Source organism: Myotis daubentonii, chromosome 6 (genome assembly GCF_963259705.1).
Source record: "Myotis daubentonii chromosome 6, mMyoDau2.1, whole genome shotgun sequence".
In the NCBI taxonomy this organism is placed as follows: domain Eukaryota; kingdom Metazoa; phylum Chordata; class Mammalia; order Chiroptera; family Vespertilionidae; genus Myotis; species Myotis daubentonii.
The window spans coordinates 26623064-26692446 of record NC_081845.1 but is presented as its reverse complement, the minus strand read 5'-3'; the positions used below and the strand labels follow the sequence as shown (position 1 = coordinate 26692446).

At 42.3% G+C, this 69383-nt stretch overlaps 1 protein-coding gene and 1 pseudogene across 12 annotated transcripts; both read right to left on the bottom strand.

Moving 5' to 3' along the window:
* Positions 1 to 18412: 18412 nt before the first annotated feature.
* On the bottom strand, positions 18413 to 18619 carry LOC132237856 (U2 spliceosomal RNA; annotated as a pseudogene).
* A 1156-nt stretch (positions 18620 to 19775) lies between these two features.
* On the bottom strand, positions 19776 to 68598 carry HECA (hdc homolog, cell cycle regulator). Of its 12 annotated transcripts, XM_059700501.1 has the most exons (6): positions 68047 to 68182; positions 65533 to 65718; positions 62388 to 62479; positions 32291 to 33331; positions 26147 to 26382; positions 19776 to 23342 (listed from the first exon to the last, which is right to left on the bottom strand). In XM_059700501.1, the coding sequence occupies exons 3-6, from the start codon at positions 62443 to 62445 to the stop codon at positions 23178 to 23180; spliced, it is 1500 nt and encodes a 499-aa protein (XP_059556484.1). In that variant the 5' UTR covers positions 62446 to 62479; positions 65533 to 65718; positions 68047 to 68182; the 3' UTR covers positions 19776 to 23177. The 12 variants fall into 12 exon arrangements, with proteins under 12 accessions (XP_059556484.1, XP_059556481.1, XP_059556480.1 ...); XM_059700498.1 differs by lacking the exons at positions 62388 to 62479; positions 65533 to 65718 and adding an exon at positions 66802 to 66856 and having other exon boundaries at positions 68047 to 68597; XM_059700497.1 differs by lacking the exons at positions 62388 to 62479; positions 65533 to 65718 and having other exon boundaries at positions 19776 to 21760; positions 23162 to 23342; positions 68047 to 68596.
* Positions 68599 to 69383: the final 785 nt, after the last annotated feature.

Below are 69383 nucleotides of genomic sequence, written 5' to 3'. Positions count from 1 at the left end.
GTTCGACCAGGGGGCAGGGCTGGCCAGGGGAAGGGAGGGAGGCCCCAGACGGCAGCTGGCAGCCACTAGGGACACTACCAGTGTATGAATTTCATGCACTGAGCCTCTAGTATGAAATAAAAATGATAACCTTCGTCTCTAAAATTTGTTCCTTCATAAACTGGCAAGTCAGATTTAGGAGGCACATTGCATATATGGATTACATGTGCACAAGATTTAAATCATTTCCTTTTCTGTACTTTAGAATCTGAAAATTAAAGGTGGTATATCAGCCATGAGGGCACTCCATTAGAATAGCATTTGTAAATGATGGCAATAAAGATTTTTCTCGACCCTGGTAAGCTATGTCCTCAATACCTGAAGTTAAGTCTCATTGGGGGTGTCTCCTGATAGTGCTAGTTGTGGTTGTGTGTGTGTGTGAATGCACATACATGTGCACACATGCACATGAACACACATGTATAAAATTTGACCTGGATTTAATTCTGCTGCTGTAGGTGAGTCTTTGTTTCACCTTCATGATTCTATGTCTAAGAGTTCAAATTTACAGACATAGTACAACAGAGATGCCTTTCATCACATTCAAAGTCATGAGGGTAACTTGTCAGATTGGAATGCTCCAGTGTTGTAGACGAGATTAGAATATAGCAACTGCTCTACCGAGACTAGTATAATCCCTCACAGATTGTTGTAATGCTCTGGGTACAGAAATTCATGTTTAATTCACTTGTTTTCTTAACATTCTTATCCAGGAATTAACTCCCTGGAAAAACCAGTTAAGTCTAATCAAGGTAAAAAGTGTAAGAAAGCACTAAAACAGGAATTAGGTTACTGGAGCCCTAGTTTCTGTTCTGCTACCAAGTAGCTGGGTAAATTTGGAGAAATTAATATCTCTGGGCCTCAGTTCACTCATCTATAAAAGGAGAGCCGTGGAGCAGATGTTTGAGGGTTTGGGAGTCTCTGATTAAAATCCTTAAGAGTGAGGTTATGTAGGGCTTTCTACTCTCCAGGGAGGGTTTTATTCTAAGAGATCTACACATCACCTTGGTCACCTTCATTAAGAATCAGGTAAGGGGAAGAAATTACCTAAAATTTAAAAAATATTTTTTTTAATTTTAAAAATTAGGTAAAGGAAGCATTAAGGGGGCAATCACAAATTCTTGGATTTATTCAACAAACACTGAAGGCTTTCTATGTGTGAGGTTCTTGGATGACAAGGCTAACTGAAGGATTTCAGGACCACCCATACCTCGAGCTCCATCTGCTCAGAAACAGAGCACCTGGTCATGTGACTAGGGCCTGAGAGTTCCTCCATTACATGCGCCAGGGACTCATTAGCAAGGAAAGGGGCTGCAAGAGGCGCCAAGAGGTCCCACTAAATCACAATGTTCAGCAACCAAAAAGCAGAAAGGAAACTTCTATGAGCACTTTATTACAAATGATACCCAGATCTCCAAGTGGAAAGTTTGCGTTCCCGGCAGAGGAAGGTTTTATAAAATGTGTCTGTGTGGTTATCTGTCTGTGACCATAAATGTGTGTGAGGGCATGCTTGTGTGTGAGTATGTATGAGTACTTGTGTGTAATACGTGCATATATACTTATATAGTTTTATGAGTGTGTTCTATGCATGTAGTTCCATGTGAATGTTTATAATTGTATGTGACTGTATTTATGCATAATAATTTGGCACAAGCCTATGTGTGTATAGTTGTGCGTGAGTTTACGGCGTGTGTGTGATGGGGCTGGGAACTGAAAAGCTGAAACACTGCAGATGTGGTTTAGTCCTGTGACTAGCTTGTTTTTTATAGGATCATGTCTTGTTACAGGCTTTTGTTTGCACAACTAATCCTCTTTCGCTTACAGTGTCACAGGGCTCATTCCTTTTTGGCTGACAATCTGGATTCTGAACAAACAGGCAGGTGGATGAGGCTACAAGTATAATAGAGGCTACTCGTGAAATAATTGCATCTACCACCGGTCCCAGGTGACAGCCACCACTGACTCACAACTCCCACCCTCAGGCAAGGCTATGGGTATGTCTGGATAAACTCTCAATGCTTTTCTTCACACAGACCAGCCATGGCTTGAGCAGGGAATACAAGGAGTGGTAGCAACCAGATTAACTTGATTCTGGTTATTCTAAATGAGAAGAGCTCCTCAGGTGGCCACTATTTCTAACAAAGTTGGCATCCTTGGAGGCAGAGTTATAGTCTGCTTTATCTCCGCTGCTATCATCCAGCTGAAATCAAACCCCTGAATATCCAAAACATTTCCCTGAATTAGAGACGGTGGGAATGGGTGGGAAGAGATTATATATAAAATGCATAACCCATGACTACAGTGTGGTGAAGGCCTGGGTCAGAGGGGCAGGTGTAAGCTAGAAGGAGAAAAAAAGGGACATCTGTAATACTTTCAACAATAAAGATATATTTTTTAAAGCCAAAGAGAAAGTGTCCAATCCATTTATGACTTAATTGGTAAGTCAGAGATAGCAAATGAGAGTTGATTGCAGATGCTACCAGCCAACCAGCAGGCCCATGACTCATTCTTTGCGCAGAGAGATTTTTTTTTCCTGTGATACAATTCATGTCCCAAAAATATCTACTATTGACTAGCTGTGCTGTCATAGCTGGGCCATCTGGCTGCTGCCTTGCTTGGTATTAGGAAACTGGTCCAGAAGTCCTCTGATTCATTCTGGGAGTAATTTAAAGCAATACCCAAAGGAAGGAGAGTGAGAGCTTTTTATAACAAATTAATTGCCCACCATACAAGTAAACTGATGATCTTAGAAAGTTAAAGGGAACAAAACAGCTAAACATAAATAAAATTAAAAGACAAGACCAGAAGGGAGAAGATAGTCACAATAAATACAACAAAGCACAAATGTTCATAATACAAACAGAAATCATACAAAGCAATAAGACAAATAATTCAAAAGAAAGTGGGAAGGGGCAGGGGAAGCCACCCACCCAGGTGCAGGTGATGAGGGGCATCAACTTCATCATTTTAAGATTCCAGAGATTCTTCATGTTTCCCTTGAGCTCTAAAATTAAATGATCCCTTGTGACTCCATCTCCTTAAAGTTTCTGTTTCTTTTAAGAATTAACTATGAAGGACCTGTTTTGTTGTTTCAGCTAATTTTTTGGCCTTTATTATTATCTAGTATAATAAAAATATTAAAGATCAACCATGGTTCAAACCAGACAAATAACTTTTATCCATGTGCCAAGTCTGATGGCCCAGCAGGAGAAGGTGCTGTGATAAATTAATAATCCTACCTTCGCAAAAGGGTGGTGCAGCATCCTTGTCAGGTGCTTATCAGACACATATGTGGTGACCTACAGGTGAATTCATCTCTCTGAGGAGTTCCTTTCTATTGTCTTAAATTTTAGAAAGACACAGCTATTGCCTCTCTCTTGAATGTGTACAAAATTTGCTAACATGTCAGATAGTCATCCCATAAACTAAAAGACTAGCAAAACTAAATCCCAATGGCTGAAGGTTTCCCATCTCTTTGTATAAGAGTTTATGAGTTTGAATTAGATGGAGAGAGGAGGCACACTGTTGGTTGTCTTAGTGCATGTGGGCTGCTACAACAAATACCATAGACTAGATGGTTTATAAACAACAGAAATTTATTTCTCATAGTTCTGGAGGTTGGGAAATCCAAGAGCAAGGTGCCTACAGATTCAATGTTTGGTGAGAACCTGCTCCCTGCTTCATACATGGCCATCTTCTCACTTGTATCCTCACATGTCAAAAGGGGCAAGAGAGCTCTTGGGGGAACTCATTTATAGGGCCCTAATCCCATTCGTGGGAGCTCTACCCTTATGACCTTATCATCTCCCAAAGGCACCATCTCCTAATACCATCACACTGGAGGTTAGGATTTCACATATGAATTCTGGGAAGACACAAACATTCAGGCTATACCATTGGTTGAGACTCAGCTGTCAGGAACTGGAGGGTAAGTGTGGTGACCATATATTCTAAATCCCACGTAGAGGCACCATCTGACAAGGGCTAATGTTCTTATATGAGTAACAAGACAGAACGCAGGAAATAAACACTGACCAGGGGAAGCCAGTATTTAGGTATAAAAAAATACAATTCTGTCACTAGTTCAAGATATTCTAGATTTTTACTAACTTGATTCCAGGATGGGGCTTCAGAGAGTTAGGCTTTTTGATAAAATTGTTCCAAACCAGAGTTACAGAAGGGAAGGACCAACCTGCGCTCTGGCCCCAGCCTCCACGCTGCTCCCAGGCGTGTCTACAGGGAACCAGATAACTGACTCCTAACCAGCTCATTTTGGACCAGTGGCTTCACTTCCTGACGTCTCCACTCTCACAGTCAGAATCCAAAAGCCTCTACTCTGAAACTGCCTGCAAGTAGGGACAGACAGCAGCAGCTGTCACCGCACGGATGATGGGCTAGTGCTGCTGCTTGCCCCCCAAAACTGCCATGAGTGGACGATTTGCTTTCCTGCCTGCCCAAACCCACAGCCACATCATCACAGAACAGCTTCAGCACGGAACAGGAGTGCCACCTACTGAAGCACTAGAGATGCAGCCAGCGTCTCGACCAGCCCAGGCCTGCTTGTCACCCAGCAACAGGACTGAAAACCACCTTTGTACTGCAATTAAGTAGGCCTCATCATCTGCCAACTTTGGTGATTGTTTACCACGGTTAGGCTGGAAAAGCCTCAAGGAAGTTAATTCAGCTCTGAACAAACGAAACCCAATTGCAATTGGGATCCCTGCTGTATTGCACTCAAGCAAGAAGTAGGCAAGCAGCAAATGCAGCTTAACACAGAGCACAGTTATTAAGTACTTATCCTGTATCAGGCACCGGGGAGACTCTAGAGCTAAAAGTGGGATTCACCGACACTAGAGAAACAATAGGAAAATGATACGTCTATATCTGTATTCCACAATTGACAAAATACACTCAAGGAACCCAGCCACAATTTATTGCATAGGAAACATGTCTCAAAGTATAGAACTGGAGATCTGGATTTTCCATTTTTCCCTGGGTTCTATCCCCACTGTCACTAAGCTTACATTAAGAAGTCATGGTGAATTCTTTAATTTTTTTGAGTCACCCATTAACAAATAACATATGGAATTTTGTGCTCAAAATAGCTGCTTTGCAGGTACCCAAAGCATCCTTTCAGCCTGCCTCTCAGAAACTGTTGCCAGGACAACTCTCAAAGTGCTAAACCCTTTCCCTGGATTCACGAAGTCCTTTACAGTGCAAATAGCAAATTTCTGATCATGATCAATAAATTACCTTTTTAAATGTTTTTAGTGTCTAATGACATCAGAAAATCTTACAATGTGTACACACATACTTATATGAGTAAGTAAACACCCTATCAAGTCAAGAATCCAGCACACGGTGATGTGCTCACACATCTGCAGCTGGGTGACAGAACCTGAACACCCCGAGGGGGCCCCTTCCCTACTGAGAAACACTGGTGCTTTAACCACTGTGCACGGCCACTGCCCAAGCGTATTCTGATGAGCTGTACAGGTGTGCCTCCTCCTCTCAGAGGAGACCAGGTAAGTACAAATGATAGGAAATGGGCAAAGAAGTGTCATATTAGATGCAAGACTTATAGACTTATAGGAGGAAGCACATTCACAAACTAAAATATTTTAGCTACTACTGTGAGAATTATATTTGAGACCCTGCTAAAGTTTCTGGTGTTATACTATGATTTTACTCTTGAATACAGTCCTAGTGGACAGAAACTTAAGGATTGTGCATTAAGTATTTATGCTATATTTTCACACATAAACATACAACCATCATGTTTCCCAGTAGTTTTGAAAGGTGTCTCCATTTAATCATTCAGATACTTACTGATAGAGTTTTCTTACATGCCTTATTCTGTAAATAAAATAATTTAGCTCAAAGGGGCCACTTCAAGCTGCTGTCAGGGGCTACAAATCCACATTCAGCAATTCGGTGAGCTGCTGAGAGAACAGGCATGCACTATGTTGAACATCTCTCAGAACCTTCCACAAAACACCAAGGCCACTCCAGCTCTCATTCTTGCCAAAACATCAGCAGTATTCTGAGGATAGGCCTTATGGCTTATCTAGTCTCTTTTTGAGTTATACAGACTGGTAAGTACTGGGCAGGACACAGAGGCTGAGTCTCAACTTTCAATCATCTCTCCTTCCCTCCATTCCTCTCCCTCCTGCTCCATCCTTCAAGGTCAGCAAGGACCTGCCACCTGACCAAGGCAAAAATGCTCAAGGCTTGTGGATAGCCTTGGTAAAAACAAACATGAAATGAAACAAGGTAACTTAACATAACCATAGATGCTTATATAGGAAGGAAACTTAAAACCAAGTGCCCTTCAGATGAGTGGATAAAAAAGCTGCAGTAATTTACACAATGGAAGAAACACTAAGCAGCTAGAGAGAAAAAAAAATAGAGGATCTCTTATACTTTACGACAGCATAAATGGACCTGGAGATTATTTTGCTAAGCTAAATAAACCAGTCAGAGAAAGACAAATATCACATGATCTCACTCATATGTGGAATATAATGAACAAAATAAACTGACAAACAAAATAGGTCCAGAGACATGGATGCACGGAAAAGGCTGATAGATCTTAGAGGGATGGGATGGAAAGAGATTAACCAAAGAACATATATGCATGTATGCATAGTCCATGGACACACACAATAATGCAGTGAAGGCCTGGAGTGGAGTGGAGTCTGAGTGGAGGTGGGCAAAGGGGGGTGAGGAATGGGGGACATCTGTAATACTGTCAACACTAAAAAATAAATTTAAAATAAAGTGTGTTAGATTATATAACAATAAAATGCAGAAAAACACAAAAAAGGTAAAGTTCTATGTGATCCCAACAGAGTACCCTTTCCTTGATGATAAGAGAACCAAATAATTTTAGAAGTTAAAACTGTTACACTTACAGAAGTGCAGACACCAAAACACTAAACAACAAAAAAACACAAAAATAAACCCCTCCAATTCAACCTCTTACTCAGAGCTTCAGTGCCCTCTACACTTCCCGCCAAAGAGTCATCAGCACATTAAACACCTCTAGCGATGGGAATTACTAACTCCCCAACAGCTCATTCCAGACTTAGATGATTCTTTTGTATATCAGCCAGAATATGACATAATAATAATAATAATAGCTAACATTTGTTAGATATTTTATTTTATATATGTAATGTTATTCTCCTCAAAATGCTGTGGGAAGATACTAAAATTATCCTGTTCTACAGATGAGGGAGCTGAGGCTTAGAGAGGGACCTGCCAGGGTCATCCAACAAATAGGAGACAGTATAGAATGTGAGCACAGGCTGTCTGACTCCAGAACCTCCCTAAATTATTGGGTTTGCACAGCATAATGATTCCTGCTTCCTCTAATATCCACGGATTAGTCTTTGGTCAACCCTTTGGGCCATGAGGTCCTCTAATTCCTCTCCCGTATGATAGCCTTGGTACTTAACAGATAGGAGGTGCTGTCTTTTCTTCTAGCTAACCACCCTGGCCCTTCAACATGTGTTATATGACACGGTTTTTATTTCTCTCACTTTCCAGGCCGTCTACTCTGACATGTTCCATTTGGCCTATGACCCTCTAAAATGTGTAATTCAAATTCTAACATAACCATATGCCTCACCAGTGCAGTGTAGAAAGCTATGAGCCACCTGCATTCTAGACTGGCACTGCCCGATACAACTTCCTGCAATAATGGAAATGGTCTAAACTTATGCTATCCTACTCAGTAGCCACAAGCCACTCTTGGCTATTGAGTGCTTGAAATGTGACTAAATTTTTATTTTATTTACCTAACTTCATTTTACAGAGCCACATATGTTTAGTGGCTACATAGTGGAGAGTGTCCTTCTAGATTCTATATTTCTATATCACATCCTCATCCTTGTTGAATGAAAGGTTCTCAATAAGTATGTCATCCTCATCCTATAACATGGAGCTAGCTTTGGGGGGGGACCTCTGAGCATATTTTACATTTATCTTTGACAAATGCCACCTAATGATCATTCCAGTCTATTAAGATCATTCCCAATGTGATTCTGTCATTCAATATATTTAGGATCTCTCATGCTTTATAGGCCACCTGCAAGTTGCCTACGTACACTTGCTACATCTTTACAGAATACAGTTAATGATGTAATAGTAATAAATGTATGTAACATTTATTAGAGTTCGGATCTGTGCTATGTACTCTATATACATCTCCTCATCTAAACCCAGGATGGTCTGGCTCCACCACTCACATTCATACCTACCAACTAGGCTAACTTCCACAATGAGGAAACATCCATGCATACGCATGCTTACACACACACGCACACACACAGAACAACACAGAAACTTTCTTCCATTTAGATATCAGTTATTAATCTACATTTTGCACATCATCATTCAATCACAATTTCCTTGCATCAATACAATATCACGTTCATAAGAATTTATTGAGAATCCTTATCAAATCTCTTATTGAAGCACATATTCAGAATGTCTCTAAGCACTCCCCTGAACTACATAACAACCTTTTGAAGATAGCATAGGAATTTAGGCCTGGAAATGGAGAATACCAAGAAGCCAAGTTAAGACTAGGTAGCCAGAAGGAATGTTAGATAAATTGACCTCAAGAATGGAGTGACCCTTCCACTCCCTACTCAAAAATACAGAGGTAGCTGATATTGTCTCCCTTCAAATTGCCTATATTGAAACTACTGACCTGCAGTTGCAGTTGACCAATGTTTTACTGCTATAAGGTCTTCCTAGGGTGGTGGTAATGAGCAGCCTGTCATCTTGCCTCCACAGCCCAGGCACATGAACATAGTTACCAAGCAACACGGTTGGAAAAGGAAGTCACCCAAGCCCTAAATGGAAAATTCCACAAGCCTGATTTTTCAAAAAGCTCACCCACTTTGCTCCCAGCTTATAAAAGCAGCCAAGAGGACCTTCTTTCCTCTGTGCTTCCTCCCTTGCGCTAGAGCATAAGCTTAATAAAATCTGCCAGGAAATTTCTCTGGGGCTTCCTCTCAATTTCTATCTTGGGGAACCCAAGAGTCCCAACGCCAGTACAATTTCAGAAATATAATTTGATCAATTTACCCTGGTTTGTTCTTGAATTCCTTCTGACTGTTGGAAATATGTATTCCTTGCTTAGTAATTCAGTTGGTCAAGGGCACATTCACATGTCCATCAAGAAAAATGTAAAAAAACTAAGACATTAACAAAAATGTTATTTCAACAAGCTGTCTAGCTTGTCAAACAGGGTAGAGAGATGCATTTAACATTTAGAACAAAGAACAGTTTGTAATAAAAAGCAAGACTTAAAATGAGAACATTTTTTAAAGATACACATGCTAACAGGTTTTGTTTTGGGTTTTTTTGTCTGTTGCCCCAACTTAAACTAAAGCCCCAAGATGGAATATAAGTGACAAAGCACCCTCACATTCTAAAGGGTGAAGCTGGACTGTCTTTGCAGAACTTGCTCAGGAGGTGGCCTCAAACCACCATCAGTAGTCTGTCAACTATCTATAGCCTATATTTGAGAAAATTAGAATGATGAAGGACATACTGGTGGGTGAGGATGTCTTTGCAGAGAGCTGTCAGACTGCTGTACAATTCCTATCTCCTCTCTACCAGAGGGTGAGTAGTAAGAGAAGACTTAAGACATGGATAGAGAATGACTGCAAAACATCCAGAGAGATAGAAAGAAAATCAGGTGAGTGCATTGTCATGGAAACCAAGGGAAGGGTTTCAAGAAAAAGGGAGTGGGCAGCTTTCTCAAGTGCTGCTGAGAGGTTAAGCTAAGGAATGAAAGCATTTACTGTATTTAGCAATAATGGGACATTGGCTTCTTTGATTAGAGCAATTTCTTCAGAGTAGTAAGGGTTAAAATGAGATTGCAATAGGTAAAATACCATCCAGAAAATCCAGACAATTCTTCAAATTAGGCTGTGAAAGGGGAGAGAAAGAAAGACAATTAACTGAAGTTAAATGTAAATTCCAGAGAAGAACGTTGAATATTTTAAGTCAACAGTTAAAATGCTTAAGGAATATAAACCTGCAGCTCTATATGTACTACATGGAGACCATATCCTGGAGTGCAGTGAAACAATGGATCTTGAAGGATTATATGTATATACACATAATTTTTTTAATAATCTTGGAAACAAAGGTCAAAGTTCATATGTTCAAGTCCTGCTTAACAAAAAGTAAAATAAAATAGAAAAGAAACCAACTGATGAGTTAGAATTTGAAATTCCTAAAATATCTGATTTATGCAACTGTGGAAGATTTCATCAAGGTTTCTGAGAAGTCTAGGACTGTATCAGCTAAACCAGAGGCCAAACAATTTGCATCATTTAAACGGCCCTGGGTTAATTCAATAAAATATAATGTATAACCACAGACATATGGATATGATCTTTGTTGGTTAGATTACTGATAAAGTCGGTCGCAAACAGGTTTCTAAACTGTGCTAATGTAACCACATACAATGAAGAAACTTTGAAATGAAAATTTTATATAGTGTTATTTCAATCAACAGAAAATAATTAAGTTAAGAATACATATCACTATTGGGAGAGAAAACAGTGGTTATGGATTGTGTACTAAGGGAGGTGGCGGGCCATCACACACCAAAAAGGTTAGCTTGTGCTGAATAGGAAGCATTTGATTTTCTCTGGTATCTTAAGCCTATTGATGTGCAGCTATTGAAAACTAGAAATGTGGCTTTTAATTTAAATGTTTAACAATTCATTTGAATGGCCACATTTGGCCAGTGGCTACTGTATTGGATGGACCAGTTCTAGAGGCCTCAGTTCTAAGCAATCCTTGGTCTGTTTCCCTATCTCTAAGGGGACTGAGAAAGAGGATTTTTAAGGTGCCTTCTATTTCTGACATTCTCTCATTCTAATTTTTTAATCTTAACTACTTAAGCAATCTTAAACTTGATCACCTTTATGCTAAACATGTGAGAGATAAAGTGGTTTTTACCAAAGGCCCAGAACAGAGGTTAGGTCTTATAATCCAGGTATCTTCTTTACTTTTAATATTTTGGTTGTTGACATTCTGAAAGGAATCCCCAGAAGAGCAGGCATCAAAGAGTAAAACCAGGAAGCACAGTACAGTATGAAGTACACCACAGCACAAGAGGTGACAGAAAAGATTCTCTGAATTCTCCCACAACTAGCTTATCTGTGTGTCTGGTGTGCAGAGCTGCCAGTCCATTCACTGAACAGGTTGCTAATGGGTAAGGCCCTGTATTCAGCATTATGAACACAGGATGTCAAACACATAGTCCCTGCCCTCGAGGAGAGAATAATCTCCTCGTGTATGCATGGAATCCCATCACATGGCTTCCAGCGCACAACAGCCTAGCAACTTCTGAGCACCTCACATCTGAGCAACTTCATGCCCAACAAGATCATCCTTGCTAAATGCTGACATTGCAATCCTGTAAACCTCTGTTTTCATCTGGCTCTGCCATTGCCCAACCCATACCTCCCACAGCTACAAAGTCAGTATTACCTTTGAAGAGTTGAGAGCTTACTTCCTTGGACAACTTTAGAAATCTGACTCAGAAGTATATACTTTCAAACTTAGTACATCTCCACAGCAGAGAACACGTACTTCAAGACCCGATTTCCTTTCTTTGGGGTTAGTAATAAATTTTGAAATTTTTAGACTCACAATTAATACCTTGTTTATTAAAATTATGTATAAAGCAAGAAAACTAAGTGCCAAAGTACTTGCTCCAACCTTAACAGAGGCAATTCTAGTAACAAACGCCTTCAACTTGACTATTTTAAACAGCATCCTTCTTAGATAAAATCATCTCTTTTGAACTTAGCAATTCTGAATAAGCTTTCTCGCATAGCTTAGATGATTTGCTAGAGATATTTCCTTAAAATTTGCACATCAGCTTGAAGAGAAATCATAGTTTTTAGCAACAGAAACAGAATATGCCTGTTATCTCCTTTGCAGTGTTTTTACCCCAAAAGTTATAATAAAACATTAGTACATTTTACAAATAAGCATCATTGTAAATGCTTAATGTCAAAATCCCAATTTCAAAAGAGTAAGAACCACAGCCCAGATCCCACCTACATAGCCACCAGATTAAAGACATCTAGAAAATGATGGCGATTCCAACTCAGTTCTTCAAAAAGCTCTTGCTCCCCTGAACAAGTACCACACGTGCCTTAGTAAGCCTGACGAAAATGTAAATGAGAGCCATGCCAGGAGTGAAATTTCTCTTCTGAATTTTTTCAATCTAACACAATTCTTCTTAATCTAAAAACGCAAACCTCACAGTCAAATGATTTGTTAGAATTCCAATTAGTCCTTTTAAAAAAAGAATCTACATTTAAAATTTCATTTCAGTGTTAGGGTAGAAGATCACAGATGAAGACAGTAATTCTCAGCGAGAACTATTTTAGGTGCATATACCTCAAGCAGACTTGTCACCTCTCATGGAATGCTGACACTTCAAAAGTAGAATGAGGCAACATTTTAAAAGATGTTCTCAGCCATTGAAGAGGATCAGCCTTTTGAGCAAATACGCATGGCTCCCTTTAGCTCCTATCCCTGCACACAGTATGTGCTCAATAAATGCTGAACTGAACAGCATTTAGCTGCACATCAAGCATGACATGTGAAAGGCCGATTTTAGTGAGAGAGTCACAGCTGCCTCACACCAAAGAGCAAAGGCATCTGGGATAGCTGCTGTTTTTTTAAATTTAGAAAGAAATGGAGTCATCACTGACTTGCTCACTTCAATAAACTCGCGTGTCTATTTCCCACTGAACAGTTTATACATTCATTTGGCCTATTAATTCATTAGCTCTCACTCAAGACTATTAGACAGTTGCATTTGTGTTTTCATGCGGTAACAAAAGCATGACCTACAGGTTAAGTGATTTGCGTGGGTGTGTCGGAAGCCCAGTGGAAACCCAGGCCTCCTACCTGAGACCAGCACCCTTCCAGGTTCTTGGCCCTGGTTGGCTGTTGAGTTCCGATGCCTTCCAGGGCACCCTGACCCTGAAGCATGTCAGCAGGTACAACTGGCAACCTAGATCCCCCAGGCTGGTTCTGGCCAGAAGCAGCAAACCCTAACCACTAAAGGGCCTCCTCCGGGCCAGCGCCGGGTGAGGTGAGGTTTCCATCGCATTCCGCGTGTTGGCCTGTGTGGCCTTCACTGCACTATGTCAAGAATGTGGATGCCATCCTTCATGAGCATTCTTCAGATTAAAAAACAACAACACATACACACAAAACAACACAAAAATCCAGCCCCTACCGCGCAACTTGTGGGCAGCCGCTTGTTTTCGCCACCAGGGGAACAGATGGATCATCCTTCACAAACTTTCCAAGCCGCCCTATGGAGTGAGAGCTCACCTGCTGATTCTTCTCACCAGCCTAGCCTTCTCCCAGCCTCCTCACCCCTTCTCACCTCAGCACGCACTGCGTCCTGCTTTCACCTGGCTTCTCCTGGTCCCACCTGGCTCGCAGGCCCACTGACGGGAATGCGGAGGAGCACCTACGATTCAAAAGCAGAATTCGGCCAATGGCTTTAGAAGATGCTCACAGTGCGTTCCGAAGAACCGACGAGATGGTGAAAGTGGAGAAGCAGCGGACCTTCCGCATGCTCACCTGCCGAGCGTGGGGCTCCCCCAGCTGCTGGGCTGGCCCATGGGGCGGTGGTGGAACCGAACCGGGCCTGGGCCTGCGAAGGAAGCCGCACTGGCCGCCCAGCGCCTGCGCCGAGGCCAAGGAGCGGGGAGGGACGGGGGAGGCACAGCCCACGGAGCAGGGCAGGTGGGGAGGATGCACCTGCGGGACAGGAACGGGTGGTGGGCCCACGGTGGCGTCTACAATTGACCGGGTGGCAATCAAGTCTGAGAGGGTTGGCCACTACCTTGGCGACTTCTCCATCACCTACAACCAGCCGGTGAAGCTCGGCCAGCTGGGCAAACAGGGCCAGCCCTCTCCTGCTGCTTCATCCCCCTCAAGTAGCCAAGAAAAGCACAGATTTCTCTTTTAAAAAACAAACAACAAAAAAATGGCCCAGGCCAGTGTGGCTCAGTTGATTGGATGTGGTCCTACGCACCACAGGTTGCCTGTTCGATTCCTGGTCAGGGCATTTCTCTCCCTCTCCCTTTCTTTCTAAAAATCAATAAAAATATTTTTTTAAAGTGTTCACAGCTATTAGATCAGCTTTGTTAAGAGTGACATAAGACCCGCAATTCCTCCCCTAGTGTTGGAGAAGCTCCAGGTTTGCAGGAGCCTTTAGTAAGAAGCCCCCAGGAGAGCTGCCTTAGGGTTACCCACTGGGTGAGGCACCAGACCTTGAGCCCTAGCCACGGATGTGTGTGCAGAGACATCTTCCCCTCCCCATCTGTAAAACAAATGTGTTCAGACAACAGTTAAGGTCCTTTCTGCCTAACTTCATGAGTGCTTTCTGAAGTAAAATACATGATCATAACCGGGCACATTTTCAGCACCCACTCCATGCCAGGAACTGTACTAAGCACTTTCCTTACATTACTTCACTTGTACCTTAATAGTAATACCCATACCCACAGGTAGAGAGTCTTCATATTTACAGATGAGGGACGTGATCATTAGAGAGCTCGAGCAGTGGAGATCTCCCTCAGTTGACCTTTGTGTACCCAGTTCAGCACATGCCTGACTCCAATTCATTTTGTAAAACTGCAGTGTGATGAAAGACCTCAGTTTGCGAATTCGGGTGGCTGGTGGCCCCACTATTGGGCAGGGTCTGTCTGCATTCGGTTTTCCCCGGCAAAGTTTGTGTGCTTACCCAAATTAGTTGTGTTTGTTCCCAAACTTGTTTATGCCAGTTACACTTGTCACTGCAATGATGAAATTTAATAAGAATTGCACATAAGCCAATACAATATAATTATAAAAAGAAAACACTATTTCAATAACTCAGGAGGATGTTTTCAAAAGATAAGGCAAACTATACACACATAAAAATATTGTTGACTGAAACATAAGGGATGTAAGAGTAAACGATTAGGGGACAAAAATCCCAAAATTCTAGAAAGTTTTTATATGCATAGTTTCTCCCACAATTCTAGAGAGTTTATATATATATACTAGAGGCCTGGTGCACGACATTCATGCACTGAGGGGCGGGGGTCCCTCAACCCAACCTGTGCTCTCTCAGTCTGGGACCCCTCGGCAGACATCCCCCAAGGGATCTTTAGTGCTGCCACTGTGCTAGCCAGCCATGAGCCCGGCTTCTGGCTGAGCAGCACTCCCCCTGTGGGAGCGCACTGACCACCACCAGGGGGCAGCTCCTGCATTAAGCGTCTGCCCCCTGGTGGTCAGTGAGCATCATAGCGACTGGTCATCCTGCTGTTCGGTCGATTTGCATATTAGCTTTTTATTATATAGGATATATATAATTTCTCATGTGTCTGTAAGTTCTTTGTTTGTTTTAAAGAGAATCAATGGAAAGTATTGTTAAAGAATGCATTACAAAAGGAGGTTTGCAATAAAGGTTCATGGTCCTACAACTGCAGGTATCACACATTAAAACAAAAGAACCAAACTGTCTAATATATGTGAATTCCTGAGTTAAATTTAAATAAAATGTTTATGGTATATAAATCATACCAGGGGAGGGGTGTCACAATAGATTCATAAGCATTTTATCTAAATGGAATCATACAGTATATATTCTTTTTTCCCTCGGGCTCCTTTCACTTCAGTGCCATTGTTTTGAGATTCATCCATGTTGTTGCCAGTATCAATAATTTGTTCTTTTTTTATTGCTCAGTAGTGTTCTACGGTACAGATATTCCTTTTTTGTTCATCCATTGTCATTGATGGACATGAGGATTGTTTCCAATTTGGGCTATAACAAAATAAAGCTGCTACAAACATTCATGAACAAGTCTTCCTGAAACATATTTTCGTTTTTCCCCAGGTAAATATAGAGAAGTGGAATGGCTGGGTCATCTGTCAGATATATGTTTTTGTGAAACTGCCACCTGATTTCCAGTGGCCGTGTATGAGAGTTTGTTACTTCACATCTCTGCCAGCAATTGGTATTGTCTTTTTAAAATTTCAGTCCTTCTAACAAGTATGTACTGGTATTGCATTGTGGTTTTAATTTACATTTCCCTAATGACTAATGATGTTGAGTATCTTATCATGTGTTGTGTTCATTTGTCTTTTTTTTGGGGGGGGTGAAGTCTCTGTTCAAATATTTTGCCCATTTTTTAAGCAGGTTGTTTGTTCTCTTATGAATTCTCTTTACACGTTTGTCAAATATCAATTGACCACATAGGAAAGTGTGATCTACTTCTGGTCTCTATCTTGCTGTTGATCCACTTATCCATCTCTGTGCCAACTGTCGGCATCTATTTTTTTAACCAACTTTTTTTATTTACTGACCAACTCATGTCTGGGTTTGTCAGGAGACTTTTACTGCGTCCTAGTGGTTAAGAAACTTGATGCAACAGGAAAGGCAGGAGGACAAGGTAGGAAAGAGATGGCCAGGTACAGAAAATAGAAAGCAAAAGTATCACACAGGAAAAGGATTAGAAAAAGTGAGCACTTTTTTAAAAATGGCATTTTCCAACTCTGTCCTCACCAAAGACCACCCCCCCCTTAATATGACCCTAACCAGCTTTGAAAGGTTATGGCTATAAAATAAATAGCATTTATTAGGTCACAATTCATTTGTGTTCTCATATATTATTCATCAAAGGCATATGCTACTGCCAGTGTTTCTGAGCAGTATGAGATAACCAAGGTTGCTTTAACTCCTGCCAAAAATAAACTGACCTTTTAGATATCCTGTGCAGCCTTGTGGTGGGCAATGTTATGTGATCTCTATTAAGCTTTTTGAAATATTCACAACAGCCCCCAGGACTCCCACCATCCGCTCCTGCCCGAACCACTCTCTCTTTAGAGCCATGGGAGATAAACCCGAGCCTAGGGGCTTCGCCCGACTTTTCTTCCTTCATCAACCACTTGCTGTGTCATCAGAACTTCAGAAAAATATATGAATTGTTAATATGATGAAAGTAATAACATGTAAAGCACTGATTGCCAATCCATGGTTTTGAAATAACTCGGAATATCACTAATCATTAGCCCAAAAGATAGCCCCTAAAAACCATGAAAAAAAATTAATTCTCTAAAAGAAACCTGTAACCAGAACTTTTTTTCCCCTAAGGTTGTATGGAATTTCAAATAAACACTAACCAGGTTTAACAACTCAAAGAAGTCTGGGATACCAAGACAAGAAAGTAAGAAACTGAAAATGAAACACTCCAAGCTATTTGAAAAGTTAGTCAAAAAGGAAAACCCTGTACAAATTAGATAGATCAATGCTATCAAATATGACAGCTTGTCATGTCTGAATCCAAAAACATCTCAAAGTCAGATCCCAAGGTGAATAAAATGATGGATTCATAAACTGTTGAAATGTCACCTTGCACCCAGTTCTCAAACAATGATCTTAACAAAAGGGAAGAGATGTCAACAAATTAATGCGTGAAAAAGGAGGATAGAGGACACAATTACTGATTTCAAATATAATTTTTCTTTTAGTTGTTTTTCTTAAGAATAAAAGTTGCTATCAAATGTGCATGTCACCCTTATGCAGGGGCCCCAGCAAGGACTCTCAGAATTACTTCCATTTTAGCACCTGGGCTGCTACACCTTTTAAGTTTACTGCCTTGTCAAAACAAGCCCAAAGTCATCTCTCAACTGAAAACAATGTACCCATTTGTTGATCTCATTTTGAGGAAGAACTAGGAGAAGAAATTCCCAAGTAGCCATTAACTACATGAACTTCTTTAGATTTAAGTTCTTTGGGCCTCAGTTTCTCTCTAAAATGAGTTTGCTCAATGAAATTTAACAAACATATATTATTCTGAATACAACAAAAACCATACCCCTTGCTCTAAATTCTGGCATCTCTAAATGCTGTGACTATTATGGCTATGACTTTTCCACTATTGGGTTTATGAAGAATGTAATTAGGTTGTTCTAAATTTGATTTTAAGATATGATCTACATGTTCAATCAAGTGTATCAGACCCACTTGGCATGGGGTCCATCACCAGGAAATGGTGCCGTGGTGGCCAATCCCATTTGAACCCTGACAAATGTAGTCAGTGCTGTTATACTGAACTCCATGAGACAAAGTGCTTTGTTAATTTTCATTTTTGCTCTCCCTAAGGCATACCAATAGCAGATCAAGCTTATATAAAGTAATTACCACAATGCTACAGGCTGTCATTAGAAGAAAAATATGCCTTAAAAATACAGTATTTCCACTGTATGGTAACACTGTATAGCACTTTACTATCTTCAAAGATATTTCACACTTATTAGATAAGGTGTATCTCAGGTATGGAGAGCTGAGAGAACATGAAACAAGCCAAAGCTCAAGGTAAACTTTGTTTCTTCCGAAATTTAACTCCTTATTACTAGAGAAACAGTGTGGTCTACATAATTAGCGATCTAATTGCTGCCAAATTTAAACTGATAAGAACAGATACTACACTTGATCTTAGCCAAAAGGCCGAGAAGCGATGCTGCCAAATTTAAGTCAAAACAATATTAGCAATATTTTAAGAAATGGAAACTACTAACAACAAATCATACTTTTCTTCCATTAAACTTAATTCTTAACAATTACTGTTTAACTTTATTTTTTCTCTCTACTACAGTAAGAATTACACTTTCCTTGCAACTGCAAAGGAATTTTGTTGACATAAATTATACTAGTAGAAATCACAATATCCCAAGTCCATGAGCCTTTAAACAAAACAAAATGCATGCCTCAGATGTCAGAAGCAAATAAGTGGTAAGACAGGTTTTGAATCTACTGGCAGATTGGGCTCTTTCCTCACCCACATTTCCACATCTTATCCTATGTTCTAATGATTGTGTGCATTTCAACCCATTGGCTAAGAATATCTGAAATGAAGGGCAACAACATGGTTGAACCTAGATGTTATTGTGGAAGTGAAATAAGTCAGCCAGAGAAAGACAAATAACATATGATTTCACTTATGTGTGGAATCTAAAACACACACACACACAAACACACACAAAACAAATGAATAAAGAAAATGAAACAGATCCCACAGATACAGATATAAGGCTGATGGTTGCAAAGGGGATGGGGGTAGGGGGCTGGTTGAAAAGGAAAACAAAAACTTTCTGAGCATATATCTAGACTTTAAAATATACTTGCTGAATGTTATTGAATGTTTCAGTAACTGATAAGGGCTCAAAAAAGTGAGGAGTCAAGGAGATTTGAAAGATAAACTACACTTGATCAAAGTGCATAAAGTCAGCAAGAAGTTTAATTATAACTCAGTTCCCATTTTCTTATCATGAAAAAGCATATGACCAAATCTTTTCATTACGAAAAATGTTACAGGCCTAGGAACCAAGGAAATCATCTGTAGAATAGGATTATCTATCTATTCAATAGAATTCCCTATAACCAGAACAATAATTTTAGATTATTCATAGGGAATCAACTGTTATACAGAATGCTTATTTTGTTGCAAAGGGAGTTTACCACGTTGTGACAAACCACTTTCAAACAGCATAAAAAGGTCAGTTTTTATTAGCCGCAATAGTGGCTGTGAAATAGTTACCTGAATGGTGAACAAAACCTCAGAAAGTCTTCTCCACTACTTTTTCTGTCCAAGCTCAAAAAATAAAGTGACACAATGTAAGTTTCTGAAGCTTTATTATTTTTATTACATACATTTCACAAACAGAAACCTTCTACCATTACACACAATTCCATAACCAAATGTTTCAATTTTGTCAACATTCTTGAACTATTTACACTGTCTTCCCTTCACAAAAGTGCAATCCAAGACATCTTGACAAGTAATCTTTAATGACAAGAATACATTTTTAGCTGGTTTTAAAGATGCCCATCCATTGTGTTTTCTTTCTATTACCTGGAAGGGTAATAAAGTCAACAGGACATGGAGATGAGCTGATTTAGGCAGCATCAGGTTATAGGAACCAAAACACCGAACAAGAGCACTTTCGCTTCCCTGCCTCCCAAATCTCCAACTAAAATTACTCAACAGCTGCTACCATGAGACTAATGAAAAAAGCAAGCTATAGTTACTGACCTGGCACAGGAGAACAGAGGGCAAGTTAAGAAATGGTCTTATAGGACAAAATGAAAGATTTCAGCACGTTAGTTTTAGTGGTCTAATCAATTATGTATCAGTTTATCTATTAGTTTTAGGGTTTAAACAACTAATAATATTCTTTTCTGATTAATTAACTTCCCCAAAACAGATATGAAAATACTTCTTACTCTGAAAATGAACTTTTTTTTTTTTTTTTCAAAAACTAAAATAAAGACTGGAGAAAGCTCTTTCTTAATTAGAATGGAGTAACTGACCTAACTCCCCAGTTTCATGCCAATATCTCTTTTCAGGTATAAACCCAGTATATTAAGTGCTGCAGATGCAACTAGAAGGAAGTGGAGAACTGAGCTGGTCTGAAGAGAATGATGAGACCATCAGAAATAGTTTTCTCACTAAACTAAACTAGGTAATTGTATTTGTTCAAGGTGTATAACTCTTAAAAATAAGTGATAAAAAAGTTAGAGCAGATAACAAATTGCTTTGAAATTATAAGTCACTGTGAGTGATTCAGACTAGTGAGCACTATTCATCAGAAAAACAGAAGATGGATCTCTTGGGTGACTAGTACCTTTTAATATCCAAACCACAACAAAAATAATCACCTTTTTTGACATATTCCAATTTCCATCAAGGTATTCAGAGCAAAATAGTTTGAGAAAGCATGGGGAAAATATTAAGGACAGCAGGTTTCCAAAATAAGTTTTATTCTCTATATTATTGAATAATCCATTATATTTTATTCTCAAATCAACCAAATTTTCCATTTCAGACAGGAATGCAATGCCTTGAAGGCCAAAGATATCCTCAGATGTGATACCTTCTATGCCTCTCCTTTTGTGTAACTGCAGCATCCATAGGATCCTTTTTCATCAAAACAAAGGTCAAAAGCAAGTTTTACCTAATTATGTCATACTTATTTTTTAGGAAGTAGAAAGTGATATAAGGAGAAAATACTGAATGCAGTAGACACTACGCTCAGAGCAGTTTTAGACCGAGGAACTTGCTAAATGGAATCTATACATAAACTTTAAGTTTGAGAATAATACTAGCAGGTTTCTCTACAAAAATTTAGGTGGGTTAAAGAACAGCATTACAAATACTTTACTATTAATTTTAAATTCAGAGGTAAAAGCCAAGTGGTGCTCAAAAGACAAAAGAAACTTTTGTACTTGGGTACATGAGAGAATCAACAGGGAAACAGTTAACCCACAATTACAGTTCTGTGTATTACAGACAAATTTGCAAAGGTTATGCCCCATAGACCTGTTGCAGTTGCATCAAATACTGTCAGACCAATGACGATTTTCTGCTTCTTACTGGCATTGAGCAGTTCCCCCACTGTGAAACACTTTTCAGATCATCAAACACCAAACCAGAGGCGGTAAGCTGAATTACAATCATCCAAACTGAAAGATGAAGACTATTAACATGTGGGTTCTTTTTAAGGCTGTGTTGTTTCAAACAAAACATCAATGTTCCATGTAGAGCTGAAGCTCACTTGCAATAATGCCTGAACACTTCTGAGAGGAAAAACAACTGTTTATCTGAGGGGAGAAAATGGTTTAAACCAAGTGAGTAATATAAATGCTCACATAACTCCGAATTTGGTTGCCCGTAAAATAATTTTATTTTAAGCTTTCAATTAGCATATATATATATCATATTTGAAATTATCAAATTCATTTTTGTGTAATATTCCAATCCTATAAGGGCTTAGGATGTATGTCTAATTAAATCACCAATATCTAATGAGCAGAAAGCTGTATGTTGAAAGCCCAGTGCTCTGACAAAATAAAGACATATAGAATCATCTTTTTTTTCACCAATGGTAAGGTATCATAGAGATCTTCCAAAGTATCTACTTTCAAACATATTGTTATACCTTAAATTCAGTGATTTTTCCAAAATGAAATACACTTAAAACAGAAATATTATAATTATTCTTTTCCTCATACCCTCACAAATAATGTTTTCCTTTCCTCCCTAGGGCCAAATTTTTTATTTTAGAAACTCAGCATTAAAGGGGTAAAACGTTGCTGTCAGCAATTTTGGGGAAGAGAAGTGTGGCCATGAGTGGTTCCCAAACTCACCAGTGAGTTCTGTGGCTGTGAGATTTACCTATGAGAAGGGTCTGACATGAAGTGGCATTTCGACAGTGCAACTTACATATATCGGTGCTGCCCAAATCATGTTATTATTCATGGATTCTCCTTGGGAGCTAATGTGACCAAATTCAAATCACAGTTTTCTACATTTCTGTCCTCTTAAATCCATGTGCATCAAATTCACTTAGTATATTCTCTCTGCTATAGGTCAGCTTCCCGAAAAATATGTGCAATACCAATAGCTCTCAATATGTCTCATAATTTGGATATTATCTTCAGTATGAAAACTGCCTATGAAACTAGAAGAGTGATGGAAATAGCCCTCATGTTAACTTTCAAATAAACTGTCAGTGAGTGTAAACTGCACGTCAAAGTGCGCTGCAGAAGCCAAACAAGATGGACTGACACACCATCAGCTCCAGGCACAGAGTTACATTCACCTGTCACAAGTCTTCCCACGGCCCAGAGAAGATCTAAAGCGGGTCTTTAAATGGTTGACTTTGAGTAAGAAGAGTGTGCTCCCAACTCCTACCAAACTCTTGGTTTAGAACCACATAATTCCTTTCTTAAACTCCGCCCATCCTCCCCACCACCTTAAACACTGCAAGAGAGACTCTTTGTGATAGGGAACCAATACGCCAACTCACAGGACTGCCCACCGGGCTCTGGCCGGGACCACAGACCAACACTGGGGAGTCAGGGGAGGGCAGGGGCAGCCCATTTCAGTGACCACGTACACAAAGGAACTTTCCTTTAAGTTAGAAAAGAAATTAACATCACAGAATGTTTCCCTAGAAAAGATATGTAATAAAGTAATAGTATCGATAAAATAGCTATTACCAAAACAAAGCTTTCATCAATAAGCTTCCAGAACTTTAAAGGAGGAAAATGGCTTCACAAAATGGTAGTCCAGGTTGCCACAGTGTGGACACTGCTGGACGTTGCTGTACTCGGAGAAGTACTGCATCCCGATCCGCACGTCGATCACCGGCTTCCCGCAGTGCTTACAGTTCAGCCGGGCCTGGGGGGAAACACAGGCACGTGAGGGGCCACAGCCTTCTGCCTCCCAAACCTGCCCAAGTCATCTGACCCCAAAGGCAAGGCTGTTACAGCCGCGAAACTGACCCAGAGTATAGTACCGTATCGTTTCTATTACCGAAAACAGGGTAGGCAAGGCATGAGATAAGCAGAAGACATACATGAATCAAGTATTCATTAGTCTGAAAGATTAACTCTGATTTCTCTCCCTATATGTAGCACCGCTACAAGAAAATGTAAACTTGTACCGCCCTAAATTTCTCCATTAAAGTCTCCAACAACAGGACATGCCTTCTTCCTCCGAGATTTCAAAGAGCGGCTGAGGCTGACTTCCCCCACCCAAAACTGCATAAACTTCTTTGAAGATTCTAAGTTTATTTTTAAAATTCATATACATGTTTTACTCTACTCCTAACTATATTTTTATTTTCTTTGTATGAAAATAAAATTTCCCTAAAATGCTAAAATAAAAGAAACAATCCAGGAAGCAGTGCTGTATTTATCCTGAGGCTTCCAGAACCCACCAGCACAGTGTATCTTCATTCACACCCAGGCCTCCCTAACGGCAAATTCTAGAGGTTTTCACCAACAGGCCTTAAGTGAATAACGAGAAATGATAAATACAACAGGCTCTCAATTTAGATTCATTCCAAAAGTGTAATAGAAAAGTATAACCTCATTTTGTCCCTGAAACACTGCCGGTGAGGTGGGTAGAATTGTGAATTTTTAGATGAAACTGAGGCCCACAGGGGTAAAATGACACGCCCAAGACCACACAGTTAGGAAGCAGAAAGGCTGAGATTTGAACCCAAGCAGCTTAAATCCAGAGCCCACACTCCGAGCCACTACGTGGACTACCTTTCTCTAGCCTGAGATAACCTCCCTTTTAACTGACTAACCTCTTTGAGCAACAGTAAAGGTGAGAGATTCTGAGCACACATCTTTCTTTAACTTGTTTATTCCTTTCTAATAACTAATCATTGCTTATGTTTGGCTCAAAGTTTGAATCAAGGAACACTTTCCTTGATTCCTTAGTCAGGTCTAACACTTAGACCTTCACAGTGACCACAGTTACTTGGTTTTTTTAAAGCCAAACAGCAATCAAACGTGTTTTCCATTTCAGTAGGGAGGGAGGCAGAAAATAAAAGTCTGGGCTTAAATTGTTTTAAGGGAGAAAGATACAAGAAGTCCAACAGGTTGGGTGTGCAGAAGGCCATTCTGCTTTTCTCCAAGGTAAGGAAACAACCCCATTGCCTGTCAGTGGTGCACTAGAAAGAACGCCAGCCTGGGAAGCACAGGTTTGACTCATCGCTGTGACACACGTGTGTAAAACCTTCTCATTTTCCAGGCCTCCATTATATGTGGAAAACAAGGAGGCTGGACTAGATGCCCCAAGTCCTTCCAAGTGATAACATGCTATGAATTACAGGCCCCACCATGCTTTTATTTCCTTGTTTCTCTAAAAGACAGACCTCTCTGGTGTGCGCGCGCGCGTGTGTGTGTGTGTGTGTGTGTGTGTGTGTGTGTGTGTGTGTGAAGAGAGAGGAGCCACTTCCTTTTGTTTCTCACCTTGTGAGCTGGCAGTAAAGCACAGTGAGTATTATAAAATGCTCCCATGAGTAACTGATAGACTGTAATATCTCATTTCCAAGGCCAAGTTTTAAACAGAATAGAATAGCATAAAAGTAGTCAATTGTGGAATTAAATGACAGGCTATGGATAGCCATTTAGGTCTCTCACGGCCCTATTGCACCTTTACTAGTAAGATCACTAGTACAGACGAAGTACAGGTGAAATGCCGACTCTGCCAACATTTTAATTCAACCGACACAGGGTATCCTCTGACTAAACTGCCAATAGTAAGGATACTCTCTTCACAAAAACCAAAGCATGCTAACGATGCAAGACTATGTAGTACACTAATAAAGTGCTTATCACTTTATTAAAAGCCAGGTGTGGCCACTGAAGAGTGAAAGAAAATATCTCTCCGACCCACAAAGATCAAGGAATTATACAACAAAGCTTGTTTTTTCCAAGCACTTGGAAATAAACCAAGATATTTCCAAGGATTTTGTTATCTCCTGTGTTTCTATGGACTTATTTAGTGTTTTTGCATGTTACTATTTCCCTGTTTTTGCTGGTGACAGCTAAATGTCAGATGCTCTCTGAGCAGTGCTAACTGCCTCTTTCATGTCAACCTCAAACACCTTACAAGGCAGGCAGGTCCTGGGTAACTGTACTGGTCTGACAGGAAGGAAATCCTGTCTGTTACAAAAAGTGAAGCTTTCTTCTTCCTTTTAAAAAAAACTTTGCTTATTAGAAACTCAGTACATGTTAACTATATAAAACATTAGAAAATGTAAGTAAGCAAAAAGAAAGCTAAAGAACCGCTCAGCATCCCACATCCAGAAACCAGCTGGTAACTGGACAGCAGATTCCTTTTTATGTTCATTTTTGACAAATGGGAACATTTATACTCCTTAGAATTTTTTAACTTAAAATACTGAAAACATTTCCCACATACTTAATCACTACGCTACAATATCCCTTTTTATGACTGCATAGTCCAGTGACCACTGCAGCACACTGCAGTAAACCCACCACCACTGCTGGGCTTTGGGGGAGTGTCTCAAATGCTCACTACTCAAGCAGCTTCCCCAGGCCATCCACCCCCCCCACCCCAACCCACCCCCCCGTATCTGCAACGCTGACTCTAACTCCTCCATGTTCACCTGGGGACAGAAGCCTGATGTCACCAGTGCTCCTTCTGTGGGGGTCAATACCAACCTGACAGCACGGAGAGGCGGCCAGGATGTCGTAGGTATACATGGTGCCCAGCTGGTGCCAGCTGCCGTCCCACCGCGACTTACACTTGATGCAGATGATCTTGTGAACCCCCTCCAGGCAGTCCACGCACACCGCGTACAGGTGCATGAGTCTCCCTGTGCACAGAGACACAATGCTGAGGGTGGCCATCAAGGAAATCCCCTTTTGCCGCCAAAGGGGGTTTAAAATTGGCGCATCTATCAATTATAAGCAAACATTTTATCATTTGGATAAATATAAAAAGCAAAGTAGATATCACATGTCCCCAAGTTGTCCTTTTGGAATAAGGATAAATTCCAACTACTATCAATGGAGCATGTACTTTAAGTTCAATATTTAAGTTTAAATATTGCTTCAATTCACTTTTCCAAAAAAATGCTGCCAGATTGCCAATACAGACATCCAAACTCGAATGACCAAGCCCCAGGTACGCAGAACCGGCCTGTGGCCAACAGGACTTTCTGCACAGAAGCCTGAATGTGGCACAGAGACCGGACCGGCAACACTGGTCTGTACTCGTGGGCTCTCTCACCCACTAACAAGTCCCATGATAAAGTCAAAAGTCTGTCCTGGCACTGCGAGCCCAGAGTTATACCACAGCCAAAATTGCTATGTTAACTGTCCTTGTCCTCAAAATTACTCAGCCATCACCACATCTAATTTAGGAACCAGAATTATATCTTACTTGTAAGTGGTATTTTAAAAGGAGTTCAGTGTCGTGTTATTTACTGGGCTCTTAAAAGCCACATCCCCATTCCTCCATTAGTTATTAACACCTAAAAAAGATGCCACCCAGTTTATATGGAAGGCTTAGGTTGGGGTTCAATCATTGGGAAAGAGTCAGAATGTACAGGATCTGCTGGAGTGATGAGTAACAGCAACAATGCTGCTCTCTGTGTGGGGGTCAGGAATTCCACTGTGCTAGTAACTACCATCAGGAGCACAGCTGCTCCTAGTGGCTTCTTATTCAAAATGTGCTGTTCGCTGCCTTCAGCCAGCCAGACCATGGCCCATCACTCCTCGGTGCTAAGGACCAGCGTGCTCCTTAAGCTGGAGAAGGGTGTACGGTAGTTCAGAGATCCCTTTCACAGCATTTTGTCTCCGCTTTGAGGACTCGGTCTTACTCATCCTTGTAGGCAGAGTCTAGCACAGTGCCTGAAATGTGGAAAGCACTCCACAATCGTATGGTGAATGAACGGACGGGGCATTTCAACAGCCAAAGACAACATCCCCTTGGGGGCCTCCAGGTCAAAACTGGGAAGGGTGGTGTGAGCTCTGGCAATACTGTCCACCTCTGCCCTAGGGCACTGAAAATAAAAGGTCGCACATACCATCCCCAGAGTGGCCCGGGGACATTTCAGGATGTTAATTCAAGCATCCAGAAGATTCTAGATAACACTTCATCCCCAGTTTCCCTCCTGGATTTACTGTAATTCTCAACTATGCAGACACACAGGCAGCTGCTAGGAAGGGTCGGGGCAGGGACAGACAAAGGTCAGGTGTTGGTAGCAATGACCCTAATGATGAGGTTGACAGGGAGCTTTTGCTGAGGGCTTACCAAGGGTCTGGCACTGTGCTATGAAGCAACCTGAAGCACTGCACTTACTAATAAGCCTCACAGCAACACTATAAAGAAGCTATTATTGTTATTCCCATTCAGATAGGAGGAAGTGAAACTGAGAGAGTTTGAGTGGCTGGCCCGCGTTCATAAAGATAATGAGCAGCAAAGTCCAGACTTCAATTCACATCTGCCTGACTCTTAACCGCTAGACAAACTCCTGGTGTGGACTGAGTCCCTGGATTTGTTTCAGTTACTATTATACATTGTCCTAAATACAGAGAAGTTTACATTTCTGAACTCTAGGGTTGTGAGATCAAGCAGAAAGTGGAGATTCCTGAGAGAACAGTCACCTGTGGTTCTAAGTGGAAAAGAAGTACAATAAAAACTTCCTCATTAGATCCATCTTAATAAATATTCAAGTCAAACAAAAATATCTAATCAGAGGAAGAGTCAGAGAATGAAAGCTGGAGCTGGAGCTGGAGGCTGGGGAGGGCACTGAGGGGTAAAGGGCATGGAGAAGGGGTGACCATCCATACGGCCAGCACTGAAAATAACAGTTATTTCAGCAGCATATAATCAGCTGCAGCCAGGAACCTGTGGCCTGGAACCTGGCCTTTCTGCTGGAGTTGAACATGCTGTGAGGAATACATGGCCGGGACTCTGATGGCAGAAATGATTTACACTCGTTTGCTATAAAAAGGACTGCATGGACTTCTCCGAGATGTGACAATAACAACACTGGCACATGTCAAGGCCCCCAGAGAACATGACAGACATGACAGAGCTCTTTATTATAGCTTGAAAGTGCATCTACAACCTGTTCTCCATCTACGCTACTCATTCTCCACTCTAGAACTTCTGCTCAACCAAATGGTTCTCTCCAGCTTTCTTACTGCCTCATTTTTTTAAACCACTATTCCTTTGCATACTGCTTCCTCTCCTTAGCAACAATCACCTGGTGTGGCTAGAACCTCTACCTAAAATCAGTCCTCCTTTTGATATATACCTTTCACATTGCCTCTGACTATGCAGGCCAAAAGGGCCCCTTGTTCCTTGGAAATTACAGGACGCTTAATGTACGTAATAGCCAGATGTTACTAGGTCCCCTTGTGGCACTAGAGCCATAGGCCAGGGAATTAGTTATATTTTTATAAAAGCATCATACATCCTAAGGTTATAAACCGATAAAAGGTAAGGACCAAGAGTACCCAGCACATGAAATTCGTAAGTTTGATTGGCTGATGAATGAATTAAATGAAAAGAATTTGTCCATCGTGAATGGAAAAAGAACACTACTACTCTCATGTACCCTCCACCCTTGTACCCTCATTCATCTTCATAAAGAAAATTTCCAGCCTAAAAATGGAGACTAAAGGTGTTTCAACTTACTATCCTCTAAAATTATCCCCAAACAGTATGAAGAACAAGAAAAACACAAAAACTCCATCTTCTGTGAAACTAAGAGGTATCTCAAACCTGAACCAGACTATGAGGCCAGAAGTTGGATGGAGGAATGGTGGTAAATGGTTTACCTTCAAACTGGACAGCGAACACAGGGAGAGTGGAAAGAAGTGCTGAAAGGGAACGAGTCAGGTATACAAGTAATCAATAGTCTATATAGCATTTTCCATCAAGAAGCAGAGTCTATTTCATCATCCCCTGAATCTGGGCTAGTCTTACAACTTGTTTTGATGAACAAAATGTAATGTTACTCAGGTCCACGCTTAACTTTCTCCCTCCTGGGAACGCCATGTGGAAAGCCTAGGCAAGCCCACTGGGAGGTGAAAGGCACTACAGAACAGGGATGGGCGATTCCAGCTGAGGCTTCCGAAGCCAACTAGCCTGCCAACTGTTAGATGTGTGGGAGAAGCCATCCTAACAAACAATCCATAGAACTGTGAGAAATTATAAATCACCAGTTTTAAACCACTAAGGTTTGGAGTGGTTTGCTTTATAAAAAGGCCAAACGATACACGGGATTGGGTGAAACTCTAAAAAAATGCGTGAGAACAATCCCTGCAACTTCAGCTTCCTACCCCACTGAGAAGGAAAAGAAATTGCATCCATGAAACAAGAACAGAATACTATTAAAAAGAGCTCTTAGAAATTATAAATATGAAGACAAAATCTTTAAACTCAGTATAAATACTGGAATATAAAGTCAAGGGAATCTTCCAGAAAGCAGAATTAAAATAGAGATGAACAATAGGGCCAAAATATAAATAATAAAGGTAAACCAAAAGTAATTTCCTCAAACTTAAGACCATAAGTTTACAAAGTCAAGAAAGCACCCTGTCCAATGAATGAAAAAAAGAAAGACCCATATCATGGTGAAAATGCAGAATGCTAGGGAGAAAGAGAAAATCTTAAAACCCTCGGGGGAATAAAGGAGAAGGAGTAATATTAAATAATATTAGACTTCTCAATAGCAACACTGGAAGACAGGAGACAGTGAAGAAATGCCTTAGATATTCTAAGGGAAAAATAACTGTAACTTGGAAAATTGTAACCAGCCAAACAGCAACTGAGAAGATAGACTCAAGATATCATTATACTTTCAAAATTTTAAAACATCTATTTATATGCTCCCTTTCTCAGAAAACTCATAGGGGATGTTTAGCAAGTTGAGGGAATAAACCAAGCAAAAAGAAAATGTGGAGTTCAGGAAACAGAAGATAAAAAATAAGAAAGAATTAAAGAAATTCCTAGGAGGGCAACTATGCAGTATAGCAGGTATTGCATGCACAAGGACAGACAGGAGCAAGAAGATGAAAGGTTCCATGAGGGACATTTCTAGGGAAAAAATCCATAAAATGTCAGAGGTATGTGGAAATGTTTTTGAAAGGCGGTTTGTATTGCTGCTGGAGAATGAGAACAACCAGCCAAAGATTCAAAAAAGGCTAAGCAAATGGAACATGAAGCAATTATTCACTTCAACAAAAATAAGAGGTAATATAGGAAATATAAGTACCTATACATCTTGGCTCAATACTAAATATTTCCATACTAATGGTATTAAAAAAAAAATTAAGGATTATCCAAGAATCCTATGTAATAAATCCCTAATATGCAAATCAACCTAATGGCAGAACGACCGGTCACTATGATGCACACTGACCACCAGGGGAAAGACGCTCAACGCAAGAGCTGCCCCCTGGTGGTCACTGTGCTCCCACAAGGGGAGCACCACTCAGTAAGAAGCCAGGCTCACAGCTGGCGAGGACAGCGGCGGTGGCGGGAGCCTCTCCTGCCTCCACGGCAGCGCTAAGGGCGTACGACTGCCCGGGGGAGCAGGCCTAAGCCATCAATCGGACTTCCCCCAAGGGCCCCCAGACTGCAAGAGGGCACAGGCCAGGCTGAGGGACATGCCCTAGTGCACAAATTTTGTGTGCCAGGCCTCTAATTGTGATATATTATCCTGAGAGAAAGAGTCAATAGGTAGTATCTAAAATTGGGAGAATGAAGATAACAGTTTTTAAATTTGATGATAAAAACCTGAAGAATCACAGAAGATTTTAAAGTCTCTGGGAACTCAGATAGCAGGGATTGGTAGGAAGAAGACAGGTGGGGATGTCATTTTCACTACAGGCCTTTTTAACACACTTTTTAAGTTATAAAGACATATGACATGCATCCCATCTTTACATAAATTCAGTAGTGTTACATGCATTGACAGACTGCTCACCTCTGCCATTCAACATACGGTTGAAATGTCCCTAAGTCTTTTTTTGTCATCCACAGCATTAATAAGCTCCAACCCTTCACCAACAAAGTAATATCTGAGTCTCCAATAATCCTCCACGTTCCTTTTGTTGCTATCAAGAAAGTCTCACCCTAACCAGCTTGGCTCAGTGGATAGAGCGTTGGCCTATGGACTGAAAGGTCCCAGGTTCGATTCCGGTCAAGGGCATGTACCTTGGTTGCGGGCACATCCCCAGGAGGGGGTGTACAGGAGGCAGCTGATCAATGTTTCTCTCTCATTGATGTTTCTAACTCTCTATCCCTCACCCTTTCTCTCTGTAAGAAATCAATAAAATATATTTCTAAAAAAAAAGAAAGTCTCATCTTTCATAAATGTCAAGATTAATTCAAATAATCTAAAAACACCCTGACCTTCTCCAACCCCTACTTTCATATGCTTACAAGGATCAAAGAGAATAATAGTACATATCTTGCTGGGCACATTAACACAGGTTTCAAAGGTAACTATTTTACAGTGAGTGACATTTTTGTGCAATTTCTTCTCCTAAATTTCCTCCCAATTATAAAGAACTATACACCAGGAATCCTCTCTTCAAATTGCAATAGAACAAACACATGAAATTACCCACCAGGACAACTGTTCTAGGGGCACAGTGACATTGGAGTAAAGCAGACCTCCACCACCTCCCTGGCAAAGCGGAAATATTCACATGTGACCTAGCCCCTGACTAGAACAAGAAAGCACCATCAGTTAACACTGAGCCAGAACAGAGGCGGCCCATCTTGTTTGCTTTCCAGCTCTCCACAAACAGAACGCAGGCAAGGTGAATGAACACCTGTACCTTGAAGGTGACAAGGAACATCATATTCGATCTCATCGTGTCTCGATGGGCTTAGGAACAGAGTTCCGTCCACCAGTGGGAACTGTTCGAACACCGGGAGCGCCCGGTGGCACAGGGCACAGTTTACAACGTTTCTGTGGCTGGCACTGAGGGCCGCAAGAATGAACTTGCGCAGATCCTCGCCCTGGCCCATTTGGGCATCGTCTTCCATCCGCACGTGGAAAGTGTTCAACTTATGCCTGGGGATGTGGGTGAGGAGCTCAGAGAGGTCCAGCCGCCGCAGGAACTGTACGGGAGTGTCAAAGTGGCCGCCCCTGTGAACCGATAACCCACCCGGACTGTAATCAAAGAGGGCATTTCGGAACACATGGCCCCCGGCCATGGCCTTTTTGTGAGGCTCAAGATGGATGGCGTTCTTTAAGAATTCCCCAAGGTATCTGGAGGAGCGGGGGCCGCTGAAGTGGGCAGGGGAGAGGATGGAGTAGCCGGTGGGCGGGGACTGGCCGGGGGAGCCACAGGGGGAGCGGCCCCCGTAGGCCCCAGCGCTGACCGCCTTCTCTTGGGAGTTCTGCCGGTCCATGGAATGCCGGCGGGGGGGGTCATGGTTCAGGCCTTTCTGGGGCTTGTTCGGGGGCCTGCACTTTTTAGCCTCCTCCACCACCTCGCCGGGAGGCCTCCCCGTGTTCTTCTCCGACCCTGACTTCTTCTTCTTCTCGTCCTGCATCCGCTTCGCCTGGTACCAGTCCGTGTCCTTCTTTAAGTGGCCCTGCCCACAGCGGCAGGAGCAGAAGCGGAAGGCCAGGTCGTAGCCCTTCTTGGTCCACATGTTCTGGCGGCACTGCTTCTCGTTCCAGCTGCGGGCCCGGCCGATGCAGTTGAACTGGACCAGGATGCTGCTCTCCCACTCGTAGAAGCACTGCAGGTGCATCCAGCTGCTGTGGGGGCAGTGCTCGTTGTTGCACACCACCTTCTGGTAGTCGTCCTTCTCCAGGTCCACCGGCCGCCCGAAGCTGCAGATCAGGGGCGTGGCACAAGGGGCTTCTGGGGAGAAACACAAAAGAGACATTCAGCCCACAGGACGAGGGGTTCCCAGCTGACACCGGGTCAGAGACCAAATCCCACAGGAGCCCATTCATGCCAAAGGTACAATTTTTCTGGTATCAAGATTTCCACCAGGACTTATGGAGATTGGCGTTCCACTGGTTCCTGCTATTTCAACGTCCACAATGTTTCAACAGGCCCCTCTGAAGGCTCGTTCTGCTCCCAGGTGGGAACCACTGAGCTTGATCACAAAGGTGCCACATGCCATGCTTGGGTTAGAGTTATCTGTTGTAGCTGATAAGCTAAATGAGGACCCTAAGCCATAGAGCCCCTCGGCAGAGCTGTTTTAGAAACCCCACCCTGGTGGCAGTGTGGGGCGTGAGGCTGGAAGCAGGGAGGCCAGAGGAAGGGGGCAGGGCGTGCAGGAACCCAGGTAAGAAATGACAAGGGTCTGGGCTAGACAGCAGCAAGTGACTCCCAGTGTTGAAGATGAGCAGATGCTGATGGACGGCGAGGGACAGGTTTGGAAGAAGACTTGGGGCTGGCCTGGTCTGGGCCTGCTGAATTGGAAGTGCCTGTGCACCACCGAGGTGGAGAAAGATGTTAGTGGAGTTCAAGAGGGCTGGAGCTGTGGATACAGATGTGGAGCCACGCAACCAGCCAGGGAGGTGTAACCCCTGGAATGTGAAGAGTGGAAAAGAATCCTGGGAAGCGACATTAAAAGGCTGGAGAAGAGTTCTCCACAGAGACTGGTAAGGAATGAACTGAGAATTCTATCAAGGCAGTCAGATGAGGCCTAAGAACAGGGGACTTGGACTGTCCCAGTGTGCCAGGTAAGATCAGTGTTTCTCACTCTGCACTACCCTGGTCATTGGGGGCTAGACCAGGGGTGGGCAAACTTTTTGACTCGAGGGCCACAATGGGTTCTTAAACTGGACCGGAGGGCCGGAACAAAAGCATGGATGGAGTGTTTGTGTGAACTAATATAAATTCAAAGTAAACATCATTACATAAAAGGGTACGGTCTTTTTTTTTTAGTTTTATTCATTCCGCATCCGGCCCGTGGGCCGTAGTTTGCCCACGGCTGGGCTAGACAATTCTTTGTTGTGGGAGTGTCCTGTGCACTGCTGATGTTTAGCAGCACCCCTACTAGATGCCAGTCACACCACCCCCTCAACTGTGACACCCCAAAAGGTCTCCAGTCGTTGCCAGATATCCCCTGCGAGCAGAATCAACCCCGGTTGGGAACTGCTGGGTAAGGCAAAGATGGAGAGGTCCTCCCCAGGATGAGCAGTGAGCCAGTCACTGACACCTTAGAAAGGACAGTTCTGGTGGGATGATGGGGGACAGGTGCGGTAAAAAAGCAGCAGCAGTACAGATGACCCTCTAGATAGGCCTTAACCACAAGTGTAACTGTAGAGGGAAGGAAAGAGGATGGGCAGGGTACACAAAGGCTGAGGCATAAGCACGTTTCTCAACTGGGGCAATGAATGCCAAGAACTCAGGGCAGCTTGAAGATCAGGAGAGGGAGCAAGCTACCAAAAACCTCCACAACCTCACCACTGCCCACTGAATTACAAATTCTATTTCTCCCACCAAGCATCCCCTTCAGTGTGGGATTCTTGGACCTCAGCAAAACAGCCCTAACCAACTTGTCTTCGTCCATGCCTGTGACCACTGTGGCCTCCCCATCTACCTCCTGGGAATCCACAATCCTTAATCTTCATTGGTCCAAATCCCACTCCCCTCGTGTAGCAATTCACAGTATGGGCTCTGCAACCAGACTGCCTGAGCTGGAATCCCAACAGCACCACGGATGAGCTGTGAGCTCACAGAAAAGTTACTTAACTTTCCTGTGTCCGTTTTCTGTGTAAAAAATGCATGTACCTTACACGGTGGTCATAAAGATGAACTATACCCATTCACAGGTGGTGCTTAGAGCAGGGCCTGGCACAAATAACCCTCATCCCCTGCTTTCCAACCTTCAAGGTCCACCTCTAGGCACCAATGACTCCTCTCTTCCCCTACACCCTGACCCCCACCAGCGCAGTCTGGTCTGAACCTTACTTGCGTCCCCATTCTGGTCCCCACCAGGTGATGACTCAGGAGAGGATCTCTGACTCGCCTTTGTGTCCCTGGTACCACTGGCCCAGGCCATACACACATCCAGTGCCAAATACAGTTGCATTAAAATGACACTGGCACATGAAAACCTATGTGACAAGCAGAGCAGAGGAAGAGAGATCTGCAATCCTAGACAAAGAGAAAAGACCTGAATGTACAGAAAAGAAGTAGAAGAAGAGAGTGGTTTGCAAACTGAGTAAATTAACTAGTCATGAGGTCTATGACCTTTAAAATGTTAATGAGTGAATTAAACAAAGTTCGTTTGCTTTTATCTTCAGTCCTTCAGAGGAAGAGACTTGAAGAGAGGTCTCTGAAATAGAATGGCAGTTATCAGAGTGATATTAACCCAGGACTAATGAAATCAAATTTAAAAAGGCCCTAACTATACTTTGCATTCATAATATCTAAAATTTAAAAATTTAAATGTTAAGATTGACTTGATATTTCTTTAAACGGTATTTTCACATAAAAAAAAAAGGTTGGCTAATACGGAAAAAAATCCTATTTATATCTTTCCCAAAAAGCTGCAAATGTATCACTAAACTAATACTGAGCACTTCCTGTGTACCAGGTCTTAGAAGCAGGAAAGATGGCAAATCCTGCTGAGAACTCTAACCCATTCAATGTTCATCTTTCATGGTTTATGTTAGGTTTTTCTGTCTTATTGTATCTTTTGAAAAGCTGTTGTTTCATTCAAACAGAAGACAGAAAGTGGAGGGTAGGAGGAAGAAGGGGAGTATCTTCCTCCTTTCCATCTAGGCCAGCGGTTCTCAACCTGTGGATCACGACCCCTTTGGGGGTCGAACGACCCTTTCACAGGGGTCACCTAAGACCATCGGAAAACACATATATAATTACATATTGTTTTTGTGATTAATCACTATGCTTTAATTATGTTCAATTTGTAACAATGAAAATACATCCTGCCTATCAGATATTTACATTATGATTCATAACAGTAGCAAAATTACAGTTATGAAGTAGCAACAAAAATAATTTTATGGTTGGGGGTCACCACAACATGAGGAACTGTATTCAAGGGTCGCGGCATTAGGAAGGTTGAGAACCACTGCTCTAACAGAAGTATATGCCTGCATCACAGAGGAGGTAACACTCCAAGTCCCTGTCCCTGTAGCCGGTCTGTGATCACCACAGCCATCCTCACCAGCTTTCTACCCTCCAAGACCCACAACGAGGAGTCCCCACCCCAACCTGCCAGCCCTGCTTGTTTACAGCTCTGCCACTTTGATGTGGCCTTGTGGCTAGACCTCAAAAACAAAGACAAAGCCAAGGGCTTGTTTAATACCAAATACTTTGTGCAACAGACACCTCCCGCTGTTACACACCTCCAGGATAAGGGCAAGGCTCCCAGGATTAGGTGAGTCACAGGGTGGGTCTTGGGGACAGCAGAGAACTGCTGACAAGGCTTCTACATCTCACACAGCATTCTGAGGAGCAAGCTGGCCTCTACCCTCAAAGACATGGTTTCCTTTGAAGTTTGGTTCTTAACTCCCTGCCTGGCTCCCCTCTCCTTCCCCCTGTCTACACTGCAGAGGCATCTAGAAGGTGCCTAGTTGTGATACAAATAATACAGTAAGTGATAAATAATAATGCAAGATTAAACTCTGTGTTTCGTGTACTCACAACTATAAACCTACTTTTGCCTACTCCTGTAAATGTGGAAACACACTGTAAACTGTCAAGTTGCATAAAAACCTTTCTCTGCTATCTTCAGCATAACTGTATACCTGCGTACCTGGCTCCCCAACTAAATGCAAATTGTTCCAATGTACTTCCTACTTTTTCTATCTAATGTTTTAGATACACGACAGGTGTTTAGAAAGTCAGTAAATAAATGAATAATGCCATGCCTTTTTTAAAATTTCCTAAATATCCAACACATCTAGGAAAAGACTTTGTAACTGTAAGAAACAGCAGTGGTGGCATTCAAAATGACACGTGAGAAATTAGCAGTATTACCGAAACACTGGATTGCTTCCTGAAAGCTGTCTCTAACTTTACAAAAACCCCAGCTCTTAAGAACAGCTGTCCCATAAAAGGAATACAGGTTGATAGGACACAACTAAACCTTAAATGGGGGAGCAGGGGAGAGGGGAGAAGGGAATCCCACGCTGACAAGGGCTTGTGCCACATACATCCCTTGGGACATTAGTCTAATGCCGGGAGCCGGTCCATCCTTGCTGTTTCAAGGGACTTGGCATATATGGCATACGGTTCTTAATATGTTTGCTCACCTTCTTGGCGCTGTGTTTTAACCAAGGTCACCTCTCCGAGAAAGGTTGAATCCCCAGGTAGGGATTTTCCCCTGAAGTTAGGGAGGGAATAAAACCCCTCAACTAAGTGCCAGGCGGGTAACTAATCACTTTAACTATGAACAATCATGCTTAAGCTACATAATCTTTACTCCCTGGAATGGAGATAAGAAACGCCCTAACCTTTGTAATAGAGATTGATAGGATTGAATCAACTGGTATAAATACAGATGTAACAAGACAGCAAGAGACAGAACTTATAAGACAGAACTCAGAACACAGTGCTTGGAAGACAAGACCAAGAGAGACAGAGCCTAGGCACAGAACCTACACAGAACGTTCTCTAGAGACAGAAGAACTTCGCTGGAGAGAGCATGCTGGAGGATCCTGGACAGGGACTGGCCTCGGAGCCTGGAGGCGGAGCCTGGCGAGAGAGCATGGCAGGGGATCCTGGACAGAGCCTGACTAGAACCTGGTGACTGAACCTGACTGGAGAACCTGGACAGAACCTCTCTGGAGATCCTAAGCAGAACCTCTCTGGAGATCCAGACCAGAACTTGGCTGGAGATCCTGGCTAGAGATCCTGGCTAGGCTGCTGATTAACTGAACACTGTCTCCGTGCCCTTCCTTCATCGCCGACTCCGTCCACGCCTTTGGGGACCCCTGGACCAGCTGGGGTTGGACCCCGGCAGTCTAAGCCGTGATAGCTTGAATAACAAGCAATATGGGAAAATGTTCCTTTATGCAGTGTCAGCAATTTTTAAAAATGTATATTAGCCCTCAGTGCCAGTTTTTACAGCTTCACCCTCAAATATTCAGTATTCAGCATCTATTTGTCTCTGCCCAAGTAAAAATAATCAGAGCTCACCTCATCCTGGGCAGCAATCTCAAATAGTTTGAAGTCTGGACAACAGGATGACTAGGCTGAGGTCACGAGGACAAAGTCTGTCACTCTCCCCAGCCTTCACATCCTCTACCTCTGCCTCCACCTATTAAAAAGGGAGTATCTGCCAGTAATCATGTACACTGGCTGCCCAACAAACACAATCCCCTTGACAAACGTGCTCACACTAACAAGCACTGTAAGACAGGCGAAGCCATCTTCAGCTTTTTACCTATAAAATTAAATGTTTCGCCCCTCTTAAAACAGTTGCAAGCATCAGATAGGGAGTTTGGCGGGGAAGAGGGGTGAGGTGGGGACTTGGACCTACTCATCCTTGTAAACCCACTACTGTGAAAATCCTATTAGTGTTTCATAAATGTCTTGTGGAAGAAAAGTATGGCCCAATCAGATTCAGTACTCCAGGTGACCGCATGCTGGAGAACACAGCCTGACTAGGTCCAGATGAGCTCTCAAGCGACCTTCTATAGACTCAGGTCCAGATGAGCTCTCAACAGACCTTCTAGACCAGGGGTGGGCAAACTTTTTGACTCAAGGGCCACAATGTGTTCTTAAACTGGATGGAGGGCCGGAACAAAAGCATGGATGGAGTGTTTGTGTGAACTAATATAAATTCAAAGTAAACGTCATTACATAAAAGGGTACGGTCTTTTTTTTCAATAGTTTTATTCATTTCAAACGGGCCGCATCCGGCCCGCGGGCCGTAGTTTGCCCATGGCTGTTCTAGACTCAGGTCCAGATGAGCTCTCAACAGACCTTCTAGACCAGTGGTTCTCAACCACTGGTTGAGGGGTAGAATGACCCTTTCACAGGGGTCGCCTAAGACCAACAGAAAACACATATATAATTACATATTGTTTTTGTGATTAATAACTATGCTTTAATTATGTTCAATTTGTAACAATGAAAATACATCCTGCATATCAGATATTTACATGACGATTCATAACAGTAGCAAAATTACAGTTATGAAGTAGCAACGAAAATAATTTTATGGTTGGGGGTCACCACAACATGAGGAACTATATTAAAGGGTCACGGCATTAGGAAGGTTGAGAACCAGTTCTAGACTCAATCCTGAAATTCTTTTGGGGGCAGAGCCTGGCCCTCTTCCTCACTTCCTCAAACTTAACCTAATCTATTCCATCCTCCTTTGGTAGCCAATTACCAAACGCAAATATCAGGGGTTTTGAACACCTACTTTATTACACTGATCTTTTCCATACTTTAATTCCTGTTCATGGGAACACACCTCCTTGCTTGCTGACCAAGTTCCACACAGGGTACGAAGTTCGACAAGAGGAGCTTCACCTCTAGCTTCCAGAGAGGCCACAGAGCTTGGGCACTGAGGACACAGGCTCTGGAGCCAGCCAACCCGGATCTTACTGTCAGCTCTGCAACTTACTCGTTCTCAGATTTTGGCAAGTCAACCTCCCTGTGCTTCTGTTGTCTAACGTGTAAAAGGCAGGAAGAACAGTATCTACCTCCAAGGGTCCCCATGAGGATTAAAGGAGTTAAGGCCCTTTGAACAGCCTGGCATATAATAAGCAATTATTAAAAGCCCTATCACCTGATGTGAAAACCAAATGACGTTGAATACATTTAGAATAAAGCTACAATCAGGAAGTGACCATCCAATCTCCACACATAAATACTAGTAGGTTCAAGAAATACATTTCTTCCCCACAACAAGCATGCACAAAACAATTCAATAAATATTTGCTGACACGTTTTAAAGAAACAGAAGCAGAATTCTCTTCTCTAACCCCTTAAAGATGTTCTCCTCAATGTCAGACAAATAAATACGTTGTTATATGTATTTTTCAACCTAAGTGATCTTTTCCAAGCCTAGGTAACAGGAATTCATAAAGCATGGTTGCATTTGATTCATGGGACGTGTTCCTGAAGAACTTAACATAATTCAAGACATTACCCCACAGTCTGGGGGTAAAGTGTGGGGAAAGCATCCTCCGAACACATAAATCTGCAGTCGCCATGCTGTCTGGTGCTTTACTGATGCTTGTATTAGCAGCGTTAGTTCTAATAGTTCTCAGTTGCATCTCATAAACTGACAGCATGGCATATCATACTGATTTTCAGCACCAGTATTAGCACACTTGGATATTCTGAAAGTTATAATAATGATCTAAATAACAGTTCATTCTAAAATAACACAAATGTCACCAGAGTCCTTGAAGTTCAAAAAAAAAAGAACAACAACAAAAACAAGTGTTCACATACTGCCAAGGGTTAGTAGGTTTTTTTTCCGAAGAAAAGGTGATGCCACTGGGTAACGGAGCATTTTTATGATTCAGTTGACCTGCTAACTTTGAAAATATAAGATGGCTTAATGCATAATCTGGAGAAATGTGTCCGCTGAAATTATGCACATAATGTGAAGCTTCTATTAATATTATTTATGTCATTAGTTGAAATTTGCATAATTCAATTTGCAAAACATGGGCTCACACTGTACTAGGAAATAAATCAGCAGGCTGCCTTTTCTCTTGTCGAACCATGATCTTGAGGGTGCGGGATCGGGGAGAACTCACCGCACCCTAGCATTCCATGTCCTGCACGCACTCACCCGAAGGAAAGGTAGGTGCAGAGGCTCTCAGGACCAAACCACAATCTCCTCACACGGGAACAAAACTTCAGATACATCCTATTTTCATAGACTCCAAAAAAAAACTCAGTGCTATTTTTTAATTTTAAAGGATTTTTCTTGCTCTCTCTGAAACACTACAGAACTTGATTTGTTTCCCTTGTCAAGTCAACGTCCTCCCCCCTGCCAGTAGATATTCAAAATGTGGCCATAATAAAAACTCCTAAATCATATTTTCATATGTGATCCCTATTTACCACCTAAGTTACAGCACAGCATTCCCAAAACGTCAGCCTGCTTCCTCTCTCTTGGTGGGCCCAAATGGTACCTGGAGACCAAAGGCCATGGTGGAGTGGGCCCCTCCCCTTACCTCTGATTCCCAATGGCCTCAGCTCAAAAGACAAATGACTTTACCTCCTCCCCAGTCTGTCCAACAGATAAAACATATGGCAGCATGATTAGCTGGCAACATGGGTCATGTGCAGACCAGGTCACAGAATATAAGCCATAATTCACTGCTGTTCAATACTTTCCAAAAGCTCTACTGAGGGAAACAAATTTTAAGAAAGATTTCATCGATGATGTCCACACACTCCTCTAGATCAGATTCCAGTGGGGAGGTCTGGCCTGCAGTGTGTCTTATTAAACCAGTACAAGGTTGTTGTTTTTTGTCATGAAATGTAAATGCAAATGCCTTTTAGGTGCATCAAGTACTCTCTGATCTTCTAGGCCTCCCCCCGCCCCCGAGCCCCACTCATGTATTTATTTATGTGCCAGGCCCATAGAGGTACTTGGGCATGTAACTCCTGTGCTAGGAAAACTCTGTCCCTCAGTGAAGCCAAGTGCCACAGAGCTGGTTACCAGGACCACAATGTTCCATTCCCTGGTCAGACTGCTTTTAATGACGTGAGCAAACCCAATAAATTTGTTTTATTTATGAAAGGGTATTGTCATGCACATCGTTCAGTATTTTACAGTGTCTTAGAAATGGCTAAGTGATGAGTGTTGCTTTTTTAATCAGATGGACACTGCAGAACATACCACTGCTTCTGTCTGCCTCATCCCTCTGTGTGCTAGAAATCTGAAAGCCAAATTTGTGACCTACCTCTTGTAATGACTCAGGACATCCACTTGTTTTCCTAATAGTATTGCCCCTATAACTAATATTCTCACATTTATTCTTTATCTTAAAGCATTACATGTATTTTTGAAAGCCACTTTATTTTTGGAAGAAGGAAGGTACAAATGATCAAAACAAAAATCCATTTGTCACCTCTTCCCATAACTTTCAACTCAGTTTTGCCTACTACATGTTAATCTGTACTTGACATGTACCAAGGTTCTCCTCTCCCTCTTCACTTTCCAAAGTCTGTAGAGAAGGGTGAGAGAAGTGAAAGGGGAGGCCAATGTTGACCCACTGGTGCCAAGAGCCCCACAAACACAGCACCTTTCCTGAATGGCTACCCTCTCTGCCACGCCCCGTGCTGGCTCCTCGGAGAAGCACCTGTGGCACAAGCACAAGAGCACACGAGAGCTCCTGGTCCTGAAGGCGCTCACCTCGCCCATCCCACACCTCTCACCATCTCCCCTTGGCTCAGCTCCCTCAGCTTCACTCTGCCATTCATTCCTGGGCCTCCACCTATTTCCATCTCACCTGCTTTCTCTCTCAGCTCTTCTCTCAGACACATCTTAGGCTGGCTCCTGTCACTCAGTGCTCTGCCAGCCAACTGAGTCCCCCACCCCAGTGCTTCTTGCCCCACCTGGTCCATGCAGGTCCTCCCAACCCCCACCTGCTCCCAGCCTCACTGGTGATACTAAGACATAGTGAAGTAGGTTTGGATTCATCCAAAATCTACCCCACCTTGTCTTCTTTCAAGGGGTCCCTTCTCCTTGGCTGTAACCGACCAAGCCTAGACTCCTTGGGATGCTGTTATCCTCCTCCCTCACCTATCAAATCTGCGAGTTCATTTCCAACAAATATGAAAAGGAGAGTCTCATATTTACCTGTGAGACTAGATCTATAAGGAGAGGCAGAGGAAAAAGCAATGAATGGAGAAATGACAAGAGATAAAGATGTGACCACATAATCTAAACCTGCTGCTGGATCATACCACTATTGACAACTAGAGTCCAATGGATCCCATCTTCTCAGGATGGCTACTTAGGAAATGTCAATGTAACAACTTAGAAATATAAATTAAAACCACAATGAGATATCACCTCCCACCTGTCAGAATGGCTGTCATCAATAAGTCAACAAACAAGTGTTGGAGAGGATGTGGAGAAAAGGGAGCCCTCGTGCTCTGTTGGTGGAAATGCAGGCTGGTGTAGCCACTATGAAAAACAGTATGGAGGGTCCTCAAAAAATTAAAAATGGAACTGCCTTATGGCCTAACAATTCCACTTCTGAATACGTATCTCGAGAAACCCAAAACAGTCATTCAAAAGAATATATGCACCCCTATGTTCATTGCAGTGTGATTTACAATAGCCAAGATATAGAAGCAACCTAACTACACATCAATAGATGAGTGGCGTGAAAAGCTGTGGTACATATAGATAATGGAATGTTACTCAGCCATAAAAAGGAGATGAAATCTTGCCATTTGCATCAGCATGGATGGACCTAGAGGGTATTATGCTAAGTGAAATAAGTCAGACAGAGAAAGACAAATGCCATATGATTTCACTTATATGTGGAATCTAAAAAGCAAAATAAATGAACAAAGAAAACAGAAACAGACTCATAGACACAGAGAGCAGACTGATGGATATCAGAGGAGAAGAGGTCTGGGGGACTGGGTGAAAAAGGTAAAGGGATTAAGCACAAATTGGTAGTTACAAAATAGGCACAAGGATGTAAAGTACAGCACAGAGAACACAGTTAATAATATTGTAATAACTATGTATGGTGCCAGATGGGCACTGGAAATACTGAGAACACTTATAATCTATATTATGATCTAACCACTCTGCTGTACACCTGAAACTAATACAAATAATATTCAATGTAAATTGCAATTGAAAAGTAAAGGTTTTTTTAAATTTTTTGCAAAGAAATGTCAATGTAACAACTTAATAGTGAGAATAACAAACTATTGCTCTTATCTGGGCTTTATTAATGGCATTAGTAATTATAATAGTAACTTGTTTTAACCAGTTAACTGCCACGATATTTTTAATTTAATTTAAAAAGGTCCACCGCTTATGTCTATAGATGCTTATGGCGTACAAATGGTTAGTAATACAAAAAAAAAAGTCATATTCATTGGTAAATTAATCCTATAATGTAGTCATATATAAGAATTACAAGGGGAGAAACCAAGATGGCGGCATAGGTAAACACCGAAATTGCTGCCTCCTACAACAACTTCAAAAATACAACAAAAAGACAAAACGGACATCATCCAGAACTACAGGAAGGCTGGCTGAGTGGAAATTCTACAACTAGAAGGAAAGAGAAAAGCACACTGAGACTCAGGAGCTGCGGAAATAAAGTGCAAAGGTACGGAGGCTCAAGCACACGCGTGGAAAGGGGCTGGTACCTGAGGATGCGGCTGTCTTTTTGAATCGGGAGGGAGTCACAAGCTCCCAACTGCTCTGAACTCCAGTTCCGGGGAGTCTCTGGGGACCCAGGACTCATACAGGGAGAAACTGGACTGTCTGGCAGCGGGCAGAACTCGGAACTCGAGGGTGGCTTTCCCTCAGAGGTGCTTGCAGCAATTAAATTACCGGGACACTGAGACTCACGGCCCCTTAGGGCAGGGCTGAGGATCAGCCATAGCTGCTTGCTCCGCCCTTTGATTCCCTGAGACCCCGCCCCACCCAGGCTGCAGCAGAGGCTTTTGCATATGAATGCCCTGGCCCTTTGCAACCTGAAAATTACCTAACAAATTACAGCTGGGCCAGACAGACCCAGAACTTCCAAGAGAAGGCCCAAGGACCCACAGCAGCTTGCATTGCTTCACAGCTGGGCCTCATCTGGGCACCTCCAAATTCCAAACAAGGAAGGGGAATCTGCAGATCTTTTCGTAGCTCTGCTGGGTAACCTCAGGCAGAGACTAAATTAGCACCTCCTTAGATCCAAGAGCCAGTGTACCCAGTGGTCAGAGTGGGACCATCCAGATTACAACTCCTCAGATCCATAAGGGACACACTCAGGGGGCAGACTCAGTGAGCACCAAAGCCCCACTGAAGCAAATCTTGCCCCAGACAGGTGTCTTCAGCACAGAAGTTCTCCCACTACAGACACAGCTGATTCTCACTGCTAATTGGCCTGGAAGTCAATTCCTCCCAGTGATACGTACAACAATCAAGGCATAACTACAACAAGACTGTGCACAAAGCCCACAAGGGGGTGCACCAAGAGTGTCCACCTCAGGTAACTGGGGAGGCTGAGCCACAGGGCCCTAGAGGAGACCTAGCACACAAAACCACTCTACCAACACAGGGAAGCATAAAAAATGCGGAGACAAAGAAACAGGTCACAAATGACAGAAATGGAGGAAAGCAAACAACTGGACATAGAGTTCAAAACCACGTTTATAAGGTTTTTCAAGAATTTTCTGGAAACCGCCGATAAATTTAGTGAGACCCTGGAGGATATGAAAAAAGACCAACTAGAAATTAAGCATACACTGACTGAAATAAAGAATAATATACAGAGATCCAACAGCAGACAAGAGGATCCCAAGAATCAAGTCAAAGATTTGAAATACAAAGAAACAAAAAATACCCAACCGAAAAAGCAAAAAGAAAAAAGAATCCAAAAATATGAAGATAGTGTAAGGAGCCTCTGGGACAACTTCAAGCGTACCAACATCAGAATTATAGGGGTGCCAGAAGAAGAGAGAGGGCAAGATATTGAAAACCTATTTGAAGAAATAATGACAGAAAACTTCCCCTACATGGTGAAAGAAATAGACTTCCAAGTCCAGGAAGCACAGAGAACCCCAAACAAAAGGAATCCAAAGAGGACCACACCAAGACACATTATAATTAAAATGCCAAGAGCAAAAGACAAAGAGAGAATCTTAAAACCAGCAAGAGAAAAAAAGTCAGTTACCTACAAGGGAGTACCCATACGACTGTCAGCTGATTTCTCAACAGAAACCATGCAGGCCAGAAGAGAGTGGCAAGAAATATTCAAAGTGATGAATAGCAAGAACCTACAACCAAAATTACTTTATCCAGGAAAGCTATCATTCAAAATTGAAGGTCAGATAAACAGCTTCACAGATAAGGAAAAGCTAAAGGAGTTCATCACCACCAAACGAGCATTATATGAAACGCTGAAAGGTATTCTTTAAGAAGAGGAAGGAGAAAAAGGAATTCTTATCATTTGCCACAGCATGGATGGAACTGGAGAGCATTATGCTAAGTGAAATAAACCAGTCAGAGAAGGATAAATACCACATGATCTCACTCATTTGTGGAATATAATGAACAATATAAACTGATGAACAAGGACTGATCCAGAGACGGAGAGGCATTGATTGGACTGTCGGGCCTTGGAGGGAAGGTAGGGGAGGGTGGGGGTAAGGGGGAAAGATCAACCAAAGGACTTATATGCAAGCATATAGGCCTAACCAATGGACATGGACAACGGGGGGGTGAGGGCATGAGGGGGGGGGGGAGTAGGGGGTAACGTGGGGATAAGGACACACATATGTAATATCTTAATAAAAAATGTATTCCAAAAAAAGAATTACAAGAAAATAATATAATTCTTAGACATAAGAATTAGGAAAATTATATATGTATACTCATATATAAGAACTAGAAGAAAAATAAGTTTATAACAGATGTCAATTGAAATAAGGCACACATATTCAGTTATGTACATGAGCTATGAATAACTAGATATAGCCTTATCCCTGAAATTTTATACACATGTACATGCATATATATTATGCACTACTCTAGATGCAATATTATTTCCATGGTGAACAAAGAAAATCCTTGCATTTTACTTTCATTTGCTTTAAAGAAAAAATCCAAAATGCTTTCATAGGAAAATTGCTTATTATCTTCTTATACTTTTTGCAAACAGAAAACTATGAAACAAAAAGAAAAGACAAGGGCTTGAATTTATTTTATTTTTTAATTTTTAAAAAATATATTTTATTGATTTTTTTACAGAAAGGAAGGGAGAGGGATAGAGAGAAACATCGATGAGAGACAAACATTGATCAGCTGCCTCCTGCACACCCCCCACTGGGGTTGTGCCCACAACCAAGGTACATGCCCTTGACCAGAATCGAACCTGGGACCCTTCAGTCCGCAGGCCGATGCTCTATCCACTGAGCCAAACTGGTTAGGGCTTGAATTTATTTTAAACCCAAACTAGTCCTCAAAAGCGAGTTATGGTTTCACTAACCAGGTTCTTGAACAGTTAAATTTTAATCTCATGATCCCTTGTGAACCCATCATTTTTTTGCCTTGATTACAACTGCCAGTAAACAACTGTTTACTTTAGGGGTTGCCCTTTCTCGTGTCACTCTTTGAATGTTGACCAGCTCAGTGCTATTTGGAATTCTGAGCACATTCTCTAAGACACTAGTCAGCCCTTGCCTCCCTGCTTGGCATCAATGCAAATTCAGGGCATCTTCTCCTGGCAGTGACACAGGATTCTGAAGCTTGCCAGTCTAGCAGGTTTGCTTCATCTTTTTCCAAACACTGGAGTAAACAGAATGATGAAAAATATAGAAGAATATACACAAATGAGTATTTGGAAACAGAAAATATTGATAATAGTCTATGCATAGATGTGATGACATCAGCATCCCCAGTTTCCTCTTTTCTGCTCCTGGAATGAATGTATATTATTGCCTTTAAAAAAAAAAAAAAAAAAGCCTTTGCATTTTTCAGGATACTAATAAACTTGTTTGGGCAAATGTATGACTTTTTTTAAAAAAGCTATCATTTAATCAGAACCCTGTTCTAGGAGACATAATAAGGACACCAGGGTTTAGCCCTGGCCAGTGTGGCTCAGTTGATTGGAGAATTGTCCAGTACACAGAAAGGTTACCTTAATTCCCACCCGGTCAGTGCACATACCCAGGTTGTGGGTTCGATCCCCAGTCAAGGCCTGTGCAGGGGACAATCAATCAATGTTTCACTCTCACATTGCTGTTTCTCTCTCCCCGTCTCTCTCTCTCTCAAACCAATAAAAACATGTCCTCGGGTGAGAATTTAAAAAATAAAAAACGAAACACCAGGGTTTATCAACACTTACTACGAAAGAAAGAAATTCATGGGATCTGAATATCAGCCAATTACAGCCAGCAATCAATGTGAGACAATTCAAATGCTGTTTTTGAACCCTGTTATGTGCCCAGTGCGGAGTGCAGAGTTTAGCATAGGGGATGGAAATGGTGGCGAAGATCATAAGCCATACTATGTTCCTATTTCCTTGAGTATCTTACATTTTTGTTGAATACTGGACACTTTAATAACATAAGATGGCAACTCCGGAAATCAGTTCCTTCTACTCACTGGATATACTATTGGTACTGTTGTTTATGTAGTAACTTAACTAGACTAATACGGCAAAGTCTGTATTATTTAGCCATGGGCAACCACTGGAGTGTCTACTCAGTCAGCTTAGTGAGAGTGCTGGATCACAGAGAACTATACAACACTCACCCTGAAGGAAAGGTAGGACCCAGAGTTCTCAGAACCAACTCAGAGTCTTAAAATGGGAACAGTACTCCAGGTTAAATGTAAGTGTGCAAGAGTGTGTGCATGTATGTGTGCCTATATGTAACTGCAGAGAAACTGTCCAGACCACTGTTAAACTATCCCATTTTTAAAGACTCCAAAAAAGAGAGAACTTGATTTATTACCCTTGTCAGCGTCCTCGCCTTGGCCATAATAAAAACTCCTAAATCTTATTTTCATATGTGATCCCTATTTACCACCTGAGTTATAGCACGGCATCCCCAAAACACTGGCCTGCTTCCTCTCTCTTGGTGGGCTCAACAGTACCTGGAGACCAAAGGCCATGGTGGAGTGGGCCCCTCCCCTTACCTCTGATTCCCAATGGCCTCAGCTCAAAAGACAAATGGCTTTACCTCCTCCCTGGTCTGTCCAACAGGTAAAACATATGGCAGCATGATTAGCTGGCAACATGGGTCATGTGCAGACCAGGTACCTGTCACAGAATACAAGCCATAATTCACTGCTGTTCAATACTTTCCAAAAGCTCTACTAAGGGAAACAAATTTTAAGAAAGATTTCATAGATGATGTCCACACACTCCTCTAGATCAGATTTCAGTGGGGAGGTTTGGCGTGCAGTGTGTCTTTTTAAACCAGTACAAGGTATTTTGTCATGAAATGTAAATGCAAATGCCTTTTAGGTGCATCAAGTACTCTGATCATCCAGGCTTCCACCCCAGTAAGTCTCCCACCCTGACATCGCCCAGGGGCTCTGTGTGTGTGCTGGGGCACATCTTCATTGCTTCAACAGTTTATGTTTCAACCATTACTTTCCTACTTCTTCCGAGCCTCAAGGTCAGCCAGAAGAGAGAATGAGGGCCTCCCAAGGTCTTTCCTGGGTATGCACACTGGTCTTCCAAAGCACCAGGAATATGTCAGAGCTTTTCAAAGCTCCTACAGATCTCTCACTCACAATATAACTTCATTAAGTTTTTGGCCCACCTCTTGTTTGCCCCCACTGGTATCACTGCTGCAGGCAGTGGCCATATTAAACAATTACTGCTGATTGTTTTCAACAGACACCCAAGGATAGGACTTTTACCACTGCGTGATCTCTGAGTCAGGTCAAATAAAGCCTCTGAATGAGGCTTTATCAGGGGGCTTCCATGAAGGTCAAACAGTGACAGTTCTCTAGGTCTAGGGCTTTGGGGTAGCTCTTAACCTATTCTTCCCCCTCCAAGGACTACTATACTGTTTGTTTTAAAGCTACTGGATGCTGGGGAGGAGTAGGAATAGAGCAAGTTAACATACACAAAACTCACTGTTCTTTAAGAAGTCAGTCATTTCCCTTGAATGAACACTCCTGGGATTATTGGTTAATTTCCAGATTTCTGAAAAAGTTATTTTGATCATTTCTGCCAGTGTTCTCATTGTCTTTATGGAGAAGCAGGCTTCTAGAAGTCCTTATTCTGCCATTCCAGAAGTGCTTCTCAATATAAATTTAAGTTTATATACATTTTTTATAGAAAAACATGATAGGATGATCAATAAAGAGCTTTCAAGCAGGACAACACTCCATCTTGGATCAAATTCTGGGGGAAAAAACTGAATAGAAATGAAGAAAAAAATGTAAAATTTCTCATTATTATTTTTAAAGAGCTGATAATGGTTATCAAGTTAATGTATTTGTATTCTGTTTTAGTACATTTAAATGGAAATGTTTACAGTTAAATGGAAACTATACCCTCTAAATTTATGTAAACCTTTAAAAAAAACTGATGTGACATCAAATGTGCAAGGATGACTCTGTGTTTTCAAATTCTTTTAGGGGATAAAAAACAAAAAGTCTGACCACCACCTTCATATCAGCCTTCTGAAAATTACACTATGATTATCTCATACACACATTCAGGCACTTCAGAAACCCCCAGACTAAAGTCACAAATCCTTTGGATACATTCAAGGAACTCCACAATCAGGCCTCCTCCCTTCCACCTGATCGTCCACCAGGCCCAGAAGCAAAACCTCTGCTTCAGCAGTGACCCAAAGCGGGTTAGAAGAAGTGGACACAGACTGGTTAGAAGACTAACTGCATCCCACTGGTGCCCCACACCACCACTTACTAGGTGCCTAAAAATCATTTCTTAATTAACTGGTAAATATTTTTAACTGAAAACTAAAGAGGCTTTTAAATAAATTTTGTCAAATATTTTGAGGCACCTTCTCCTACTAAAAAGTTTTAAAAGACACTAAAGCTGATATATAAAGAAAAGTTAAAACAAAAATATTTTTTCAACTTGCTTCAATTAGCATAGGAACTAATAGCAAGCTCACTTAAGCATATCTATCTTAACCTCTGATTTAGCTTATTCTCCCTTATGTTACTGTAATGTAAGAAAGCTCCAAAATGGGTAGCAAGTTGAGTACATGGCGATTACAATCAATTAAACATTTTTTTATGCTTAGAGTAGGGTTTAAACACAAGACTTTTACTCAGACAAACCACTCTATCCAAATACACATGGAAGCTTCACATAAAAAAAAAAAAAAAAAAAAAGAGCCCTTCAACTATATTTAACAACTTGGGCTTTTAACACTCAATATATTTAGTTTATTCCCCTAGACCCACTCTTTCCTTACTTTCAATTAAAACTCACAAGCCTACCACGCCTCAAATTCAAACTAAGCAGAAACCTACAAGTTTCTATTTTACCTAATTTTTATTCCCATTCTGGCCTCAATACTCTGATAACAATATATCAATATTGACATATAAATATATCATTGTTGTCTATAGAGTAGAAATTCATATTTTCCTTAACTAACAGAGGCCATGTCAGGACCCAAAACGACATGGACCCAAAATAAACCTAATTTAGGCTGAAAATCAGGATGAAGATAATGTTCATAGTTATTCCTGAATGTTTCTTAAAAATACCGAAGTTCCACAAACAGAAATAAGCAATCCCTTGGTTCAGATTCTACAAACTCTTCCTGAGCCCGCTTCCAGGTGATCCTTCAGTGGTCTGCCCCAGGTCATTCAATGAGTAAGTTTATTCAAAATGTTCAATACCATATGAATCCTCAGAACCACTTAAAAACTAGATATAAGGAAAACCAAGTTAAAGAAGCAAGTGCTTAAACCCAACTACAATATAAAGATTTCCTGACCTCAATCTTTGCATTCTTTAAAAACAGAGATAGACAATGAGGTAAATCTACTCAAGCTAACAGAATTGCTAAACTGAAGAAAAATAAGTCATGAGCAAAGGTCTACTTGTCAATCAATAAGAATAAAGCAATTTCCTTGTAAACAATGTAAAGAAAAAGGATTCCACCAGTACAGAGACTATCAAATTGGACAGCAGAAAAAGCACTGACATTGAGAAACAAAAACTCAGCCTGCCTTTCCTGGACCCTGTTTGGTCAACGAACTGGGTCAACGTACCAACTCCCAGGATGATTTTAAGACTACTGTACTTAGAACCAATAACACCCCAGCACAAAGTGCTCAATTCATTTCCCTACCTTTGTTTTCCATGTATCTTTACTGCCCTACTGAACTCCCTGAAAAATATACTTTCTGCTCCCTACCCTCCCTTCAAAATAAACCTGAGAAAATGTATATAGCGATCCCTCCCACCCTAGCAGTCACTCTGCTGGGATTAGGCAGAAAGACAAAGCTTTTGCCTGGGGCCATACTGCAGGCCAGTGCTTCAGCAACCAAACAAGTTACAGAATCTGTTTCAACAGGGAAAGACTTGTCAAAGGAGAAGGCGTGTCTAAGTCTTACACATGCCTCAGTAAAAATGAAAACTAGACTCACAAATCAGTCATGTCTTAAGTCCTGGCCTAGCAGTGCATCATCTAAGTACACTCACACAGCATGCTATGATATGACTTGTTTTCAAGAGAGCATCTCATAACATTTCCAACTGCAAAGTTTAGATCCCATTGATATATTATTAAACCAGCGATGTCGTGGGGAGGTTTTGTTTTGTTTTTGTTAATCCCCACCAGAGGATGTTTTTTCCCATTGATTTTTAGAGAGATGGAAGGGAGGGAAGAAGGGAGAGTGGAGGGAAAGAGAGAAACATCCAGGTGAAAGAAACACAGTGATTGGCTGCCTCCCGAATATACCCAACTGGGCTGGAACCTGCAACCCAGGTACTTGCCCTTGACCAGGATCCAAACCTGCAACCTTTGACCTTTCGTGTGCAGGCCAACACTCTAACCACTGATCAACAACGGCCAACGTGCCGGTATTTTCTTTTTAACTAGACATTCATTCCTTTCCCAATTACTAACTCTTACAGAACACAGATGTAATTTTACGGTATGATCATTAACAAAGACTCAAAACTATTCATTTCTAAACTAGAGGGAAAAAGTAATATATCATTTATAAAACAGCAAAAATCTGGCCATAAGAGAATTTGCCATATTACATAAAATTCTATTAACATATGTAAATATATACAAATGTACGTATGATTATATTTCAAATGAATTCTAAATAGTATTTCCATATCTGTCAAGAGAAAAACATTTCAAATTAATTCTTTAAAAATTCTTCCAAAATTCTTCCTGATGTGGCTCAGCAGCTGAGCAGTGACCCATGAATCAGGAGGTCTCCAGTTCGATTCCCAGTCAGGACACATGCCTGGGTTTGGGGCTTAATTCCCAGTAATGTGCACGTAGGAGGTAGTCAATTTATGTTTCTCTCTCATCGATGTTTCTATCTCTCTATTCCTCTCCTTCCCTCTCTCTCTAAAAGATATATTTTTTAAAAGTTCTTCCAAGTATTCCTTAGATTACATATCTCATAGAATGTTAAAAAAAATAAGTTATGAGAAAAACTGATTTATACCAAAGTCAAATTTCTTAATATGAATATATCAAAGGTGAAGCTTACAAATTGTTTTTAATCAACCAAATCCCAAGAATAACCAAGATTCAATATAAACACATTGATATATTTACGTATATATACACATGCCAAGAATCACATGCCTATACAAATTACTATGAATAACTCTGTAATACATTTTGATATATTCACAATTCTGTTAATTTATTTTTTTGAGGTAACCATTGGTTTATAACATTATCAAAGTTTCAGGTGTGCAACACTATAAACTGACATCTGCATGAACTAGATCATGCTGCTACCAAGTCTAGTTTCCATCTGTCACCATACAATTGAACCCCTTTACTCATTTCACCCTCCCTCCACCCGCTTCCCCTCTGGTAACCACCAATCTGTTGTATGCCTCTATAAATTGGTTTTTGTTTTGTTTTCTTTCTTCTTTGTTTTGTTTTCATTTTTCTTTAACTTAATTTAAAATGCAAAATCTAAAAGGGAAGTAAGGAAACAAATTAAAGTCATATGTAAGTAAGCCTTTTAATGTTTTTACAATAACACTTAAACTCCCACTCTCTAAGGCCCTAATGGTAGGTAAAGAGCAGAAGGCAGAAAGGCCTGAAGTGAATCAAAACACGAACTATGTTGAGTCATGATTACAAATACAGGCAGGCATCTACTCAAAAATCATGTAGTACAATAGGCCAAAAGCAAGGCTCTGTTAATCAAATGGTTAAAATCACAGTGGAATCTGCTGTTATAATGAAACCTGGGTACAGAATGATTCACAGATCACAAGAAAAAATCCCCAAGTCAGCTATACTTACACTGGTAAAAAAAAAAAAGAAAGAAAGAAAGAGAGAGAGAGAGAGAGAGAGAGAGAGAGAGAGAAGAGAGAGAGAGAGAGAGAGAGAGAGAGAGAGAGAGAGAGAAAGAAAGAAAGAAAGAAAGAAAGAAAGAAAGAAAGAAAGAAAGAAAGAAAGAAAGAAAGAAAGAAAGAAAGGATAAACAAAACCCTCCCCAAGGCTTCAGCTGCCATAGTTCTTCCCTACTCTGAGGTCAGAAAGGTCTTTTTCAGAAACTACAGAAAAGCTCAACTCATTCAAGGAGCTGGACTTACCCTGAGGCCAGCAGGCAAGCAGCACTGCAGTCTCTGGGAAAATCCACACAGCAAGAACTCCTAGATCTGAACTTAAAGAGAAACTAAAAGCTCCCCCAAGGAAGCTGAATACGGATTTTAGGAGAGCATCTGCTGCAAACTCCACTGGGGAAAGCAAAGGTCTGCCTGGGTTCTTCCAACTAACCAGAGTGTGCATTTCATTACAAATTGGGAAGCAGCCACACTACCACATGACAAACTAAAAATCAAAAACCCAACCAGAAAACACCAAAAGCCCCAAATCTTGACACAACTATTTGCTTTTTCAAACATCTCTACAGTTTGTTTGTAACGACTTAGTCACAAACAATGTCATATTATCCTTACTTTCTAAAGATAAGAACATTTATACTCAGAAAGGTTCCTTGGCCTGGCAAAATGGCAGATCTCAAGCTATAACCAAATCTCCAATCTCAATCCGCAGAACAAGCAGTTTGGGAACCTTTCCCAAATCTCAGACGTCTGAAAAAGCCCGAGGGCTACCAAATCAACATGATGTGTGGGGTGGGAATACACTCTTGTTTCAATTGAGTGCTATGGTGTCATTTTATTAACATACAAATGTAATTTCAATCCAAATGCCAGAATGAGAAAAACTAGAACTTTCTTATGATTCAGCATTTAAGTTTGCTATCAAAAGGAGGTCACGGGCAATTTAGCCTACAAGAGGCCTCCGTTTGCAGCTTGGTTGTTGAGAAGAGGTGATAAGGAAATAATGGGCCTTTATGTAAAAGTTTCAAAGTCCTGGGAACTGGCTGGAATAAAAAACTTCAAGGGGTTTTAGAAATGTACAGAAAGTGATAGGAGCTGAGCACTGAAGCTCGGCTGTCAACTGGTCAGTAGTGGTCAGGGAAGCTGAGGGTCAAGAGGTCAGAGAGGGCGGCAGGAGTTGCAAACAACTCTGTGAAAGAGCCTCTAAAATCAAATACAAAAAGGAAACAGCTCCTCACAAGTGTAACAGCATTACTGTGCACTGATGCCCAAGGGAACGCAGTCACGAATGTTCTGCCATGCTCAACCACTTTTCCTACAAGCAATTTCACAGACAACCTGCCTCACTCTCCCCTGCCTTCCTCTTGAAGGTCTCTCTCTATGTGGATGTTCTGTGATCATACAAAACTGTAACATTTCTAATGAATGAAAACATATTAAACAGCAAAAAAACAACCCATAAAACAGGGGAAAATGTACATCAAAAAGTATCCTGAGCCCTGACTGGCTTGGCTCAGTGGATAGAGCGTCGGCCTGCGGACTGAAGGGTCCCAGGTTTGATTCCGGTCAAGGGCATGTGCCATGTTGCGGGCACATTCCCAGTGGGGGGTGTGCAGGAGGCGGCTGATCGATGTTTCTCTCTCATTGATGTTTCTAACTCTCTATCCCTCTCCCTTCCTCTCTGTAAAAAATGGATAAAAAATTTTTTTTTAAAAAAGTATCCTGAATATACAAAGACCAATGCAGATCAATAAGAACCCAAATATCCCATTAGTGAAATGGACCAAAAACACAAACAGAAAAAAATGCAAACGAGCAGTATACATAAAATCCAACAGATACAAATAACAATGGGGGGGGGGTTTCATCCATCCAAAAATGGTTATTAAAATCCATGCTGAGGAGTGTGAAGAAAGGAACACTCCGTGCTGGGCCAGTGTTAGCATAAAGAGGTTGAACCCTTTCTGGAGAATGGGTTGGCCAGGTGCACCAAAGCCTGAAAAACCGCAGGCCTTGTGACCAGCGATCCCTCTTCAAGGACTTTAGCCTAATGAAGATAATCAGCTCTCAGTTATGAAACGTGACCCATTCAGAACAGAAAGTGCCCGTTCAAATGTTCACAGTCTCCACAATTACAAGAACAGAAGTCCTATCATGAGAAGGAATCAGATCATGAGTACACAAGGTGTGGGCAAAGTGCTTCCTTGCTCAGGTCTTTTCTTGTTTTACAAATTTAAATTTCAGCTCAAGTGTCAAAATGATAAGCATGAGACCTTTTAAAAGTAAGTTAAATGGCTCTATTGCTTCCTTGGGTGTTTTATACTGAACTTAAGTCCTTTACATAAAAACTTCGTATTTTATGCACACGTGTGTGTCAGTCAAGTTGAATCCAACATCAAAGAGGATCCAACTGTGGCATCGGGCCACATCTGCCTGGCCCAACGCGCCTTCACTGAAGGAGAGGCAGCTGTCTCGGGAGCTTAGTGTCCTGGTCCTCAAACCTAGACTGCAGACTGCTAGGTGTCACACCGGGTCTTGGTAAGCTCTCAATAAAGGGCAACGGTAGGACCATCATCGTTCCTATCACTGGCAACGGTCACTTCACCTTTCTTTTGATTCTATGGGTTTTAAAGCACCGACGCACCTACCACCCAGGAAGCTAACCTTTCTGGCTTCTGTACTGCAAAACCTCACCTGGACCTCTAAAACCGAAGGCCTAATAGAGTCGGACCACACCACCACAGGGCTAACGTTCCGGCAGCGTATACGTAAGTGCTGCCAGATAAGAAGAGACCTGAGGAGCTGGAAACCAGAGGAAAGAATTCTTGGAGCTGCCTCGTGTTAGGCGTGCACGTTCTTGCCTTTACCACTAGAAGACACTTCCTATTCTCAATGCCAGGCTCTCTCCATGGCTTCTGGCACACTGTGTGTGTTCATTAACAACCGTCACCAACCATCCCAGGCCCAGTCTCTCAGGTTACAAACTGCACCTGCTGCCAATCAAAAATAGCCAGAACGTGCTTCTGTACATTCCCCAGTTTGCTTCCACTTCTCCCCAGACATTGAGTTTTGTCGGGCATAACAAGGAGAGTGTCACTTTAATAAGAAATTGTGTTATAACAGAGTTCTACTAAGAATCATACTGAAATAATCATTACATTCAGGACCGCTGATTTAGAAACCTAAAATAGATTGTGATTCAGTTTCAGCATCAATGTCAAAAGATTCTCCAGAGTGCTTTAACTTGAAGAGACATGATGTAAAGCATCAACAAACTTGGGCTTACCCTTAGGGCAAAATACACATTTTAAAATTTAGCAAATATCTCCCTTACTCATGAGCAATTTGATATCCTACTAACTTTTGTCTAAATTCATCCTCTTTATCAACTTTATAAAGTCATATGCCTTAAGGCTCTCTCTTTCTAATAAATTTCCAATGAAATGAAAAATAAAAATCCTGAACTATGATACTATCTCTTGCTATCTGACTATCTATAATTGCTATTATAGGGGTAACATGATTTGAGTTGCAATATATTTTGATGGGGTCCAGAATACGCCATCGTGGCCTAAAAACTATTTTGAGCTGAAGGCATTTGAGTTCCCGAAATCTCCTACCTGCCAAAAAGAAAGGCCTCTCAAAAGAACTCAATTGTCATAAATCCCCTCCCTAGAAGCAACCAGGGAAGACTGACTCTTATCACCAGAGATAAGTCTCCACGCCACACTGAACTGCATTGTCGCAAAACTGTCATATCTCCCAGCTATTCTCTTAGAACCATTTGTCTTTCCAAGACGTTATTTGTTTTCCTAAAGGTGTCCTTTCTCTCCCTCCCCTTCTATTATTAGGTCATTTGTTTTCCCATAAGTGCCCTTCTCCTATGAAGATGGTATATGTACGCCACAAATTCTAACCCCTAGCCCCTATGAGTCACATTTTTTTTCTGTGATTAAATCTGATTTTTCTCTCTGCAATCTATCTTTTGTCAGTTTAATTTGCAGAAGGTAGAGAAAAAGTTTTTCTTCTCTGACAATTTAAATCTGTGAAATACACTGTATTATGAGTATATATGAGAACCATACTAACTTTCTTATTGATTACAGTCTAAACAATTACATGATTAACATTTAACACTTCCTCTTTATGTCTTCCTCTTTCCTCACTTTTATTTAAACTTCCTCTTAATCTTTCTTGTTTCTAACTTTAATTCCTGCAACTGTTTTCAAATATTATCCTCATAAGTATAATTTAGCAGAAATAATTTGTTTCCCTTTCTACTTCTGATAAATCAGAACATATAATTATTAAGTAATACAAATGCTACTCACTTTTTGTCAGTTTATAAAAACCTCTCAAGTACAATCAAGCTAAAACATCATGTTGATTAAATAAAGCAAGTTGCTATTTCACCAATTACTGAAAACTGGAAGCATTCTGAAACACAGAATTAAAACACACATACAGTCACTTTGTACAAAACAATTACCCCCCCCCACACACACACACACCTCATGAGTTTGTTGTTTTAAAACTGATTTGATGATAAAAGCAAAATGACAAAACAAGAAAATTAGTCCAACCTGGCATAGAGATATAGACTTTGTAGCAAAGTATGAAAAATAAACCACAGGGACAGCCCTACCCGCCGCCCCCAGAGAAAAGCCTTTCTGTGCTCCTGTGGCCCCAACCCCTCCCTTGGCATTTGGTTCTCTGAAGTTAACCTCAATTAGCTAACCTCCTATGGCTCGGAAGCACAGGGATGCTGGTGCCCCCAATTAAGACACACTTTGCACCCAGCAGCCTTGGGAGACACTGTCACCCTGCTGTGCAAAAACAGCAGTTCGTATGTGCAACCTGCCTACTGCTTTACTGAAAAACCACAATCAAGGGTCCATGGCAGGCGGGACTGCCGATCCTTGACTAGCTTGTCAACAACCTCTATTTATTTCCTTTTGCAGATGCAAGTGACCTTGTCCCTGCCGACAGACCTCAGGGGTAGTTCTGCACTGGCTACAGAACACCCAGATTTGACTGCCTGGCTGGCTCCCTCCTTTTCCATCCTCGCGTCCTACCTCGAACCAGCCACAAACTCCTGGCAGCAACCAGAACTCAAGGCTCATGCCCACCTCCCTCTGATTGAAACATCCTTCCTCCGTTTGCAGAGCTAACTGCTTCTCTTCCTGCAGGACTCGGCTCAACTGTCCCTCCGCCAGGAAACAAATTATTCTTCCCACTGGGCACCCAGAGCACATTATCGTGGCTCCGGTGTTTCCATACATGTCTCTATCCCAGCTTCACCGAGAGCCTGTGGGGGTGCAGATTCTGATACTCATAGGTACAATTCAACATTATACTTCCAGTCGCAGAAGAGAGTAAGCACATAATAAATGTCTAGTAATGGATGAGTGTATAGATGAACAAAACAATGAATAAGCAAACAAATGATCAAGTAAATTAGTGAATGAATTATTCTAACTGTTGCCTAGAGGAGAGAGGGTATTATTAAGCTCTGGCTGGTCCCTAAAGAATACACTGAGCTCCTGAACTCCTTTCAGCGACTTTTCAACTCCACATGCTCATTTCACTTCTCCACATCTTCACACTGAATTCAACCCCCACATTTAATCCAGTATTTTACCACCTCAGAAGATCCTGCACTTTATTTCATAGCTGCCCTTGTGTAGTACATGTAATTACCTACTTGCACTTGTTTCTGTAAAGGCTCCCATCGATGCCAAAAACCTCGGGCCCAGTTCTTTTGTCCTTGTAATCCCACAGCCTAACACGTGCCTGACAAATAGCAGGCACTCAACACATACAAGATGGGTAAGTGACTGAATGAAGAAATGAAGATGTAACCATTTTCACACTTCGCTTTTTACTTTTTCTTTTCTTTTTTAAATAAATAATCTGATTTTTCCAGGTACACTATGATCAGAGAAAGATAGTGAGGAAAGAACAGATCATTTATAGTTAAATCAGTACTTGAATAAAAACCTGTAAATACCAGTCTTTTTCTCTTATAATAGTCACAGATCCTTCACCACCACCTTATTGTCTCAGTGTCAGTTCTCAAGAGCATAACAGCTTAAGAGCTTTTGTTATTGAATAAGTTTGGAAAAAAATCATAAAATTTATAAAGCTATTGTTGACAGTAACCATATCTTCCAGGCCCTGTGCCAAGATTTTTCACATATATTTTTCTTAATCTTCGAAAACACTCCAAAGGGCTGCATTTAGAAAATGGAAACCAAAAAACTATTAAGTAACTTGCCCCAAACTAACACTGCTAGTTAAGTTGTAGCCCTTATAAATAAGGTTTACACCCAGGTCAGCTCAAGACACATGCTTTTTGACTAAAACTTTAAAAATGCTCAACCTTCCTTCTGAAGATTAGAATAATGGTACAAACAGGATTGATTTCAAAGCCTATGCTTTTATCTTCACTAAGACCACCTTCTAAAATATCATTAAGCATTATTAAATATTCTGTTGAATCTGTTAACCACCAAATCACTAAAGAGCACATAAGTCCCCAGCAGAAATCCATAAAGGCTTGGGAAGTCCCCCTCAGTGTGGCAGCATCTGCTCCAGGCTGTCAGTCCAATGAGGCCCGCCTATTGCTGAGACATTTGGGGGTACTAGCAATTCTCCAGCATGCCTTTAAAATACTAAGAACCAGGGATTAGCGAGGCCGTGAGCAAAGGGCACTCTGACCACAGCAGGGTCAAACTGGTACAACCTTTCTATAGGGCAATCTGTCAGCATGTATTAAGAGTCATAATAATATGCATATCCTCTGACATAGCAAGTCCACAGGTAAGAATTTATCCTAAGAAAGTAATTGGATAATGCCTAGAGATCAAATAATAGCAGAATGATCAAATGCAGACATATGATGGCACATTATGCATGTACGTTGGTTATAGGCTCCATTGGGGTGAGTGCAAGAGGCAACCAATCGATGTGCTTCTCTCACATCGATGTTTCTCTCTCTGTATCTCTCCCCCTCCCTTCCACTAGCTCTAAAAATCAATGAAAAAATATCCTCGGGTGAGGATTAACAAGAAAAAAAAGTGGTGACACACCGGTAAATTTCTGGCTCTGCTAAAATGCCCACAAAATATTGTATGTGTAAAAAGCAGATTACCCTATATAATAAAAGCCCAGTGACCGAATGGCAGAACGACCAGAACAACTGATTGACCAGTCACTATGACACACACTGACCACCGGGGGGCAGACGCTCAACACAGGAGCTGCCCCCTGGTGATCAGTGCACTCCCACAGTGGGATGAGTGGCTGTTCCTCAGTGGGCTGATCCCCGCAGGCCATGCCCCCCCACCAGTGCACGAATCCTGTGCACCGGGCCTCTAGTAAAATATATGGTCCTCTTTTTTCAAAAACTGTCTGTAAGAACAAAAATTTTAAGACTACAAGAATATATATCAAAACGTTAACAATGGTGATCCAACTGGTGGGATTATGTGTTTGACTAGAAAGTAAAAAAGAACTTTGCCTAACCCCTTTATTTTTTTTAAATTTTCTTCCATAATGCCCATATTATGACTGGTAAAATAATGAAATGACAAAATATCTTTAATTGAATCAATCCCTTAAAAATATTAAAGAGCTGGTGATCAAAATCAATCAGGACAGTTTTTTTTCCCCTAAAATTTTCCTTTTGGTGCCTTCAAGTTCTTTAAATTGCTCAGAGGAGGATTAAGCTGCAGAGAGTTCCCAGTTTTATCTACCGTTTTCAGTTTTCTTCACAGATGATATATATTCTTGGACTTGAAGGAAAGCTAACATCAAAGGTTTAGTTTCTAGAATTTAAGCTCAAGTCCTACAACAAGTAAAGAGAGAAAGAGTAAGGGCTGTGAATAAAACACCATTAGCAGAGCACAGAATAGTTCTTACTATAATAAACAAAGTGCACAAGATGAATCTTTGATGAATTAGGCAATATTTTCTACCAATGCCCATTACAAAGGTGGATTTCAAAGACAAGATCAAAAGTAGCAGATATTTTCAAGATCCAACAAAAGTAATTTCTAGATAAGGCAAGAAAATGTCTTCCAAGACCACAATGGTGGTCTATATACTTTATACCTCAATAAATATTCCTTAATTAGAAAATAATCAGCAAGCACTCTTCATTTTCCTTTCAATAGATATAAGCCTAAGTCGGCCAATATATATATACTAGGGGCCCGGTGCACAAAATTCGTGCACTGGGTGTGTGTGGGGGGGAGTGTCCCTCAGCCCAGCCTGCCCCCTCTCACATACTGGGAGCCCTCAGGCGTTGAACCCCATCACCCTCCAATCGCAGGATCTGCCCCTTGCCCAGGCCGGACGCCTCTGGCTGAGGCATCCGGCCCGGGCAGCGGGGACCCACAGCTGCAGCGGCCCCACGATCGTGGGCTTCGCTTTAGGCCCAGGCAAGGGACCCCTAGCTCCTGGGACTGCCAGCTTCGACCGTGCCCAGCTCCCATCACTGGCTCCACCCCTACTTCCTGCTATCACTGGCCAGGGCGGAAAAGGCACCTGATTCTCCGGTCATGGCTGGGGGGCAGGGCAAAGGCGGCCCCAGGGCCGCCTTTGCCCTGCCCCCCAGCTCTTAGCTCCCCCCTGGGTTTCCGATCACTGTCAGTGGCAGGGGGCTTCTTCTTGCTTTCCCTTTTGCCTCCCTGCATTGTGCCTACATATGCAAATTAACCGCCATCTTGTTGGCAGTTAACTGCCAGTCTTAGTTGGCAGTTAATTTGCATATAGCCCTGATTAGCCAATGAAAAGGGTAGCTCGTACGCCAATTACCATTTTTCTCTTTTATTAGTGTTGATATATATATATATATATATATATATATATATATATATATATATATGTGTGTGTGTGTGTGTGTGTGTGTGTGTGTGTGTGTATACACACACACACACATACATACAATCTATAAGGAACAGGTGGTGCTCTAAAAAGCTATTTGTAAACAGATATATGGAATTCAGAACACATATGCCCATCAAAACAATGTTATGATGGTTGGTAACTCCCAACCTGGCCCATGAAGCCTACACCTGTGTTTCAGGTGAATGGCGCTAAGTGAAGAAACCCATAATGCTAGGGGAGTAAGAGAGGCTCTCCTTCACTTGGAACCAAAGGCTCTCAATTCAGTCCCTCTCCACAGAGGCTCTCCAGCTAAGAGACCTTCGGGTCAGACCCTCTTCCCTGGGGCGGCCCAGGTCCGAATAAGCAGTCAGTAGGGGAGGGGAGGTTAAAGGCCCTGCCCCCATGCCTCCAGGTTAGATAACTCTGCAAGGCCATCCCAGCTCCAGAGCTCCATTATCACTGCATCACAGTTCAACTCCTCCCCCTGCCCTGCTCCCCTCACGACGCCACTAGTAATGATGCCAAGAGCAGCCACCGTAAACTACATGTCAATCTCCATCTCAGAGACTATTTCCAGGACCTAAGACAAACAGCTAACATTTAGTAAGCTCATTTTATAACTCAGACACTGTTTATAGACATACATACTTACATATAAGTATGCAATATGTATTACATACATAATAGGTAAATAGAGAGAGATATCTTACTGGATAAGTATGGGTAGGCACTATAACCCCAGCTTAAATATGCAGAAACTGAGGCTCACAGAAGTCAAATGACTTATTCTAGACCACGTGGGAAGTAATTTGAGGAGCCAGGATGAGAATCTAGGTCTACCCAATGCAAAGTCAATCACTATATTATAAACTAATTCCATTTCCTAGAAAGAGTTGTTAAATGAGTTGAGGCAGACTCAGCAGGCCAGGGGTATTGGTGGCAGACTGGAGTGAGTGGTAAACCATGGCCATTCAGAAAACAGACACTTGCAAAAGGATTTGGGATCCAGGCCCACTGAAAATGGGATACGATGATCAAGGGTTCATATATTTTTAGGCCTGAAGCAAAAAAAATGGAGGTCTAATGGAACCAGAATTCCAGAATGAAACTGCATAGTCATAATCAACTGTGTGATTACTACATCCTAAAAATGATGACTGGCAAATCCTGTCCACCTGCAATCAGAGTATGTGCAGACAGATGTTTACTATGTGGGAGGAGGAGAGTGCTTTTACTGTAATCCCTGCCAAAGCTGCATAAACATAAATAAACGGTATCTATAATGTACTCACAGCCCTGGCCTATGTGGCGCAGTTGGTTGAAGTATTGCCCAGTGCACCAAAGGGTTGTGGGTTCAATTTCCTATTTGGGCACATACCCAGGTTGTGGGCTCTATCCCCAGTTGGGGTGCATATGGAAGGCAACTGATGTTTCTCTCTCATATTGATGTTCTCTCTCTCTCTCTCTTTTTCTCCCTCTGAAATCAATGAAAACATATCCTCCCGTGAGGATTAAAATAAATAAATATACAAATGTATTAATAAATTTCTTATTGGGATACAAAATCCTTACTATTAATATTCAACTTACCCAAGATGGAAAATTGCAGCGGTTCAACTTCTTCAACTACAACCAGACCAAACTTCCCCAAGCTTTCCCTACCTAATAATAATCTGCTTTTCTAGGATAAGTAGTTACTTATACCTACTGACAAACAGTGTGTAACTAATAACTAATATTACCCTGCCCTGGCGGCCACACCACCCAAGAAGACATGAAACCATTCTATAAACTCTAAGCAACTACAAATAAATATTAACTTCTAGTGAAATCAGTAAGTTTATATGCTTGCAATGCAGATCACAACTGACTCAAACAGTGAGAACAAACCTTCTAAAGTTTAATAGAATGTAGATTTACTACATCCTTGGAAGAATTGTTTGATTTGTAATATTCATAACCACAAAATCTAATATCAATCACAGTTAAGTAAAAAAATTTGAAATATACTTAGAAATTCCATAATAGTCCCATTAGCCCGGCTGGTATTGCTCAGTGGTTGAGCATCAACCTATGAACCAGGAGGTCATGGTCCAATTCCTGGTCAGGGCCCAGGCCCAGGTTGCCAGCTTGATCCCCAGTAGGGGAGCATGCAGGAGGCAGCCGATCAATGATTCTTGCTCTCTTCCTTCCTCTCTGAAATCAATAAAAATATATCTTTTAAAAAATAGTCCCATTAATATCATTTTAAAAATCAAAATAATTGGGCCGTATCAGTTGATTTTGAGAGTTGGCACATACCTTTTGCCCCTTCCTTTAAAAATCCACAATGCTACTTCTCCCACCCCTACATTGTAATGCACAGCTTTAAATGGTAAAATGAAAAGCATCTGCAATTTCCTTATTTACCCCTTTTGCACACAGGAGGTCTCAGCATCCAAGTTCAGTTACTATCAACTGCAGTAAGAGTTCTTCGAATGAAGGTGGATCATTCACTGAGATCTCACACCATGTCAGCACCAAGAATTTGGGATCATAAATTTCAGCTTACAGCTCTAATACAAGTTAAGTTTGTAGCTTCTCTAACCCTGACTGTGGCAATGTTTAGCCCATTTCTTCCCTTTTCCCCCTACTCAATTAATAAAACAAGTTCCAAATCAGAAATATGTAACTTCACATAGATATATACAGAACTGCTAAATATACCTACTTCTGCCATTTCAGAGGAGAGTTACTAGGGACATTGTTTACAAATGAGGAGATACCACCAGCCTAAAAACAAAATTTCCCCACACCACCACAAAGTGGTCTAATCTTTTGGACAAAAAAGAAAAGGAAATAGCTAATTTGAAGCTTCCAAAAAGACAAAAACAGTAGGGCAAGCCACAACCACCCCCAGAATAGGAATACAAGCTCCATGAGGACCATGCCCTCTCCCTTGATTACCACTACCCCCTTTAATACTTAACATGGTACTTGTAACTGCAAGGGCTTACTATTTTTTGAATGAATGAATGAATGACTGCGATCATTGTTTATCACTTTTCTTGAGGAACTTTACTAAAGCTCTTACCAAAATAACAAGCCTTCAAAATGACCAGAACTAGGGGTGGGGTGGAGAAAGGACACTTTGAGCCTCACAATAAGCCTCTGAGGGGGACAATATAATCAGTATATTTCTCTCTCTCTCTCTCTCTCTCTCTCTCTCTCTCTCTCTCTCTCTCTCTCTCTCTCTCTCAAATTTTACAGGCAAGGAAATTGAGGTTCAGAAAGACTGACCTTCCCAAGATGACAAAGTTCTAAATGGCTGAGCCAGGAGTCTGTCTTCCTCCCCCTGTTACATCAAAACCAAAATGAAGTTTAGAGCCAGGAAAACACCAGGACACGAGAAGACAGTCTGGCCAAACGCTGTAGTACCTAAACATTCACATACGCGGTACATTTGGGAAACTCCCTATGCCCATATTGCAGAAGCACAGCCAGTGAGGCCTACTGTTCTGTTTCTAACCCGCAACACTTCACTGTGGGTTTCTTCTAAGTGCAGGTGCCCCGTTTTAAAAAGCGACTGGTGTACATAAAGAATGGATTCAAGAGCTGAAAGCTCCAAGGTAAAAGCCAGAAATAAAGATCTTAATCTTCTTCCATTACAAGCTACCTGCATTCCCTTCCCGGAAAATCTGGCTGACCACAACAGGCATGCAAAGGAACTGTCCAAGTAAGTGAAGTGCTCGCACCCTCCAGCAAAGCCTAGTCCCTGTCGTGACATCAGCAACCCTGTCACCTCTTCGCTGCTCTGTGTGTGCCCCTCCAAAGGTGCACTCGGGCACTACCTAGGAGTATCAGGCTTCCTTCTAAAAACGTGAAGCAGAATTGAATAGTGGATTTTTTTTTTTAACTCCGGGCTGAGAACGGAAGTCAAGTTCAGATTCTCTTCCTTCCTCAAGCAAGAACAGGATTAAAGAGCGACACACACACACACACACACACACACACACACACACACACACACGCCCGCCCTACAGTAAAAAATGTCTCTGTGGCCGCTTCACCTGTGGCCATGGACTCAGCCAGCCCGGATTTGCTGGGCTTTCAGGCTCTTCCCTCGGGCGGGGGGTGAGGGGAGCGCTGGGAAGAATGAACTGGTGCCTAAGTTTTCAATCGGATCATTCTTCTCAACTTGGGCAGCTCTACCCCCACCCCTACCCCCCTCCGGCCCGGGCGCACACACGAGGCTTTGCCAGCGCGGGCACCACGAGCAGGGCCCGAGGGGAGCGTGGCCGCAGACGGGCACCCGGGCGCCCCACGTCGTCCGGGGCGCAGGCGGCCGGCGAGCCGGGGCCGCAGATCCGTCGCCGCCGACAGGCGTGGGGTCCGGGCCGGGGCAGCCGCGGCGGGGCGGAGGGGCGGGGTGCGCACTTCCTGACTCTCGCATTGTCCCCGCATCGCCCGCGCCACCCGCGGCCCCGCCACCGCGCCGTCCCCGTCGGGGAGGAAGTTGGCGCCCGCCCCGTCGCCCCGTCTTACCGTTCTTACAGTCGCCCGCGGCTGCAGCTCCCGCGGCGGCGGCGGCGGCGTTGGCGGCGCCCGTCCCCGCGCCTCCGGTGCCCGCCGCGCCTCCGGTGCCCGGCGCGCCCGCCGCCGCCGCTCCGCAGCCAGCCGCCGCCAGGGCCCCCCCGGCCGCCGCGCCCGCCGCGCCCGCCGCTGCCAGGGCTCCGGCTCCATTTTCCTGCTCGTCCCCGCTGCTGTTGGCGCGTTTGTTTTTGCGTCCGCCTTTACTGTTTTTGGGGTTGGGCATCTCGGGAGCGTCCAGGTGCCCGGTGCCAGCGAAGGCGGCTCCCCGCGGCGCGGCGCGGCCGCTAGGGACCCTGAGCACTGCCGGCTCCCGGACGGAGAGAATGGAGGGCGCGGGCCGGCGGATCCTCCCGCACCCGTCTAACCGTGCGGCCCGCGCCGCGCCATCCCGCCGGCGCGCGGCACCAAGGCTCGCAGCCGCGCGGGCGCCGCGGGTTCGGGGCGCGAGCGAGACGCTCGGGGGCAGGAGGGAAAAGGCGGGTCTCCGGCTTGTTTTGATTCGGCTTCGCTGACACGCTCTGGCCCCGCCCCGCCCGTGACGTCACTGGGGACTCGGCCTGGCCGCGCCCAGCAGGTGACCTCACGGCGGACCGGCCCGCCCGCGTGACATCACGCCCCGCTCTGAGTCGGCCACCCTCGAGTGACGTCACCCTGGCGCTTTCAGTCCCGGCCTCGGCAGCTCTGGGGAGTCCGGGAACCGCCCTTCCTGAAATGGCCCGGATCGCCAGACTGATGGCATCTGAAGGTATTCGGTGGCCTCCTGACTTTCATGTGATAGAAGCTTAGCACACGATGGTTCGGAAAAATAGGCGGGTGGGAAGAACAGGAACGGAGAACAAAGGATTTCAGATTTTGGATTAATAATCCATTAAAAAGCGTTGCCATTCAGGAACAGCCTCAGATTCAATATTTGCAGAAATAGGGTTGAATTTCTAGACAATGGGAGTGAACTGCAGGGTCCCTGACGCCATCACAGACTAGTGGTGATAGTCATTCAAACAGGACTCACCACCCAAGGATGCAAATACATGTTGCCTGTGACCTAGAAGCAGGCCCTGCTTGGGGTAGGATACCCAACTAAGCCTGCGGATAGGACTGAGTTGTCCTGAAAGATAGATGGCCACGTTGTGAGCAGGCAGAGATTAGACGGTGACACCTGTGATGAGAGGCAATGACCTGAGGGCAGGAGACCCTTGGGAAGACTTGCACATGGTCTTTTTATGCAACTCTTTTCTAGCTTTTTGCATATCAGCTCCTTCCCATCCCCCTGGGTCCCAACTCCAACATGT

Coding starts and splice junctions, on each gene's coding strand:
- HECA (XM_059700505.1), bottom strand. CDS start 68,317: ATGCCCAACCCCAAAAACAGTAAAGGCGGACGCAAAAACAAACGCGCC. Junction 33,332..68,046: donor CGCGGGCGACTGTAAGAACG/GTAAGACGGGGC, acceptor GTTTCTCCCCAG/AAGCCCCTTGTGCCACGCCC. Junction 23,343..26,146: donor CCGCCTCTCCGTGCTGTCAG/GTTGGTATTGAC, acceptor GTTTCCCCCCAG/GCCCGGCTGAACTGTAAGCA.